Source organism: Brachionichthys hirsutus, chromosome 9 (genome assembly GCF_040956055.1).
Source record: "Brachionichthys hirsutus isolate HB-005 chromosome 9, CSIRO-AGI_Bhir_v1, whole genome shotgun sequence".
Lineage (NCBI taxonomy): Eukaryota > Metazoa > Chordata > Actinopteri > Lophiiformes > Brachionichthyidae > Brachionichthys > Brachionichthys hirsutus.
Window position 1 is genome coordinate 6,567,590 of NC_090905.1, and position 71,024 is coordinate 6,638,613.

A 71,024-nucleotide genomic window follows, 5' to 3' on the forward strand; every position below is an offset into this window, starting at 1 on the left:
CAATCGGGTCGCCAGGCTTCTGCTTGTCTGCAGAGCTTTGCCTCTCAGTAATATTCTTCTGCACTATCTAAGTTGCCTGATTGGAAGTCCTGCTTGATTTCATTGTTCGACCACTGCTCACTACCTCATGGCTCCCTACAACTTTAAACAAAAAGTCAACCTACAACCACCTCAAACAATCTAACATAATGATATGGTTATTTTATTCAAGGAGATCTTAAAAGACAGCTGCTCCACAATGGTTACTGTAGAGTTTTCATTCACCATGACACCACTGTGCCATGCTTTCGCATGCCATCACAGAAAATGACATTTTCAGGTGCCACTTTGAGAATAGGAACACAAATGTTTTGTGCGCCTCTGAATATTACCCAATCACCTCAAAGTTACAACCTCAGACTTAGTTCAGACGGGGAAACACATATCAATCATACATTGTTAATCTAATGATATTAAAGAGTTATTAAGGTCTAAACAACACTTTGTCATGTCCTGTCACGGCATATACTGTTTTAAATGCAAATATCCAATTAAAGGAAAAAAGGTTCTATGAATGTGCACACATCAGCATTATTTTCTATACAACAATGGAAATGGTGTCATGTTGTTGTTTCTGCCGTTTCTCCTTTACTGTCATCCCCACCTTTACTTTAAAGCTATTGCTGAGCATCAGCTTGTCTGATATTTGAATATTCAGCAAACAGATGTGCACACATCCGTGTACAAAAACACACTCCACCATTTTCTTTCACCTTCTTTCAACATTGACACTCACACAACTTGCCTTGTTTCTCTCTTCCAATCTGTCCATACTTTACTCACACACACACACACACACACACACGCACACACGCCTTCATTCTCTGGTGGAGAAACACCAGGTGCACTCTCAGCAGTGACTCTGGCCCATGACAGATTTCAGCCCTGCTGTGCCATGGGGTATACGATGGCAAAGCCTCTCCATACATTTATTTTCTCATCTGTCCTCTACCCTACAACCGATACCACTTTTGTCAACTTACACAGATTGAAATAAAAATGAATGGGGATATCCTGTTTTAGTACTCAAGTTTCAAAGTCTTCGGTCTACAAAGGTTTGTGTAGGTGTCCCTGTTTTCTTAGAAACTTTTAAAAGAAATGTGGAACACTGAATTTTAAAAGATGATACCGGTACATGAATTCCCAAGCATCAAAGGTCAACTTGAAATCAATGCGACCGTGTGAAAAGGGTCACGATGAACCTGTTTGGAATTTACCCGGATCCGTTGCTGACTTTGGCTTTGACAAGATTTTTGGCAGTTCCTGCTGATTTATTTTATTTTTTTGCCATTTTGGAAAAAAAATTATTACTTTGTTTCACTCACTGTTCTAATCGCATAGATTTCAGCCTCAGTTGGCAGCTATTTTCAGAGAAAAAAGCTCTAAAAACCCAAAGTACACTGCATGATAAGCATCAATACAGTTAGGGATTTGCTTGTGGACTAATTAACAGCTAAGGAGCCGGATTGCTTTCCTCTTGTGTGGAGCCCAAAAAGACAAGTCAAATGAAAACAACACTAAAAAGAATAATTATATTTCTAAGCAACTGTTGATGTGAAAATAAGCAACTGTTTCCTACCAGGTTCACCATGAACCTAAGAAGTGATAATATATCAGTGTTGAGTTCAAACTTTTTTCAATCACCCAAAGAAGCCAAAATGATTCCTATCATAACAACAATAATAATAATTAACAATGTACAAAGACAGCAGTCAGATTAATATTTAATTTTCAGAAAATGTATTCTACATACTTATTATGAATAAATGTTCTTATGATCTGCTGAACCACAGTAAAGTAGTAGTCTAAAAAAACACACACACAATGCGCCTTTATTTTTATTTCACCTCAAACATCAAGAGCTAATAAAAAAAGGAAAAGTCCTCAGTGTAATGTACTTGTAGCAAGATGGTGCATCTATAAACACAACGATAAACCAGAAGATCTTTTTCTAGTCAACAGGTGTCTTTTACTACTGATTTGCAAAATGAATAATTCATAGCGCTCTTCCACCTTTAAAATATGTCCCATCTCATTCATTATTAAGGTGTCTTTTCACTGTGGTAGGAGGAACCTTCAATTATTCAAAACAATATAGAGCTGAGCAAAGGGGGTTAATAGGGCTTTTGCTGGCACTGAGCAGTAGGAGGCACGGTGGGTGGGAAAGATTTATGATACATGTTTAATGGAGGGATGAGAGACTATGGCACAGGGGGGAAAGAGGTGTGAAACTGTGAGAGAGCGAGAGAATGAGATGGAACGCAGTTTGCGAAGATGGCAAAGCATCAGGACAAGCATACAGCAAACAGAAGACCTCGGTGCAATGTTTTCATTGCAAGAAAAATGTCCATCTCAAAATGCACGGACAAATCCTACTCAACATTTTAAACTCAAAAGCCTACCACAACAAAAAATACTTTATATTCAAAGTCACAAAAACAGATATTCTCACAGTTCTGACTTTATTCTTAGTGTCACAGGCCGCTGAAGGAGAGAACCCAAATGCACGACAGGAAACGATCTGCAGGTGAGCATAGGAGCACAGGTGACAGGAATGAACTGATTGCAGGAGGAGGATCTGGGAAGACAGGAGAGGTTATTGCATGGAAAAATGCTAGTTGTCCTTATGCTGTCTCTGAGGTGAGCGATTCTTTCAACATTGTGTTTGTAATTCTCTACAGTACAAGGAGATTTATGGCAATAAAAACACAAACAGGAGGACAAAAAAAAGATATAAATAAATAAACGTTATCAAACAACAAACAAACAACCTGTCTGGTGCACACTCACCATGTAACATGCTATCATTTAAAAAAATAATCAGATATACATTTTTGCAAAGCGCAGAGAAAGTGATGTACTGTTCAAGGACGCATTAACGGGTCACACCGCTGATTACAGGCACAAGTTTCCTGTTTCCTTTCTCAGACTCGTGACTTTTCTAATATGGGGCACAGCATCAAATTAATTGCTCAGCTACCTACAGTATCTGCAATATTCAAGTGGTTAGAAACAGCCATCACATCCAGCTCCTCCAGCCATTCATTCATTACACAAATCCACACGGCTCTCCCTGTAATTGATCAAAAGCGATAATTTTCCAATGTTATCCTTATCATTACTAATTGATTTAATGATCCATGCAACCCATAAATAATGTAATAGATGGGAGATTAAGAATTTAACTGTCCACTGCTATTAATGTGATCAAGATGTAACAAATGAATGAGCTACATTTCACTTCATTTAATCAAACTCAATTTTATGTCGTCCAGTTTCTGCCCATATTTCCAGCCAGCACACAGATATAAAAATCAGTGTCAGTAATTTCGTTTAGCCTTTTGACTTAAAAGTAATTTATAAAAAAAAAAGCACACTTTCAATTCTAAATATAAAGAAACCTTATTGGGGTCCACCCAATCTCATTTCCCCCTTTTTCTCCTTCTCTATTTAAAATGCCTTTAGAAATGCTGCAGCTCACTTTATGGACGTGGCTAAGCAGCATTTTGGAGGACAAAGTTTTGCAGTTTGATCAAACACTGCTCTGTAATATACTGTAATATAAAGGTTACCGGTACTAGAACCAGGAAACAAGTCCTGACCAACATTTAACACACACCAAGTCATAAATTGTATCCATGATCTGTGCACTGCAGTGTGCCTCAGCAGTAGTTAACAGAGCACTGCCGGACATGTGATTAAGACAATCATGAGCATAATTATGCATGCACAATCTCAAATGTCATCGATAACTGCCTCATTCTGCAGTGCAGCTGAACTTATTCCGTTTTCTCTTAAAGGGAAAATGACATCAATTAACTATGATCAAAAAGGAACGGAAATCATTCAGTTTCGAGTGTAATTACTGACAAAAGTACCCTTTCAGTTGGATCTCAAGAGTACAGCTATTGAGCCCTGTTTTGTCCAATGATGGCTTTGGTACACAGGCAAGATATTCTGCCTGTGTCGCACCCTGTGAAAATCGAGAAGTTGATGCCTCTTCATGTTAAAAAGCTGAATAAAAGAAAACACTCTGGGTGGCTGTCTGCCTTTAAGGCCTTTCCTCCTGATTTGGAACGCGTAGATGAGTAACATCACCCCAAGTTACAGGAAGCTCCAATTGACCCAATTAGTTTTCTAGAATAAGAGTACATGTCGCCACATATTTTGATTTCATTTTTGACCCACCTGTATAAAACAACACACAAGGCAGAATCGGGGATTTCAGTGCTTGACATGTTTAAAAGAGTGTCCTGATTTGGTCCATTAGTTCTTAATTTGCCCAACTATAAACTGCCCCCTCCCCCCCCACAATATAAATCTGAATGGGCTCCATCGTAAAAACCCAGATTAGGATGAGCATCTGAAAACGAGGGTGATTTCTGATCGTCTAGTCTTCAAGAGGATGGATGGATGGTTGGTTTTCAGGCTCTTGGCTTGGTAGCAAAAGTCTTCTCTACCCAGTGTGTCTGTTCCCATGCCAACAAACAAAGAGAAATGCACGTTGTAAACAAGTTCAAAAACAGAGTCGTTAATTCTGACTGCCGGGATATGTGATTGGCCGCTGCAGTGTCAGCCATCGGGTTGCATTTCTCTGCAGATCCACTGCATTTGTATTTTCTTTTGAAGCTTCCACAGGCCACACCGCCTCATCCTGATACACTGTAAATGGATGGGAATGGTGTTTTCAATGTAATGCCTGATTTGGTCTGACTGAGGCGTGTGATATAAAATGAGATTTTTGTGTCTTGCCAGACAAAATATACCACAGCCAGAACAAGCGCAAACACAAAAAGAATGTTTATCACCAGCCAGTCCATGCGTCTGATTTTTGGACAAGACTAAGATATTTTTCATTAAAATAAAGCAGTAATCTGGATTGGATGGACAAAAGCCTGCAGTGTGTGAACACAGCCTAAAACAATCAACGCTCTGAATTAATTCCCTCCTCTCTCCTCTCCCTCATTCCTGCTTCTCCTTGTCGCTGAAAAAGGAGATTGAAAGCTGCAATACCACCACAGTCTCAATGTATATCTGTGAGCAAGAGAAAGAGAGGGGGGGGGGGGTGAAAATATGTCTGAATTCTGAAAAAGGAGAGGGTGGGCAGTTGGTTTGTTCAAGGTAACTAAATTTTGCCCCAGGTGACAGTTTGCACAAACTCCCATGAAGCTCTCTGCAAAGAGGAGAGAGCTGCATGCTGGGTCGCACAGAAACAATGGACTAATTAAGGCGAGGCTCTCGACGCAGGGTTCATTGCAAGCTTTTGGATCTCGGCTGGACGATGGAATGAGCGGGGAGGGATTTTTCTCCTGATTAAATTTAGATCAAGGGAGCTGACACAATCTGGCTTTGGTTCTGCTTAATGAATGGTTCCAATTATTTTAGCCGCTGGTTCTATCTGCCTTGACTGCAGGACACACACTTACACACATGCTGTGGTACCTCAGTGACTCACTAGATATTGTATGGTACTATCAAACCCAAACTTCTACGTATAAGGCTTCACCGATACATTATCAAACATCTTTTTCCACAATAAAGTTCTACAGTGCTATACTGAAGGAAAGTGGCGATGTGTCTTCAAAATGCTGCATGCAGATGTGCTAAATTGAGCAAATAAAGCCATAGACTTATTCTACCTCAACCGTATCAAGACGAAAGATGGATTTGGAATGTAAACAGAGGCATATGGTAAGACTTTGCCGAGATTAAGCTTTCTTATGTGGTGTCGGTGGAAGGAAGGAGACAGCCAGAGTTTGAAAATCTAATTAACAATTATTATTTATTTTATGTTGGTGCAAATGTGCATGTGAGAATGTGAATGTGTCCATCGGCAATGAAAGAGATACACCAGAAATAAAGATGCTGAATTATGATCATAGCTCAGAACTGGCAATCACAGGAGAGAGAAATCTCTGACCTTTCTATACCCAAAATATTTGTGCTTTATATTTGTCTCCTCCAATCTGACTTGCCAACATTAATAACAGGCAGCCCAAGCGTCTATCAGTCGGCAGAAGCTTGGGCGGAATATTGCTTCATCATTTTGCTTTCTTGTTTTCCCTCTCTCCAAGACAAAACAAGGAAGGGGCTGTTTTAATCCCCACATATTCTTTGCATTATGGGTAAGACGATACACGCTGCAAACGGTTCAGAGCCAGTTTGGTGCTATCATCTGAAACTAAATGAAACGTTTAGCCGTGGGACATGGACCCCTAAGGATGTGAAAGCAGACAGCGTATGAAGCGCTGCTTAATGAGGGAGCATTTGAACATTTTTAATAGAAAGTAGTGCCATCTTCTGTGGCCAAAAAACTCAATCAGCAATATGCTGGGACATTTAGAAAATGGGATACTTCACTTCCTCTGTGACGGAGCAACATCAACCAATCCTCAGCACTTATTTACTCGTGGCACTCCATTTTGTCGTATATGTCTACATCTGCCCTCGCTCCTTTTTTTTTTTTACCACAGGTTAGAGTCATTTGAAGTCTATGATGGAAGAAACATTAAATAAGACACTTTTGGCTCAGCTGCAACCTGTGCTATTGAGGAGCCGTTGGACTGCAAATGGGGTGCAGTGCAGTATGGGAGCTGCTGCCATACATATAGATTACGCTTGTCACTGCTGATCTGCGTGGAATGGCTGGCCATTACTGGAATGATCTCAGGCCGCATACGAATTGCACATTGCATAAGCGGAGTGCAGGTGGACAATGGGCACGAAATAGATATTTGATGGAGACAAGTAGCATGTACTGTAGGCTTAATGGCGAAAGACAGATGGCAACATTAACTGTGGCAAAGTGTTTGCCAACACACATGCACACATACCCACAAACTGCAAGACACGTGCAATATGCACACACGTGTGTTCAAACCCACGCGCAGTACACACATGGAGTTTCCAAAGCAGATAAAGCCATCAGTAGAATTAATACCTCTATGCCTTAATGCTCCGGGCCAAAGCCCTAACAGTAAACACATCACTCACAGTGTAAGCGTACCGGCCAAGAGAGCAGCCCAACGATAGGGAAGGACGGGAAATGATTTAAGTGTACGTCGCAGCTGAGTAGAACAAAAGCAATGAGAAGTAAGTTAGCTTAGGTGGCTAGGCAGGGTGGATATTTTCCTATGTGTTTTTGACAGGTTTAAATATATATATATATATATACCGTAATTGCTGAACTATTATGCGCACCTGTGAAAAAGCCGCACCCACTGAATTAAAAAAAATATATATTTTGTACTAAAATAAGCCGCACATATTCGTAAGCCGCAAGTGCATTGAGACAAATGATATTTAACGGAACACGGCTCGTAACGATATCCGCAGCAGGTCTCCAAGGTGAACAGCCTCTGGCATGTTAGAATAAGGGAAGTCGGCAAATCGGATCCGTAACTTCGGGATAAGGATAGCTCTAAGGGCTGGGTCGGTCGGGCTGGGGTGCGAAGCGGGGCTGGGCTCGAGCCGCGGCTGGGGGAGCAGTCGCCCCGTCGCCCTCCCCTCTCCGCCCGTCGGAGGCTGCGCGGCGCGCGCGCCCGCCTGGCGGGGTGTCCCCGTCCCCCTTGCCCCCGTGCCCCTCATCCTCCGTCCGCGGGAGCGTGGTGCGGCAGGGGTGGGGACGCCCGGGAGGTCGAGGGGGTGGGTTCCTTCCCCGCTACGCGGCGCGTCCGACGCCGCGTAGCGGATGGCGGACAGGCGGCGGGGACCGGGTACGGCGGTCCGGCGGCGGCGACTCTGGACGAGTGCCGGGCCCTTCTCGCGGATCTCCCCAGCTACGCGCAAGCGGGGCTTTCCCTCCGGGCGGGCGGGCGTTAATTTTGTAACGAAAATAAATAGGCTTTAACGAAACACGGCTCGTAACGAAAGTGGGAAAATATAAGTAAATTTGCCGCGTCGTTGCATAAACCGCAAGGTTCAAAATATTGGAAAAAAGTAGCGGCTTGTACACCGGGAATTACGGTACATTTAATTATACAATGAGATCTGACTTGAGATAATTTTATCCCTCTTTAGACAATTTAGCTTCTTTTTCGAGATTAAGCTGCCTTTCTTGATAGGAAGTATCTGTATCCAGAAAGAGAAGGCGCCGTGTTGATAAGAACTGATGAACAAGTTGAAAGAGATCAAATGAGTCTCTTCTTCCCTTACGATTAAAGAACCAGATATTTTTTTTGGGGGGGGGGGGGGGGGGGGGTGGTCCAAAAAGATTTTAATTAGAACTACTGCTGATTAATCTTATCGAGCTTCAACAGATGATAGTAAAGTGTTTGGGAATGGACAGAGGCCTGGAATGATGGGAAAGTTGGAACAGTGGAAGGAAAATAAAGGAATGGAGATGCACAGGATGCTGCCAGTACCTTAGGGAGGGGGGAATTGTATGGGAGGTTAGGGCAGGTCTGTGTCAATCACACAGACCTGAGCCGTGGTTGAGTGGGAGGCGGTGATGGACCAGAGAAGGTTCCCAGGGGCACATATGGGACACGTTTACATGGGTGGGCAAATGAGTGAACCAAGGCTGCACTGAAATACATAAATACATTGGGTGAGATTTTAGGGGGAAAGAGAGAGCAGCAGAAAGGGAGAGTGGCTTCACTGTTCAGGGCCTAACATCAAACAGGACCCGAGGCTGTGGAGAACTAGTGTGTGCAAGAGAAAGAAAGGAGGACATTGAAAGAGAGGATTAAAATGTGTGAGTTACTGCGGGCTTTGTTCAGAGGACATCACAACCGATTTAGAGAATACACCCAGACAAGACCGGTGAGAGATAAATGAATCAAGAAAAGGCACCTTTTGTTTCATTTTTCCTGTCGGCTTTGTAAACTTGATTTCTCAATCCGTGCGACCTAAAGGAAAGAGCTAAGTGGACGGAGGACATGTGTCTTAAAGCAGGACAAAAGTGTTAGGATCAACGCACAACATTACTGAGACAGAAGAAATATTTTACAGCTAATACACGGCTTGAATCTAGAATCAATCTGGTGATTTTTTTATTAGAAACAAGGAAAGAGAACCAGGAAATGCAATTCATCCTTATTGAACATTTAGGATCTTAAGATTAACTTTGAATTTGGGATGAGGTAACCCACCTGCATGATCCTCTAGCAGCCAGGAGAGAAAGATGGGGGGGGGGGGATTTAGGCCGCTGGAAAACAATACACAAATAAATCAATATTGATTAGGGACTGTGACACGAGGAAAAAGCAATGAAAAAGCTGGACTTGGAGTTGAGCTGGTTTTATGTGCTCTTGTTTGGTTGAACTCTTGTGAGTAACACTAGCTGCTGGTTTCAGTTGGACGAGTAGGCAAGCAACCATCCATCCAACGTTACATGCATTATTATGCAATGCTCTTGCCAGATACATCTAATAATCCTCCGTTGCAGACATTCTGGAGCGTCCAAAAAAAAAAATCAGAAATAAAACTAAAGCATCTGTAGAAGAACAAACATATGGTGAAGTTCTAACATCTGAACAGAATCAACATGGTCATCCGTAGAACTTGAAAGACACAGCATTTTTGGAATAACTGCTGGGAGAGAGAAGCACAATTAATAAATTATAGGCAGCAGCTTGTGGAAAAAGCAAAGAACTTTGATAGGGAATTGCCTCTGAATGTGCTGCTAGTGAAACAGAGACATGCAGCATTTTCTTGTCAAACATTTAAAGGCCTTAAACCTGATAAAGGTTTCTGCGTGGTGCTGGCCACCCACAGACTCGCTTCCTGAGAAGTGTGTGAACTCGCACTGAATCACGGAGGGGGGAAAAAAATCATGTTAAAGTCTAAATCACAACCCCTGCATGAACAAAACATGTCAGCACAGCCAAAACAGTGTTGTGAGGCACATACAGGTGTCAGGAGAAATTAAAAGTCATGCATTTGAATGTTTTTCACATCTAATCCGGGAAATGTTCTCCAGAGACAGGCTATCACTTTAATGTTTCTGGCAACATTTGGGAAAAATCTGACCATAGCGGGTCTGCACAGTGTTCCAATGGCTGCCTTCTGACACTCCTCTCTAAACACACACACACAACTGTAAGTTGCTTCACACAGACCCACTCACACCAGAAGAATTCCCATATGTGTGTGCCTTTAAGCAACAAAAGCCTTTCCATTGAAATATAGAGGTCTACCGACTTGTAAATTGCACTTTGCTCCCTCTCTATCTCTCCCTCGTCTCTATTCTCCTCTCTTTCTCATACTTCACCCGGGACATCCGGATGAGGCTCTTGAACTCCCTCCACTTCTCTTCTCTGTTTGCCTGCTGCAGTAGGGTGGGAGCTGACAGCCAATAAAAGAGCAGCCTGTTTCTACTTTCACAAAGAATTGTAAAAAAAAAGAAATCATGGGGGGGGCGCAGATCCTTTCTGCATTGAGTGGTTTGTTTTTCATCCTCTCAGTGTACTTTGCTCCAGATTTTGGCCTCTTTTAACGTAGTCTTAATAAGAGGGAGGGAGTGATTCATGACTACGAGTTGCCAGTTGGGGCTCGGCCTTCTAGCCAAATTGTTTGTGTGTGTGTGTGTGTGTGTGTGTGTGTGTGTGTGTGTGTGTGTGTGTATAGCAGTATATATGTAGACGTTTAATGAGACCGCCATCAAGTCAACATGTTAAAGGATTAATTATCTTCAGCAGATGACAGCCTTGATTTGTAGTGTTGATTTGAAAGGCGCACAGATGAGAGACAGCACCATTCAAAGCTGGGAGGAATAGAGCAAACCGTCTGTTGCTGAATAAACCAGATACTCCCTAGAGATTTGTATCTGAAAAAAAAATTGTTTGCCTTTTATTTAAAAAAAAAACACTTGAATACATCAACAGCCATCTTTTCGCAAAATAAAAAACAGGGTATATAAAGTATTTTAATAGGGAAACCAGGTCATCTGTGCATCTGTCGTTTGAATCAAAACAGTGTACTAGACACTATGGGATGGCTTTAATGCCAAATCTGCATATCCTCCAACCAATGAACTCCTAAAAGTTCTGTGGATGTTTGATAGGTATAGGAGACTTCTTAAAGAACAGTCTGTCATTTCATTTTTAAATCTCGCAATACAGCCTATATAAATAGCATTTTGCATTATAACGAGCTCATGAATAATTCAGGTTGAATACAGAAAGCCTCGTGGGCTGTGCTTGTTGTTATTGTTACTTTTTTTCTTTGCTTCCATGGCACTCTCCTTGGCCCCAAGCTATACCCTCCGTCCCTTCAGAGGTCCACTCCTTAACTCGTTTGTTCTGTTCAGAGGAAATCACTGTAGGTGGCGTGTGTGTGTGTGTGTGTGTGTGTAGAGCATCAGCGACTGTGGTTACATGAGAGCAGCAGCCATTATTGCATAGCTGGTTGCAAACATCTACCCATGGAGGTTTTCTTGAGGTGCATGATGGTCAGTTTTGTGCCGATGGTCTTTTTTTATTGTGTCGAGGCGCTTCAGTTTGAACTGCGCTTCACCACAGAGCCAACCATAAACACGTTGGGACATCAGGCAAAGACCCCATCGCTAAAAGAGGAGTGTTTTGGGGATGTTTGTCGGTACTCGGTGGAATATCTTCATGGGTGGTTTATAAGGGGGTCGACAGTAGTCCTTCTCAAATGTGCTAATTTGAGTGGCTATTTTGGGGTCCACTTTGTCAAATTCACCAGCAGAGCACAAACATTTGCCTGGTATTCTTCCCCTAACACTGCCCCTGTTTGATAATACTATGGTGTTTTATCCTAATATCAGCATATTAACATGTTCACAATGGCAATGTTCATCTAACAGTTGCTAATAAATATTAAATGCAAAGTACAGCTGAGGCTAATGAGAATGTCGCTAATACTATCAATTCATTGATTTAACATGGACCACATGTCTCAGTTAAAATTTTTGCAACTCAACTCAATTATCGTGGCACCATGGGGATAAGTGCTAAATTCCATGGAACTTCATCTAACAGTTGTTGAGCTATTTGGGACAAAAGGGGTGGACCGACATATCTAGGATTTTAACCTACAAGGCAACTACTCCCGTAAACTTTACTGTTGTGGAATATGTTTCAAGTTTGAAGAGCATTTAATGAAACCAAAAGGAAAAATAAAGGAAATACCCCAGTGCTTCAACAACTGCTTAATCTGAAGCATGAAAATTCAGTCTTTTTAATTTCATTACACTGCTGATACTCGGCTTCTCTTTGAGTCCCCCTGCCTGCTGCCTTCGGCCTCTCAACTTAAATGCAGGTAGAGGAAGGGCAGCAGGGCTGCTGGCTCAGCAATAAATAGCCCTTGGAAAACAATCTGTGGAACAGGAGAGGGGAGGATATTTTGAGAATTCAAGACTGAGAGGGAAGAAGAAGAAGAAGAAGGCCGAAGAGAACGGAAGCACAGTTGGGGAGTCAGAGAAGGGGAAAAACAGATGAGGATGCATAGGGAGGAATACTGGCAGAAATGTAGCATGTCTTTGTTTCTTCATTAAACTCTTCCTGAATTGTGTTTGGATTTGCAAGGCCAGTGGTCTTCACAAGGAATCTGGACATTTACAATAATTAACCTCCATAAGAGGAACGATAACGCTTCAATGCAGAATTAGAAGAGTGTGACATTTGAGAAGAAAATAAGAAGTTAAAATATAAAATGAGACTTTGTTTTAGCGAGTTGAAAAGTGCTTGGCCACTACATAACAGTTCTGTATATTGGAAAGTAACACAAGTGGGGCAAATGTAATACAAAGGCATATAGCTGTGATTGACAATTGGAGTTCTGTGGCCACATCAGCTCCACCAAATATTGACTGAAAACTTCCGCATCTAATGTTACTTGCCAGTGGAAAAGTTCCAGTCTGTCCTGAGAGTGATTGTTGGTTCGGTGGCCAAACTCTGGTCATCTGCCAAACAGTAATTCATACTTCACCCATTTTATAGAATCAGATTAGCCTCCAGTACCATTCTCTCTACTCTGTGGTCCCACCATCCATCCACACAGCTCCCAGGCTGACTAAATATAATCATTATTTTATTTGAAAGCAACCACAAAAATGTCTGCTTAGAAAGACAGAGCCATATCCCAGGCATGCTGTGTGCTGCAGAGCAAGAAGAAGAAGACAGATGTATTTAAAAGTAAAACCACAATATACAAATCTATATGAAATAAAAAATATTTAGATAATAATAATAAATAATAGATAATTAAATAGGTGGACATTTTTTAATTGTTAAAAATATATTAAATTAAGAAAGCATTGGGGAAATGCTGACCTCCTCAACTCTGTTCTTTTTCTGAAAATTACTTTTTGCTCTGGGTATTAGTAAATTACCAAAACCTGACTGAAAGACAGGAAATCTGTCTTGAAGAACTGATTGGTTTCAGTGTCTCATAAATCTAAGCAGGCATGTAAAGTGCCATGTAGGATTGTCTCTCCAAGACAAATGATGGCATCAGTCATTTCAGCAAAGACCTCGATTTGACATTGTGTTAAAATTAAAGTGTCAAAGTAAGGTTAGGTGCTGTTTTACAATGGTGTCCCTGCACATACAGAGCAGGTCTGAGGAGACTACACTGATGGGAATGTTTTTTAACACACACAGAGGAATTTTGACCCACTCATGGAACAGTGTAGGGTCCAGTTACTTAATAGAAGTGACCTTCTTATATGGAAGTAAGACAAATTTGAGCAAACAAAAAATACAGAGCTGCTACTTGTGTTCCATTGTGCTGTGACACAAACTTGGGTAAAAATACAATTTGATGATATTCACATTTTTTGACAGCTTTACCATCATCTGGTGTCAACTGTAAAAGTGTGGCAGGATGAGGAACGACTCAGAGACGTAGGTGGATTAGCTCTTTACTGTTCAGATGCCAACGACAGACTGAATGCAAACTGAGCGCCAAAACATTATGGGCGCAACACCACGCCCATTACCCATGAACCTCTTGGGTGAGAGACCTATTCTAAGTGGTTGCCACAATAGTAAAGATCCTCGTAATTTAAATATGCAAGCTCCTGCACTGACGCACCTGCTTGATATATAAATGCTACACTGTTAGCAAGTGAATACAACTTATTTCCATTGCTGATTTCTTACTGGTTCTTGTTTTATTTTACCATTTAAAACAAAATTTGACAAGTGATGTTTTTTAAAACTGATATAGATGTTTCAATGAAATATGCCTCGCAATCTAAATGAGTGGAAAACAAATTTTGTAGCTACACTGAAACATCTTTCATCCTAATGTGTCTGTAAATCTATACCAAACAAATAATCCTCAATCAATAGGCAATGGATTTGAATGTAGGCATTTATTTGCAATAAGTTTTTCTGAAAGATGAACCTTCCTAGACTCTCTGTAAAATAATTTTGGCCTGTCAAACGCCCACAGAGTGGTGAAATAATCAGTCATATAAACAAAGCTCCCACTGTTATGGCTTTTAGTTGCTAGAAAGAAGAGTTAGTGACCCAAAATTCCTGTGAGGTCTGTGAAGTCAAACCACCTGCAGTCGGCCCACACTGCATAAAGACTACTTTAATCTTTAACTACTACCGACACATAAAGATAAAGAATCTATCTGCAGTCGAAAATGGAGCAGTCAGGATGGAAGATTTAAGGTACCCTTCCTGCTGAGTCTCAGAGTCAACTGTTTGCTTTCTCAGTCTAGTGGTTTATAGGCATTTCTTACTGCTGTTACAAATTGTTTCCCTATAGGGTATCTAGTCTAATACGAACATGCATAAAACCACCCTCACTTCATCTTTATTCATCGTCTGTTTCATTGTTTGTTTTGGTTGCCTTGTGAAGACAGAAAATGCCTTTTGACAGAATTTTCTTAAAGATGATTTCCCTAGTCAATTGATTTTGAAGCAGTGGCAATTTAGGCTTCAAATATTTAAGTTTTTTAAATCATTTTATTTTTTTAATAAATCAGAAGGTATTCGAAAGGAAATTTGTGAGAGGACCAGAAGAATGACAAAGGCAGCCTTTCTCTCCACAAAACATTACACAAAGGGGTTTTCATTTGCAGAAATTGGCTGTTATTTTAAGTGACTTTTATAAATGTCTTCTGTGGATGAATAAAATTATTTAAAAAATGAACCAATTAATTTCTATTTTTGCCATACACTTGGCTTGGCTTTTCTGCTTTAAAGGTGTCAATCAAATAAATAAAATGTATATAAAGTAACAGTTATATATAAATCCATCTAAATCCTAAATCCCAGCCTGCACCAGTGTTACCATCCAAACAGCAAGTCACATTGAGCAACTTGAACATTGACCAAACCAGTTCAAATAAAACCTGGTAAATAAAAACGTTGACGACTTCCAGGGAGGAAAGCGTCTTTTATTGTGATTCCTTAGCTCACCAGATACACACATAGAACTCATTCACTCATTCAGCTGTCAAACTACTATCTCCTGGCTGTATTTATGCTTGTGTAATTACTACGGCCAGATGACAGGTTGTTGACAGATGGCAGATAGATGAGCTTTGCCCTTGAGTTTGGACTGTGTCGACATGGTCTGTTCATCAAAAGCATAATAATACCGCAAGCGGATTGCACGGAGTCACGTATACAAATTCAGAACCCCAAGGACACAGGAGCGCTCTCCTCAGAAAACGGATGACTATTATACACTTTGCACTGAAGAAAAATGCAAGTTTGAATGTTCAGACTATTTCCTTCCCCAGGAGAAATCTACCACCATAAATATATTGGCACATAAGTATCTTTGACAGAGAGTTCCCTCTCCTGGGAGCAGTTCACTGAGTGCTTGTTGGGTGAGAAAACTGAGATTTTAAAAGATGTTGGTGCTATCAATCATCACATAGTTTTCATCTGAGAGCAGAGATGGGGGCAGCCATAAAATAACGTAATCCATCAATAAAGCGCTATCGTGCTCACACAGCAACCCTTCACTGCCATCCTGCTTTGATCAGGCTGTTTTGAGAGAACCAACCTGCGGCACACGCACACATACAGTATAACTGTTGCTTGATTTATGAATACAAGTGACAATTAATGTAGCTATGACTCACCATCGCCTTTTGAAAGCCACCTCATTTCACTGCACGAATTAGTCCGTAAGCCTTTAATAAGGTTACTGTATTATTACAGCTGCTGTGCCATTCACAAGCAGAGCCGAGCAGACAGTTGACATCGGCGTTTGAAAACAACAAACTTGTGCTTTGAAATCTGTAAATCGCTGTGCCAAAAAGCTTCACTATCGTCGCCATCTGTTTTGCCTCTGCATAACTTTCAGTCTGAAGCCCGGAGACTGGAGGCTAGGACTTGCTTGGTTGCCTGTAGCTGCTGCCGCCGCTTTGTGATGTGTGCTTTTTGACAAGCAAGAACAAAGTATCCGCTGAGGTTTTTCTGAAACTGTACTGCAGCTGCCGACACTCTGTGAGCACACAGTGTAAGACCGAACAAATAAAGAGTTTAAAGTATTCCCCTACACAAATTACCTGATGATACTGCTGTCACAGTGGACATTAGCTTTCAGCACAAAAATAATGATATTGTTTAAGCTATTGTCAACCCCCCATTACCCAAGTAACAGCAGAGATAATCAATATTTGCAAAGCAAAATACTAAATATATTATTTTATTTGTTATATTACACAGATACAAGATTAGCCATCTGGTTATATTTTTCCTGCCAAGGCAATGAAATGTTTATGACCACACATTATTTTGTCCTTCATTATTTGCAGGCAAATACAGCAAAGCATTTACTTTAATTTCCATTACGCTTCCAGAATCAGTTGCCTTAAAGTTTCTAATTTGTTGCTCACTGTTAATTAGAGTTTGAAGCTGCTAAAATATGTATGTTCTATAGTATGAGCTATGCCCTTTTGAGTGACAGGTAATTCATTTAGTGGGAAAATGTTGTGTCTTCTTGCAAATCTGCCATGCGATCTCAGCAAAGAACACTGGGTTTCATCATGTAGAGATAGTTAGGAAGGGATATGCCGTCATTCATTCTATGTGTGGGCATGTGTGTGTGTGTGTGTGTGTGTGTTCCACACAGGCCTCTGTACCCGTCATCCTGTCTCTAGAAGGATTTAATCTAGTCCCTGAGGCCTTGTGCTCAAAGGCAGTGACAGACAACTGGCAGGGGGTGTGAGAGATATGCATGATACGGTGTACTGTAAGTGTATGCGTGTGTATGCGCCTGTGTGCATTTTTGTTACCTATTGGGAACAATTTCTTGTATAAACCTTGACCTTGTGAGCACCAATAGTCCTCATGGGGACTCAAGACCGGTCCTGATGCAGCTGTTGTTTCTGTCATCCTGGTAACAGTTAGGGGCAAGGTGTTAAATGAAGTTAGCTTTAACTGTGATTTGGTCAAAGGGTTAGAGTTTGGTTCTGGTTGTCCTCACTGATTAGGAGACAAAGCAATATTCAATAACGACAGCTGCACAAACCTGTGTGCGTCTCTGTATGTGTGTGTGTGTGTGTGTGAGCATGACTGTATCTGCATGGTACACAATGCAACAAAGACAAGACTGCACGTGTGTGTGCGTGTCATCCTAAAGCAATGCATTCTATCTAGCCTTATTGTGTGTGCCAGCATACCTACACTATTACTCTTGGGTGTAATTCCTCCCTTGCATGTGCTGTGTGTGTTTTACTACTTTGAATGGTGTTCGTGTGTAGAAAGACATGCCTCACGTGGGAGTACAGTTTTCACAGAGTGAAATGTAAATTTTTATTTGGAATCAACTATTTGTACTGCATTGTGCAATGTGAATTATTTTCCATCCATCTATCCATTTTTTTTGTAGACTAAAGCCGCTCTATCCACGTTGCGGGTCACGGGGGTTGCTGGAGCCTATCCCAGCTGACTATGGGTGAGAAGCGGGGTACACCCCGGATGCATTGCCAGCGCGTCACGGAGCTGTATTATTCATATTATGAATTTAAAGAGGATGCATGATTCATCTCAGAGTTCACTTTTGAGCTTGTGGTTTGTTTGAAAAACAAGAAGAAGCATTACTAATAATGAAGAATGCAATGCATTTGAAAGTACTTTCAAAAATGCCGAAAGCATATAATGGGTTAAGATTATCTTGTCAGATTGATGATGTTATTTCAGACTGTCAGTATCTAATTTTCCTTTGTTTTGTAGTCGATTATTTGCCACCTTTGATCAACCCTCCATTTTTGTAATTCTAATGCACAGCCAAATATGGCAAGTCTGACATTTAAGTACTGCATTGCCGCTGAACACTATACTCAAAAGATTCTTTATCCAAAATGATTCCCTTCACCCTCCAAGCCACATCATAGTTTACAGTAGACAGATTTGCTTGTCACTTAAAGCCTGTATAAAGATTGATATTTCATGTACAGGACTCACTGTTAATTATAGAGCTGCACAGCTGCAGGTGAGTGTTAATAGTGAGTTATCATAAAGCTCTCAGGCTGTGAATGGTTTCACTGGATAAGCAGCAGTCCTGTATGTCAATCTACAGGGGGCTACTGTTGCACCCCAAAGCCATTTCACTGTTACAGTTGCTGCTGCTGGATTGGAGACGCACTTACACCACAAGGAGCTGCCTTGCGTGTGTGCGTGCCTGTCCGTGTGTGAATGGCTTGTCTCCTTGTGTGTTGCAAGTTGAAATACGTACAACTGGTCTATATACCTCGTACCCTGTCATTCTATCAGTGTCCTTCATCTGTGTGGTTTTTATTGTTCAAGTGTGTCACTGTGTTTTGGCAGAATGTCAGATCCAACCCGTACGACAGAACAACAGAACCCCAGTTTCCATGCCAAGACACACAGTGGCATCTAATTCCCCATAATCCACCCTGTCTCCAGGCAGGTGATCCTTGTGTGTGTGTGTGTGTGTGTGTGCACGCGTATTCTGGTGTCATCAATAAGATATGGTTACTGTCACAATGCTTTAGAAACTCATTTTCCCATCAGCCTGTCAGTCCCTGCAGTAGTCGGCAGACTAAGCCTGTCACTGCCCTGGTTAAGCCTTAAAATTTGCCAGAGGGGGTAGTGGGGCTATTAAATATCAAAATAAGGTCACTTTGGTAGTTCCATCAGTCATTGTGTCGTCGACTTGTCTAATACTAGTGTAAGCAGTAATATGTGGAAGATAAATCTTCCGCCATCTGCCTTGTTACCATTTTCTAAAACTGTAGTGTGTTTGAGCTTTTTTCTCAAGATATATATATATATGTATGAATTGATTATATGAAAAAATGGACAGTTCTGTCTGTTTTAGAAACAAGCTCGCATACAAAACGTCTCACCAAGCCTAATGAAAGAATCAAGGGAGATTGAAGGAAAGGTTAAAGCATTTTTCTTACCATTGTTACATCTTACACCTTGCTATTAATATATGTAACACAGAACAGTCGGCATCAGTTACCTTTAAAAGTGCAACGGCCAATGTGGAAACATCGACACCCGGCCGGCTGGACCAGTCGTGTAACTTGGATCACTCATCTGCGCAGTCTCTCAGGAAGACATGCCCAATTGCATCCATAAGGCTGACCTGGGGTACAGCCAAAAAAAAATCATAAAGTTGAAACTTTCTCAATCTTTTCCACTTTGCAATGAAATGTGACTCTCCATTCCTACATTATCATATTATAGGCCTCTGTGATAAGCCAAGTAACCATTTCCTACCCTTAGCGTCACCAAAATCAAAAGACTACCGTAATTCCCGGTGTACAAGCCACTACTTTTTTCCAATATTTTGAACCTTGCGGTTTATGCAACGACGCGGCAAATTTACGTATATTTTCCCACTTTCTTTACGAGCCGTGTTTCGTTAAAGCCTATTTATTTTCGTTACAAAATTAACGTCCGCCCGCCCGGAGGGAAAGCCCCGCTTGCGCGGAGCTGGGGAGATCCGCGAGAAGGGCCCGGCGCTCGTCCAGAGTCGCCGCCGCCGGACCGCCGTACCCGGTCCCCGCCGCCTGTCCGCCATCCGCTACGCGGCGTCGGAACCCACCCCCTCGACCTCCCGGGCATCCCCACCCCTGCCGCACCACGCTCCCGCGGACGGAGGATGAGGGGCACGGGGGCAAGGGGGACGGGGACACCCCGCCAGGCGCGCGCGCGCGCCGCGCAGCCTCCGACGGGCGGAGAGGGGAGGGCGACGGGGCGACTGCTCCCCCAGCCGCGGCTCGAGCCCGGCCCCGCTTCGCACCCCAGCCCGACCGACCCAGCCCTTAGAGCCAATCCTTATCCTGAAGTTACGGATCTGATTTGCCGACTTCCCTTATTCTAACATGCCAGAGGCTGTTCACCTTGGAGACCTGCTGCGGATATCGTTACGAGCCGTGTTCCGTTAAATATCATTTGTCTCAATGCACTTGCGGCTTACGAATATGTGCGGCTTATTTTAGTACAAAATATATATTTTTTTTAATTCAGTGGGTGCGGCTTTTTCACAGGTGCGCATAATAGTTCAGCAATTACGGTAATATTGATCATTACTTAAAGCTCTTCAGAGAAAAGAAACTTTCCCAAAAGTTTCCCAAATTATTGCACTGTTCCTCTGCTAAAGTCGCAGAAGTCGATGCTCCATTCTGTGACGGTCAGGATTCAGTGTTGGTGTTTCATCAAGCAGAGCTCCAGTGGCTGCCAGAGTGTCTGTCACATTACCTGAATGTTCCTTCTCGTAAAAAATAATTCCAGATGTGTATTGGCAAAGTTCAAGTCTGTGAAGGCACACATTCATGAATGCGCCGAGACAAATACATGAACTCAAACATAAGTTCATACCCCAGAAAGCGCCACATAGACATCTGTTACAAAACACGCTGCTTCTTCCAGGCAGGGAATCATCACCACAACTGTCATTCCACATATGTTAACGTCCTCACTGCATTTGTCAATCATCTAATCAGTTATTCCAGCTGTCAATCATTTTCTTCGCGACCAGTCATCACAGCAGGAAGTCAAAGTTAACACCAGACCCCTGCTGCTCCCCAGTGCAAACTCTTGACCCCAACCAAAATGCACTTGGTCTCCCTCCAACCGACATTCTGACTCCCAGCTTTTACCTTTCTCTCTCTCTCGCTCTCTTTCTCTCTCTCTCTCTCTACCCACTACTCAACACCCACATTTCTGGACTCAAGCAGCTCCATCCAGTACTCCGTGCACCCTCTCCCCTTCATCTACATCCCCCCCACCCATCTGTGCTTAGGCTGTTTTCCAACTATTCCTGGTATTTTGCCTGAGTGACAGTTTTTATTAATGTGATCAAAAATTAAAGGGCATTATTAAAAAAGGGTGAAGGGCGAGCAAATTTGGGAAAAGGCCAACATTTCGGGTGGCAAGGTGAGAAGATCAGGGATGCTCATTTGTGAGCAAGAAGAAACACTGAAAGGTGCAAATAGCTTGTCCAATTATGAAATAACAATTATCTCAACAAATGCCCGCCAGCGTCCTCCGCCTGACAAGTTCGACACCAATAACGCAAAGAGTAATGAGCACACTCTGATTGTGATTTGGTGTGCAATTCTATGTGAAGTTAGTGTTAACTGATCATCACATAATGCATTACCGGCATGTCTAGGAATGTGCGCTACGTGGTTGATCCTGGCCAATGATAAGGCGCCATCTGTTACCCATGAGTGGAACCGCCGGGTTGTCCATGTGCACAGATGCACACACACACCAGTCCCGTCACTTGTTCCAAGGGCCTCCCTCCGTAGATTATGGAAGGGTTTTGGTGTTATAAGCTGCTTGGTTTTCTTTCTGTTATTGTAACGTCTTTCTGTGACAGACACTGTCCTTTCTTCCTCTCTTTGGTTTCTCCTAGGGATTATGAGAAGTAAAGGGGGTGAATGGGTGTTATAAACTCCTGTCTCCGGTCTCTCTTTTCTATGGGGAGGGCAGGACACAGGGCCTCGTGGCTGCAGTTCCCTTCCATACATCTAGCTTTAATTTGACTTGATATGCCAGCAGGAGGACGAGGAAAAGTCAAGGAAGCAGTTGAAAAAAGAAAGATTGTGGTTATTATTGTGATTCGTTTTCCCCTTCTTTATTCTGTTTCCAGTCTCTGGTTGTTGTGTTTGGAAGAGGTTTGGAATATGAGAAGGATGCCATGGGGCACTGAGCAAGAACAAGGTTACTCTGGTTTAGTAAAAATGTTCACAGGATGTATTCCACAAAAAGCTTTTCAAAAGTAGGCATATCAAGCTTTCTGGGCTCACTGCGGCTTAATTAAGAGCAACAGACATCAATGGCAGTCAGGAAAAATGGTAATAGTATAAAAATATTTTGAAAAGCCATTTTTAACCACTCCTTTGCCTTTTTTTATCATGTGAAAATTCAGGAAATTGTCCCTTCCAATAAAATGTCTTTATTTGTATTACCGTCTTATCTGATGGAGAGTTGGAGTAAAACGCTGTCTGCAAATAACTGGGCACTGGTAAATGGCAAATGGCTGTTGAAAGTAACCGTACTCTTCATATCAGTACTCGCTGGTGCAATTTTAAATTCTATGCTTGCCAAATATGAAATTTAAGTTGGGAGGACAGATTACATTACCTTTCTTAAAGTGATTTTATCTGGAAAATCTAGTCTGAATAAATGGTGCTGTTAATTCAACTCAGTAATGCAGTGAAGATAACTCCTGAAGGAAGAGCAACAAAAAAAGCATTCATCTCAGCGCCAGCTCATCTGAAAAGGCTCCCAATAATTGCAATCTCACATTCTCCACCAAGGTGGTGAATGTCCAATGGTGTGCATGCTGGAGGAGCAGCAGAAAGTCATCTGAAAAACCTTTCAGGTGGTCGGTTAAGGAACCAGGAAGAGAGGCAGGAGTTAGGAACAAGCAGGAAAGCAGTGGGTAGACGGAGAGATGGCTGAGATGAGGTAGACATAGGGGATTTGGAATTAATTATCAGTTCTACTCACCAAGCCAACTTTAAAGATCTATAGAATGAATGAATAAGTAACCCTTTTTAATGCATTGTAAAAATGCTTCACAGTAACTTTTACCTGCAGTGTACTTTATTTTATTTAATGCAATGCTGGTAACATTTTTGTCAGTAATCTACTTCATATTTATAGTGTTTTAACTGTATTGCAATCAACCAAATGTATACTGTATCACTGTAGTGATTCCTACATTTTTAAAATCTGTATACGTCTTTGACACATTTTTTTTCTTTCACATGAAAATGAGATTTATATTTTTCTTATAGTAAGAGGAAAATAATAGGATTATAAAATATTGCATGACATTTGTGATTTGTAAAGTGTGAAATAACATGGCAACATCGAATTACATTTTTCATCCAAGTTGGCCGCAAACTGCTGCTGGCTGCTTTTAAATCTACTGGTTGTGGGTCACACACATAATACATCATCAAAACATCACATCCCTTCCTATTCTATGACCTCACTGACTTCTTTGAGGCCGATTCAGCACTTTCACTCTGTGATGTGCAATAAAGGGACAACACTCTTGTCTTGAACATGCTGGTTAACAGATAACACAACGTTATTCTGCTTCCAGCCCTCCCCGTGCAATCAAGCCCCAAGGCCTTGTCATAAACAAACACATTCTTACTGATGTTGTCAGGTAAAGTAAGGGTTTAAGCAAAAGCCGCAGAGTGTTTGCCGTTCGAGAACTGTCATTCTCTTGACTTCAGTCAGTGGCAGCGTCCCAAATGTTTGCAGCAAGCAAAAAATGTGTACAGTGTTGTGTATGCTTTCAATCCGCTCGCCTAATGACCACAAATCATCTTAACCCACTGGCAACCTGCAGAAGGAGAAACATGACACTGTTTTCATTTTTCCTTTAGTTTCCTTTGTTAAAATCAGCATTTAAACAAAAGACTAGCATCCACCCACTGCCCCCATTATAGGCTATACCCACCAGCCAACTCATGTCACTGTGATAAAAGTCAAAACACACCAAGGTGCATTGCCAAGACAAATTCAGTCTTGCAGACAATCACATGTTTTCCTTCATTAAGCAAAAACCAGCAGAAAATATGTTTTTCATGACTGACTGTTTTAATTTAAGAGTTAAAGTTTGCATATGCATTTTCTGCTTATATTTCTGACCGGCTGTACATGTCACTGTCTGTATCTGGGGGCCACAAAACCATAACCATGTACATGCTGCTTTAGCCTCAGCCATCTCTCTACTGTCCTGCTCCCTCACTGTCAAAGTGCTAACAAACCATGAAAGCTGTCAATATGGATGTCCTCTGATCAGACTTTGGCTCTCACATGCAAGCTGTCATACATGGGTATGTTCTGGCTTGGAGCACTGTGCATAATGGCAGACCTATGTTTCTGCAAAACTGAGGGTGGGCCAACCGGCTCGACACACTCGGTTTCTCCGAGACTCACTCCCTGTACAGATGTGAGCAATGCTTTGGCTCCAACCAGCGTACAGCGCTTATCCAAACCTGTGAATCTGATACCAATTAGTGGCAACCTAATCATGTGCCTCCCAGTTCTGGCTTTCGTTAGGAGATGAAGTAAAGACATGGAGAAAAGAAAGGAAAAGAGCCAAAAGAAGGTGGTGGAGGGAGGGGGGTCAAGAAAAGAGGGGCCAAGGGATTGCTTCGAGAAGTGATCTGGCAGCAGAAATCTCAATTCAGTCTCCATGGAAAATGTTTGCTGGATCTCTTAAGGAAAGCGTAAGAATAAGACACAGTGGACAAAGATTTTCTACACAACGAACCGCATGATTGAATAATTAACCACACCCAAGGACTGAAGGAATACTCACTTGCAGAAGAACACAAACGCAAACATTGACAAAGTCTCTCTCTCTCTCGGATGCATTATTTTCACAGTTCTCCTGTGCAGGTAGAGGTTGGCATTTTACCAGTCAGCAGTGCCATACTGAGCTGCCAGTAGATTTGCAGTTCACAAGAGGGTCATATCCTTTTGCTCAATTCAGTCATTGTACTCAGCAGCGTCTACCAATAAAAGGTAGTACACTGTCCCCTAGTGGAATATATTTGTCATTTAACAAAGAGGCCCGGGCAGCCAGCAGATCTAACCCTAATGTGAACAAATCGCCCCTGTGTGAGCTCTGTGCCATTATACGTTTATGGCGAATAAGACAATAGCTCATCCTCCTTTACACTAAATAAAGCCTAGACACGTCTGATACACAAAATGGGCTGAGAGCCTTTGTGTATGAGGTTCAAGTATCCTCCCCATCAGAACAGCTTTGTCTGATAAAATGTATGTGAATACATGTACCACACGAGAACAATCAGATGATGTGTAATTTATAGGGAGTTGCCTCCAACAGCATGTTTCAGTTTTAGTTATTATTAGTATTGTTTGACAGTTTAAATGAAAAGGGATTATTACTGTTGGTCAGTTCGATCTTGAGGATGTTATTTTATTTTTCACAATTACTTGTGGCGCTTCTAGTTATTTAATTCTCTTAACTGAAAAATTGTGGAATGCATTAATGCAAATGTATGTCTTGGTATTTAGTAGTATAAATTGGATTACCGGTAGTATATGCATAGATTTAGTGCAAAAATAATTATTGTCTTTTACAGTTTATGTCGACTTTTTTTTGCTCTCATTTTTGACAGTCAACATTCGTGATAAGAAGTTTTTGTTATGCAAGTTGTAAATTATATTTATTTTATAATCAAATGTACTTTGGCTTAAAGATTTAAGAAGCAAGCTGTGTTCAGAAGGATTAATATTTTTGTATTCATTATTATATCATGATGTAGTTTGTAATAAAAATGGCCACATATGAGGACCTTCATTTTGAATTTTGATAGAACAAGTTTAGTAATGATGTGCAAAACTTAATGCCAAAATATTATATATATATTATTATTAAATTACTTTAAAAAAAAACATTTAAGTAATTTGGTGGTGGTGTTCATTTTTGGTATGTTAATGTTGTATCACTAATTGCAGATAGTATTTATTGTAAAGCATTATAATTACATTTAGAGTTTGAATATTTTCTTAAATATAGTCTGTTTCCATTTTGTCTGGCACTTGAATAATAGTTCACTACACTTCTATTTAAGGTTATTTTCAGAAGAAAAAGTACAATTTACTATTTTAAATTAATTTACACAAACAACTTTTTTCATTGCACTTTTTAAATTAAATAGTACACTTTCGGTCAAAATCCTCACTTTTAGCTGCTCGAGTTAATAATTAGGAAATTATATTATATTGTATTCAAATGGGAGTAGATTATTTGATTGTTATGGAATCATAATTGCCAATCGAAATCGATATAACATGACAAATGCTCATGGATGTAATATTTCAAACTTTGATGCGCATTATGTTCAATCACGTTCACTGACTTCCTTCTCATCCTTTGACTTCCTACAACATTTATGGTGAAAAGTGACCAAATGAAACACATTAACTTTAATTAAATTGCAGACTTCGAATTTTCCTTGAAACAACTGAAAACACACAACTCAACAAAATAAACACAAAGGGTTGAGTAGGTTTATTTTTGTTAGACATCTAAATTTTATTTTGAATTTAGGGAATGAGATGATGAAATTAGATTTAGATTTATTTGAGAGTATTTATGAGTATGCTTACTGGCAAAGACATATGATGCTTTGGACACAGGTGCACAGCTATTCAGAGAAAGAAAATGGGCCATTGCCTCTTGGTGGCCTCTCAGACAACATTTTCAGAGCAACGTTTGTGGACACTGTTATCTTAATGAGGCCCAATCCTTTGTTTAGCCCACAGTGGATCCACAGATAAGATTGTTCTACACATACACACACACTCTCATGCACCGTACTTCAATTGGCTCGTTGCCTGTGCTGCTAGCCTAGGCAAACAATCCACCATTTCTTAACTACTGAGACATGATAAAAATCAGTGTCAAAGTTGTTATCTATTCTTGGATTACAATCCTGTTGGAAAGGACCTCTAATTTTCTTGAGGGAGAGATTTGGCATAGCTGCCTCCCTCAGCCATCATGATACAAATGTCGGCCTAAAAATAAATAAAAGCAAGACACTATGCTGAATATGTTGTGAAACCTCAATCCAAATGTTTAGGTCGCTTGTGATGTTACATATGAAGAGGAGCTCATGTGTCATATTGTCTGTTTATTATGGGAGTTGAAAAAAAGTCTATCACAGCATGGCAGAGGATCAAGGGCTCAGATACAGCAGTTCTACTATTGTGATCCAGAAGGCATGGAAGACACAGATCCAGTGCAACTACAGCATGGAGTCATCCTTCAGACATTACGTTCGGTTCCTTTTGCATACACTGTAAGATGCTACTTTCACACTGCTGACCGTCGACCCGAGACGTCCACAGAACGCCTTTGTCTCGACTCTGCTAGCTGGCGGCCATTTGCAGTAGACCGCTTACCACTGTGAAGGGTGAGGAGTTCATTCAATGTGTGACACTTGAGGTCATGTATTCTCGCGTTCAGACTAATACATCGGGAAGGGAGGCAGCATTGGTTCCATAAACCCACTCTTCCTTCCTGTAGCGAGTGAAATATTCACTCCAAGGCAAATCAGCTTATCATTCTAAACAATACAGAAATAATTACAGAGGTTTGTTTTTTTTTGGCAAATATATATTAAAAAAACATGGATTTTTAAAAAATGATCCATAAAGACAGTATTAAAATAATTAAATCAGTCAGTTGCAGTTTATTCAGAACGCCGTGAAAGAAGAGCACATTACACACTACACTGGCTCATTTGCATATTTTAGATTCCAACTTCTGGTATGAGAAGCATTAAATGATCTTGTAAAATATTAATCTCTGATATTCTCATACATTACAAAGCATCCATACGAGTTTACTTAGAACGAAGTGAGCCGAAGCAGCTTTTGGCTTCTATGCTCCTAAACTGCAGAACAATTGACCAGAGCCACTGAGGTCTCCTCAAACTGTCAGTTCATTTAAATCAGATCTTGAAACATTACTGTTCACTGCAGCCTTCCCATAACAATATAAATCAAAAACGTGCCTTGCTTTGTTAAATTTGAATGCAATTCTAATCTATTTATTTATTTATGGATGGACTTCACTCTCCTCTATTCTAATATGTGGAACTATAATTTTGCTCTCTATTCGTTAAAAATAACAAAATTAATTCCCATGAAGTTAGAATTGTTATTTAAAAAAACACCCTGTATCTTATTGTTGTGGACTATGACCCCTACGTAAAGTTTCATGTGAATCTGTCAATTCTTTCTTTTTTTGGAGGGCTGAGTAATAAGGTTAAGGAAGTTAGAAAGAGAATCTTCCTTTTTAAAAAGAACTGTCCTTAAATTTTATGAGCTTCTGTTTGGCGTACTTTTTTCCCTCCGTGTTTCATGGAAGTCAGTTCATTGGTTTTTGTGTAATCTTAGAGACAAACAGACAAACAAGAAGACAAACCAGCAAATCACACATGGGTGGCATCATAAATTCCTTGGTGGAGGTAATTAAAATTGTTGTAGACAGGTGCTTAAATGAGAGAAGAAGAAAAATCCCATTAAGTCAGCTGGTACCTGAGCCCAAGGTAGTTAAACGTTTCATAAAATAAAAGCATTAAAAATATTGAGTTTGCCATTACATCTTTTACTGTCAGTTAAAATCCATCAAGAGACATTAGAACAGTTTTATGCTATGATTTCTATAAGAGAGAAGAGAACCAAGAAATGTTCCTGCCAGCAGTAATTCAGTCTGGCCTGAGGGGCAGATAACAACTTCAAAACACCCCAGAAGCCATAAAAAGTCATTTCCACCAATCACGTTAGAGACATGAAAGGCCATGTAATCTGTATACATAGCCAGAAGGAACCTATGAATGTTGAATATACATGGGAGCGCACGGCAAAACTGAGACAGAATGTTTCACAATCTGTGATAAACATATTCTGCAGTTAGTGAGTTTTGAAGCAATAATGAGATGAATGAAAGGAATGGAAAAGTTGTCAGACTCTAGAGGCCGATCCTTTTGTGCCAGGAAAATAGATGAAACATTTAATAGGAGCAAAACATTTAAATGGAGAGTTGAGAAACCAGTTGATGGCCTCTAAATCCAGGAAGGCTAAGGTCAATTTTACTGCAAATCTTTGTGTGAAAATCAATAGAGGTTATTGACAGGCCAAAGCAGGGCCTGGTTACGCTATGTGTTTGGGTGGCATTTGTGTGGCATTTGTCTTGGCGCCGCTCTGGTGTGACTTCAGTGTCCCTGCACGGTATGAACGCTCAGGACCTAGTTCTCTATAATTTGATGAGACGTTAATTGGCTCGCCAGTGTATTTTGGAGCAAGGCCAGTCAGCTTGATTGCACCGCTCTGAAATGTTAGATGTGTCCACGAGCTGTCCGGCACCCCTGTAGCTGTATAAAGACAGAGAGGCCACAGGTGAAAGCTTGAGAGGTTACCAAAGGAGAAAAAAAGGGGCGGGCAGGGTGAAAAGGACTAAAGAGGTGGGGGGGGTCCCATGGCTAGGTCAGGAGCTCAGAGCTGGAGTTTTGTCACCTGCTCAGTTTGGCACGCAGAGAGCAGCTAAAGCCCCACTGCCCCCGACTCACCCTCCATTCTGTCTTCCTCTGCCTCCCACTAATTGGATTTAATGAGCGATTTAACAACCTAGCACTGCCCGATCAAATCAAAATGCTACTGTCCGCCATGCTTAGTCCTGAGTGACTGCTTTGTGATGCTTGTGCATCTCAGAACTATCTTTCCTGCAAGACTAATCCAGCCACCCTCGTGCTGTAATCCTAACCCCGCCAATATTTTCAGTTGGCATGGATGTCCTTTGCCGGGTGTTCATGAGGGAGTCAAAAGGAATCCGAGTCGAAGTTGCTCATCAGAAAAAAGGTTCAGAACAAAGACAATTTAGATGGAAAAATACTCGAGATACTAAAATATTTTTAAAAATAAACCCAAGCTCTGGAAATAACTAAGGCTTGCATCTTCAGCATATTTATTTCATTTATTTTTATTCTATAATAATACATTGATTAACATTAAATTATATTATGCATTATTCATTTTTCATTTCATTTTGAGGATATTTCAAGGCTCTGACTTGAACCGTCATTGAAAACTGATGTCAAAGTTCTAGATCTGAAAGCACAAGAAGCATTTATCCATTTAATGATCAGAGTAAATCATGATTTCTATCAAATAAAATTGGCATTTCATATTCAGGCAAACAATTGTGCAGAATCTGCTATAGACTTTCAGATGTTGCGAAAACCACATTACTATTAACAGGTAACGCATTCCAGACCTTTCAAATAAGTCTGTGCTTAATCTGCATTACATACGGGAACTTTGTTTGGATCAGTGCCAACTTGATTCTGACTGTGAAGGATTACACAACTGATGCAAGTTTCAAAAGGCTGCAACTGATTATTATGCCATACAGAATAAATGGAAACAAATGTTTTCCTTGAAGCTCAAATATGCACATGCAAAATCAGAAACGTTACAGTTTTCAAAAAGGCTGGTTATTATGAAAAGGATATTTGATCTCAAGTAAATTGAGTCAAATTTGCTGAATCAGTGTAACGTCCTGCTTGTTGTTAAAATATACAGTATTTTCTCAACCTCTATTTTTGACGCCTCAGGGTTCCTGGTATGGCACAGCCATCATTTTACACATGTGGTGAAACCTGCAGTTTGTCATTTCAATGCAAATTAATTAGGACACTGATGGCAAAAAATAAAAATGTTTGCCTAAAAGACATTGTGATGGTTATGACCTTCTAAATGGGATGATTAAAGACTTGAATAGCCTTGAATGCACAGATCAAACCAAAATTCTATTTCTTTTAACTTTTTTTCGATAATCACTGCAACTTTACTAAATTATGTACATTTTAAAATTGAAACACCCAAATGATAAATGGGTAGATTATTCACTAATCGAGTTCATGGAGGGGCTGGAAGATACATCCCATTAGGAACAATACGTCTCTACGTCATTCAATGAAGGAACGCCTCAAGACGGGATATGTTGTACTTGAACATGCATAGATGTGTTCAGCTCATTTAGAACCATTTATTTATACTAGTCCACATATAAAAAAAAAAAATTGCATTTGCTTGTTCAGCTGAACCCAAGATGAAGATTGCATACATGTCACTTGTGACTTTTGTCCACTTACGCAATTAAATCATTTTAACCATGTGTAAAAACAAATTAGACTCACGTACTCATTCAACAGTTAGTTCAGTGTAAATGCTGTACGCTGACTCAGTGCTATTTTCAGCATATTTACATTACAGTGGAAAAAAAATACATGAAATGCATGAGAAATGAAATCCTGCTGGGCAACATTCCCGATGAATAACGGGATCCAATGCGTAAATACGTCAAAGCCAGAATATCAAAGCTGGCATTGCTGTTGACGTACGGACTAATGCGACCTTTAAAACGGAGCCCTCGGCGGTGATGCATATCAAGGTATATGGGAAAACAGTAACGACGGGCTCATCTGTGAGCAATCGCACAAGGGCCATCAAACTGAGAAGCATATAATAAACCATTCTCCACGGTACGGCAATGATTTAGAAACGGTGGTTTACAACAAGCTCAGGCTATTATAACCAGCACGAATGTTATCTGACAAGGAACTTCAACGCATTTAATTATTTAACACTGCAGGTACAAATAAACCAGAATAACTGACAGGAAAGCATAATCCTGTTTTATTAGAGTAAAGTGTTGCACCTGAACAAGTAAAAGTCTGTTGCGCCTTGGGACACGAATATAACCTTAATTTATGGCGTAAACAGCGGGTGCTTTTCCGTATGGCCTAATCTTAAAACTATGCTCCAGTTCCATATGCGGCAACAATCTCTGCTCGTCTTTTCTGTGCAATGATAATCTCACAACCATATTCATATCTGAATCCATCGTGAAGCACTGATAACACCATTATTTGTTTCCCTGCAGAAGTCTCCATCGGAACAGATGCCCTGTTTTCACTGAACTCAAACAAATGCTTACACATATATTTGTCCCTCTTCCATTTCTTCAGCCTTCGGTTCTGCTTTAAACCAATCTTTCTGCCCCGCCTGTGTTCCCGTTACTCGTTTTCTTGAGCTCCCGCTCTCATCCATCAAGCCCAAGTTTGCCCAATTCCACCTCGGTTCAGCAGCGGGTCACTGGGTCACTTCGCTGGTTTGGTTTTCACACTGTTCCCTCTACTGAGCACCACATCAAGTTAATTGGGGTTAACAATTGTGGTAGTGTCTTGCTGAGCAGGGCTCCCAACGGCTTAAACCAGCCCAAATCAGTTCACGCAGATGGGCTCTAATCTGTGAGCATAGGGGGTGGAGGAGGGCAGCGGCATAGCGTTGTAGCTAGTTTGTGGAGGGTGATGGGGAGAACACAACTTAATGAGTGACACAGGACTCAGGTTTGTGGTGGAGTTGTGGAACTATTCTCCAGAAACAGAGCAGCTCGGAGAGTTAAAATTCACAAACCGGAAAGAAAACAAAAGACATCACCAAGTTTACTTGCAAATCTACGGGGAATCAACTATAATCCTATGTGAGGAATTAACAATCAATTGTGTATTCAGAAAAATAGAGGCAAGCAGAAATTGTTCTTTTCAAGGACTTTTTAAAACCAGCCATATAAAAGATTTTTTTTATGCCATAGCTAAGACACTTCTCCCTTTCTCCTTATAACTTGTTCTACTTCCCAGGTGCAGCACCTCTTCGATGTGCCATATGTATTATTTAGACAGGATTTGAGTGCTATCCATTCAGGGACACTCAGGGACTGTCACAGGTTTCTGTCGGTGCCACCATCTTGATTGGACTCTGGGTTGGACCGGTTATTGCAAAAGCATTAACAATCTCTGACACCAGCACACAAACCAAATGTTTTCTCACACTTGTGCTATTCAAAAGCACCCAAGTTCAAAGCTGAGAGCACTTTAACCATCTCAACAAGCTCCATGAAAATCTTATCCTGACCAAGTTGAAGGTCTTGTTTTTGAACTCCGTTTGTCCCATCAACAGTGAAAGGCTCTTTAAAGCTGAAACACTCAAAAAAGGAGATACACGAGGAAAGTGGTTGCTGATGCTGCAATGTGGTTTTGCCCATCCTCCCATGTGCATGTAAGATGCATTTTCACCACAATCCCCAGCGCTGCAGTGGATCGTCCAAATTCAGTCCCACGATATTCCCTGCAAGGAAGGTTCCAAATTTGTGAGGGGAAATCTGTGATCAAGCTTGATCATCGAGGTTGAGAACAAAACAAAAAAAAACAATAAAGTCCTACTGAACTCTGCATGCCCTTACAGTTCAATAAAAGTTCATCTGGGCATTAACATGACTGAATTTGCCCGACATGCCTCAGAACCTATCCCCGTGATTGGCAGGGATGGGGGAGGAACGAGCTTACGGAACCTACCCCAACAAGCAGTGTTGATATGACACACGGCTGTGATTCTGACCCTGATATGCAGGGTCTTGTTCGGTCAGACCGATGCTGCAGGCTCTGCCTTAGTGTGTGGGAAAGGTGGGGGGGAAAGCGCCAAGTTCTGGGCAAAAAAAATAAAAAATAAACCCTAAAATATCTCTGTCACTGGCCAGGCCTTGTAACAGTTCTGAGCGTGCCCCGCCCAACCCGAAGATGGGTTCATCTGGAGTTCACGTCTGAAGCCACACCCCCTCGCCACCACATCAGACAGACGACAGGCCGTTGTGGGCGAGAACGAAGTGGCGTCCTAGGTTTGCTGGCAAGGTTGCAGCGACCCCCAATGGGGCCTTGTCCCCATGAACCACTCAGGATCAGGTAAAAACTACACTCGTTTCTGTCCCGCGATCTGTGAATTTGCGGAACACATTTTTAATAGAACTATGTATATAGACTATGGCACTACAAATTACATTAATTTGTCACTGAAGAATTACCGACCAAAGTTAGTTTTTGCATAGAAAAAAAAATCTGAATTTCAAAATAGTTCCCTGCGTGAAAAAAAAGCACATTTGATTTTACAACTGTATAAAGAAAAAATTACACATCTTAGGTTTAAATATCGAATAATGCGCAACAATTTATTACTTTATGAATAAAAACAGAAGATTTTGGCATTAGAAATTGATGATTCTGAAACATTAATTTGATGTCAATTGCATTTCCATTTCAAGGTGTAAATAAAATTGATAAAATACATCCAATTTATTTGTAGTTAAAATATTTAAATGCATCTCAACCAGAAAAATAAATCTTATTGTTCATTAAGTTCTCTTAATTAAAATAATTTTGCTTCTTTCCATTTCATGCTGAATTTAATATAAAAGAAACAAATTAATATTTTTCACACATATTTGTAAACAGTCTCACTCTGTAGTATTAAAATACAAAACATTTTTTTTAATAAAACAAATGGACTGATATTTTTTTAGACTAAAGTTTAATAAATTCCTGTTATTTGAAAAAGGCTTCAGCTTCACAATCTTTACAATTTTAAAATAACCACTTAAAATCCGATGTACATCCAAAATCCAGTTCACTGCTCCCAACTATATATATCAAGCATAAAAACTGATATTCACGTCAAATACCCACAAAAGAATCCATAAATAAATGCATAAGACAAAATATATTTGCAAAGTGAACAACCCATTTTGTTGAGGTATAAAACATCCAATGGCTTGGGAAGAAACTATTCCTTCACCAACTATTGTGCATTTTATTTTTATATCTATTACCACCTAAATCCCCACGTAGACCGCTGTGTATTCGGACTGACTGATATCCCACAAAACCTTTGGTTCAGCAGTAATTTGGAAGAAAGAGTGCCCTCTAGTGCATTACATAAGATTTAAACCACACATAATACACCCAAGTTGCAGCGACACCAGGTTTTATAGCCAAACTCAGCAAGTGGTTTGACAGTCAGTGTTATTTAATTTTTTGCTATTATAAGCATGATTGTAAGCCTAAATGCTATCCTATGTGACAAGTCTCTTTCAGTAGCTGTATTTGTTCCCTGAGAATTGTAATAGCGATGTACTAAATGCCCTTAAGAGTATTTTCACCACCACAAGATAATCTACTCAGATGTTAAAGTCAACACTAAACCTTCATGAAAAAATCATTTTCTGTTAGTTTGGCTTACTCTGAAAGTATTAAAATAAAAGCACAACAATCCGATATTTTGAGTACCTCCATCAAAGCTAAACTCTGAAAAAGCATTTGACTCGTCTACCAAACAAACAACTAGTCCTGGATGCATACATCATCTGTAGCTGGTGGTCAGGGCAGGACACAAGGATAGAATGGATTTTCAGCCAAAGCGTGACTATACAGTGTTGTCGGGGTTCTATATTTCCATAGGAAATATACATATACCCCACAGCAGTACTTTCATCAGCCTCTGCAAAGAAATCGGATAGGTTCCTGCACCTAAACACGGGTGAGCTGCGTGTTCGTTACCACTCTGTGTGCCGACAGCTAATCCAATGCAGAGATACACTGTAGAAGGACGCAAGACCTTCACTGTGCACTGGAATAAAGGAAGGAAAACAGGGTGAGAAAATAGTCTCTCATTAATTCAGTACAGGATTCATTTCAGTTCAGTCATTAATTTATCTACATAAAATTATGAGATCGAAACAACTGCTAAATATTAGAAAAAACATTTAATTATCATCTCCTTTTACCAAAAATACAGCTGTGGATAAACTACCTACCACTTGTACATGACATCTGCCCAACTAGCCACTGCCGTCCGATTCGTCCAATTGCTCCACGATGGTAGGGGCGACCAGTCGGTTATAGGAGAGCGCCACCATAAGCTGTATCAGAGAATATTAGATTAGAAATAATACCGAAAACATGATCTGGACACTCTTCTCCCAAAATCCCAGCTATGGTTTTTAGCTCAAACACTGAACACTAAAATTTCTCCTTGATAGCTATGAGGGATAGACAGGACAGAGAGTCGGGGTCATTGTGGACCCAATTTGGATTCAAGTATACTCATACCTACAAATATAAATTGGTGGCCTACTAATGAGTACTTTTTCTCCAGATAAGGAAATACTTGCATAATAACACAATGGCCTCATCCCATTTATTCTTCATTTGTGAAACATCTTATAACAGAATTTACTGTACGGAGCAACTCCGTACATAAATGTATATAATGCAATAATGCAATTTTAATGCGTTGTTTTATTTATGCATTTATTTTTACAAGGTTAGTATGACAAGTTTCGCAACCCCCCCCCCCCCCCCATGGGAACATAAATTCATATTTTTCTTTTTATGAAAAATATTTTAAATGGGGTTTGCTTAATTGTATCAATCTTTTCATTACATTTAATGAATAAATAACAAATCCTGCCTCAGAAATTCAACCTTTTATGATTTGTACCAAATCATCTTTGTGTTTATCCTCTAATCCTCAGAAATTCCGACCCACACAGACCCATCTCCCATTTCTGGTAGCCTACCGTTAGCAGTGCGAGCAGGCCCAGCATCAATCCAATCATGATATACATATTGTCAATCAGACCGCCAGCCCACAGAGGGCCCAGGATCGTAGCCAGACCTCCTATTGATCGACGCACTCCTTGGCTGAAGCCTGCAATAGAAGGAAGACAATCCGATAGTAATTCTCCCATTAAACATGCAATTGTTTCTCTTTTCCACTAGATGGTGCAGTTTCTCACCTTGTGTCCTCTGGGCAGTGACTTTGGAGAAGAGGGAAACCTGAGCCACAGCTACAAACGGCAAACCCAAAACCTGGAGGAACACCCCAATGATGAACTCAGTCAGCTGCAAGGAAAAACCACCTGAAGAAAACACAAAATACTGAATGAATAACCATCATATTTTGGCTACAAAGGAGATTTAGCTTGCTCATTATCTGGGTACGCTGTGCGACAGTCTAAATGATAAATAATACACCTCTATGTCAATGTAGACTGACCTAGCGGTTTCACCACGAAGACAAGGCACCAGACACAAGAGATGTTGCATATGGCCAGACCGATGGCGAGGACCACACGTTCAGAGACACGCTGACTCAGCCAGCGCACAAACAGGAAGCTGCTGATCACCACCACAGCACAGAGGAAGTACATGATGCTGTTTTCCAACTCCCCATAGTTGAAATACTTCTGGGTCATCGGGGTCACCATGGTCTGCGGAGAAAATGACATTGGCACAATTTATTATCGGCAATCTCGGCAAGTGATTACATCTCAAAATCCTAAATACATGCACTTTGCCTTTCAGTAGTATTTGACAATCCTGGTTTTCTAACTAAAGAAAAGTTGTAACTTTTTAATTCAATCTTATCTCAGTCTGTGTCATTAATGCACCTCTAGTGCTGTCTGATTGAAGAGGATGATGAACTGAGAGACAAACAGCACAATCACGCTTTCCTTCAGGAATTCTGTGGAGACAGACAGGCAGGGACATCAGGATACATGTATGTGTATTTGTACCAGAGTCATCGCTATCACCATTTCGCAATTTGACCACTGGTAGAGACCAGTGGTCAGATTTGCAATGTCATTTTGCAAAGATAGCTAGCTTAATCTGGGACATTAGTGGCCATGTGTGTTTGTGAAGCTTAATTTATAGCATTAAATATTGACCAGAATAGGGTGTTTTTTGTAGAATACTTTGACATCACGTTTAAGTTTGCCTTTGAACTTTTGGATATAATGCGTCACCTTATCCTATTGCTTTTTTTATAGAATCAGCAGATTCTATAAAAGTTTGAGATTTGGAGGGTCAAAGGTCACTAGCCAAAGTGGACGATTATGCCAAATTTGCAAAAGGCTTTGCTGAAACATTACTTTTACATGAATGAGAGAAATGTGTGGGGCCACAATATATAGCTATGAAGACTTTTCCATATATATATATATACATACACACATACAATCTCTAGAAAATACTTGAATTACCTTGGCATATGCCAACATTCTCGACGGCGTCGGATGACTCCCAATTGCCGGATTGCTCAGGAGAGGGAAGTGGAGAGATGTGATCCTCAGCGGTATCTGAGGCATGATATGTAGCCCGTTTGGAAGTCGACGCCGAGCCGGCCGAAGCAGCTAGCTCCTGGGAACGCAATAATGGTTCTCTTTCTTCACTGTCCTCTCCTGCAGGTTCTCGCTCATCACTCTCTACCACCATTTTTTTGCATGTCTCCATGTCTGTAGGAGGTACGTCTGAGAACATGAAGACTACCAACACTTGGAAGACAGCCCACAGCAGGCACATGAACAACTGCAGGAGTGGAGGAAGAGCATTAATGCTGGATAATGTGTTCCAAACTTGAAACGAATTAATGTGCACCATATTTTGTTCCTTACCCCTGGGCTAGTATATTTATTGACCACAAAAGGACCCAAGTGGAAATCACATAGTCTCAAGAAGAGATTAAAGGCTGGACCTGTGTTGAACAGAGTTGAAACATGATTTATAACCCTGTGCCCCCTGCATCCAGCACGCACATGTACACACACCGGTAATGCCTTTTTTAGATTTCTCCCTTTGTATTAGGCAACACCACTCCAAGCCATCCATCTAGCTATCCATCAAATAAGAATAAATATCAGCATATCAGATATTTTAACATCTGCATTAAAAATATCAAAACGGTAAAACGTAGAATTACTCAATTTATCAGCAGGCAGCCTTTAAGTTTTTATCATCAGAAAGTAGAGGGACACTGACCAATCAGCAAGCCGACTTGTCGACTTGCCATGATGGCAGCAAAAACGGTGGCGCGGTCCTCTGGGGCAGTGATCCTGGTCAGGAAGCCAAAGATGGAGGAGCCAGCACCTGTGCCAATGCCTGAGGAAGAGACATTTCAGGTTAATACATGGAGCTTTGGAGAAGTTAACGGGTTGTAGGAGTATGACATTTGACCCAATACTGTCCTTAAATGCAATCCAATTCCAAAAAAGTAGGGAAACTAAAACAGTAAATAGAAATAATGTGATGATTTGTAAAGGTAAAAAAAAGAAAACCTGATGTTTAATCGACAGTAGCATCGATAATAGCACAGGATGGACATGAGAATTGTGATCTTTTGATAATGATATGTCCATATTGAATCTGATGATAGCAACACTGAGCTACATTTTGTAGCTTTGTAGCCATCTGCAAATTTAAAGTTCAGTGCCCCCTATCAAGCAAGGTTGTATTACACAATGTGCCCATTTGTGCAGATTCACCTGCCACCAGTCTGCTTGATAGTAGGAGCCATTTGGAGAAGCCCATGAAGTACATGAAATTACCTGTAGTGTAAAAAAAAAAAGAAGAAGCAGGTAGATGGATGAATTGACCCATATACAGAACATGGAGTTTCATTTTGAATCACATTTAAAACACGAGTGGACTTACCAATTATTTCAAAAAGGTTGGAAAACAAGATGATCTTCTTGGTGGCCCCTGTTCTGTCAGACCAAAAGCCAAACAGCGGCCCCGAGAGTAGGCCACTCAAGCTAAATGCTGACAAAGCCAAACCCAGGAAGTAAGGTGCTGCATCCAACGTCTGCAAGTACATCCATATTGTCGGTAATATCACAGCTGGGGAGACAGATGCAGGTCAATTTCTTAATACTGTCTTATGGGTAATGTCACGAACGGCATCGGATTAGAAACCGCTCCTTTTCCCACACACTGGCAAACCACCTTCTTCCAGTCGAGTTATTAATTATTATTAGTCAAATGAAGGTTATGCAACCACAGAACATTAGCTCAGGCTGCAGCTCGTCCACCTCTCCATCACTCCCTCCAGCAATGTCATCACAAACACCAGGGACAGTGCTGACCAGTGTGGACATAACTCAATCACAGGGTCATCAGACTATAACGTGATGAGAAATAATGCAAAGCAGAAACGAGAGTCCGGCAAGTGTCACTTCTTTAGGAATTATGAGCGTGTGGGATTATTAATTATTTGTATTTTTTTTTCTTGCAGTCCTTCAGGTTATTGGCGTGTATTCTCTGCCATACAAGTAAATGACACGTGTGGCGTTGGGGATATGTGGCCAAACGGTCCGACCTTTGCCGACAACGCCACTTCAGGACTTTCGCCTAAAGATCTAATTTTTTGTTCCTTTGGTCCCCAGCTCGTTTTAGCGGGTTTCCCCAACCACAGGTCCGCTCACAGTGACGACCAGCATGGCATTCAACAATTCAAAATATTTATTTAACACCCTAAAAAACTTCCTTAAAGACACCCTACAAACAAAACTAACAAAAGAAAAGTAGAGACCAGACAGTGACAATCCACGGCCAACCTGCCCTCGACAGGGAAAACACAAAGACAGGAAAGAGGGAACGAGGGAGGGGAAGCACCTACATACGCCCCCCCCAATCAGTGGCAAATGGGCCACAGGTGCTCCCTCCCACACCTGCCTGCCTAATTACATCCCATCCGGTTACACATGGCTAAAAAAACAAATAAACACCTTTCACTAAAAAGGCTTAACTTGTCACAGGAAATTCTGTCTGTGTATAATGCCCCATTGTTTTATCAAACAAATTAGTTCGAAAACAAAAACCCAGCAAGTCACTTGAATGAATGAATTAACTTAATCAATCACCCAATCAAGTCCAGGTGGCAGAGTGTCAGCAGAGAAGCCCAAACGCCCCTCTTAGAGAGATTATTTACCATATTCCACGCCGCTGAGAAGGAAAAGTAGCCCGATGGAAATGAATGTCAGCTTCCTCCGCCTATCCATCGTGATCGGCTCTTATCGTCTTCCTTCTCCAGCGCGGCTGACGGTCAGGTTTGTTTTCCGACGCACATATGCCCCGTCAAGCCTCAACACGCCGCGCCGACACTAAACATAATCACCGAGGCGGTGCGTCCAATGGAAGACGAACGCAGGAGCCAAAGAGCAACCCGAAAAACGCCTGAATGAATAGAAGCCGGGTCGGAATGAACGTGCGCGTCCAGCTGGACTCACTGGGAGCGCAAACGTCACCGGGAATGCGCTTGCGTAAAATAAGGACGTCACTTCCTGTTCATCTGGCGCAGAACCTTTAGCCCCACCCCTTTACCTGTCGGTGTTATTGGCCTTCAAATGCAAATTAGTAGATAGAGAGAGAGATATCTTGTTTATCATAAATAAACATATAAAGCACAACTACATATCATATCAAAGTTCCCTCTAAACTGCGCGCGCGCGCGCAATTGCGCACTGCTGATGCGCTCTTGGCGCAGCGAAAATCTCCGCTGCGCACAAAAACAAAACCCAACCTGACCGAGGGTCTGCTCAGGGAGTTTGTGTGTTTGCTCAGACACATGAAAGATTAGAGGGAACATTGCTCACAATATTTAGCTACATTTCCTACATTACATGCAAATGCACTCACAGCTTCCCAACGACATATCAGGAGTCAGAGTCATTTCCTCACAACCCTGTGACATCTATTACCGCGGACACTGAGAAATCTGTGCTGCACACACAAAAGCAGCCTGTCCCTCCTTAATCCAATATCCAGTCTCCCGAGTGTCCGTATTTCAGCTTACTTCCATCCAAACAAATATAGAACTGTTATCATCCTCAAGATGGATAATAAAGTGTCATTCAGCAAGCTGGAAGAAATATCTTACATTTCTGAAAGCATGTGCATCCAGACGTCATCTCTAAATCAAATGCCTTCAAGGTGTCGTATCTAAAGTGTGTTCTTGTGTTTAAATGAAACCTAAAAATTAGCTCGGAAGCACAATCAGAGGAGCAAACACACATTTTCAGTTTTACCCATACAACGATAATCATATTGATTTGAATGGATTTTATTGATTTTCTAACTTTTAGTGAGAACTAGAGGACTCGTGACAGCTCAGCATGTTGCATAATGAGCTCTCTTTACTCTGACGTGTGTCATTGTTTACCTCTGCCAAGGAGGTTGTTTTAAATGGTGTTTGTCCGTCTGTTTGTTTATTTGTTAGCAGGATTACAGAAAACCGGTAGATGGATCTTGATGGGGAAAACATCTGAAGATGGGTCTTGGTCTAATTTAGATTCCATCACATTTTGAGAGCTGATACCTGTCTGGATACAAAATAATCCAGATTTTCCCATTTACTTATAATAGAGACTTTAAAAAGTAATAATATCTTGTAACATATGCATTAATTTCACTCACCAGGAATCCCAGTCATAAAGGGGTCTGATATGCACCATCACGCATAATGTCTTCTGGATCTGATCCAGAATGAGGTTAAGAAAAAATATTACTTTTTAACATTAAAATAAATGTACAGATTCAAAAATCAGTAAAAATAAAACTCAGATCCATTTTTACTTTTCATGGTTGGTGTATAAAGATACCAAGAACAATTTAGAACCTTTTGATGATGATCCAGGAATTTTAAAATATATTACCTTTTTTAAAGTAAAATACCTTTTAGTAATGATACAAGTAAAAGACATTTTAGAGACTCGTGTTGTATAAAAGAAATCTTTATTTACATCTAGTCACCAGGCTGATGTTGCAGTTCCAGTCTTTAGTCCATAGCTCACAGAGGAACCATTTCGTAACTGTTAGCATTAAAAAAATAAAATAAAATAAGAAAAACTGATTCACTTAACGTCCATGTGTTCAGTCTGAGGAAGAATATGGTAATGTGAGGGTTGAGTTTTAGAAGGCCAGCTTCTTCATGAGGAGGTAGACTCTGGAATCGACCTCAAAGCCATGAAGGTTATTGGCATCTCCTTGTAGCCTCATGAGAAGGCCGCCGTAGGACACGTAGGCCGAGCTTAAAGAAGGAACACACCAAAACAACTCGGTTCAAGTTTTTACACACACACACCTTTTTGCTTACCAACCTAAAGACTTCCCCTCGCAATCATAAACGACTGTTGGGTGAGACATCAATGCCCCGCCGATAACCAACAACAAACGACATGCAGTGTACGTCACTCACAGGCGTGTGGCTGCTTCTGTTGAAGTCTCATCTCCCTCGATCTTGTAAACCTTTCCGTACATCACGTAATCAAACTGATCCGCTCTAGAAACACAAATAACTTTAAACAACAGCATAAATCTAAGACAGTAAATATTTCAGGGAATAATTACACCAGCAATGTCTGCACAAACTGGATTCTTCTGTTTACTTTTCACTAAATGTCATTTGTGAGTCCATAAATGACATTCCTGTAAATATGGTGATGTTGCCTTCTTCATTTTATGAATCGCAAATGTTTTACCTCGATGGTCGGTCATCCTGGGGATTGTACTCTCCATCATCCGGCGTTCCATCTTCATATAACGTGCTGGCAATAACCAGTCTGAACTTGTCACCTTCATGAAATGGACAAATACAAACAAGGGACTTTGTGTTGCAGATTTAATTAATCCCCAGTTTGGATTTTTTTTTATTAATCGCACACACACACACACAGTATGGTTTAGTATATGAACTGAATTTTGATTGGCTCTTAAACATTATATGGACTCCTATTTTTAATATATAAACAAACAATGACAAAAAAGATTGCTCCTTACCAAGATCAACGGGATAGATCTGAATGTTCACATCCAAGATAAGGTCCATCTTGAAAGATTCACTTTCACAATGTAGACGGGACACTTTAGCAAATAAACAGCCATAGAAGAGTCTGGGTTAGTTCATTCAGTTTCAAATTCCACGGTACACACACAAATCCAGTGCACATGCATTTAGCTGTTGGCTTATGATAACATTGTTAAAATTATGTTCTAACGAAATTGCACACCTCTGTCAAACTTCTTGCCATCCGGATCGATGTCCTTGACATCAAAGATATCTTCAAACAGAATTCCAGCCATCTATCAATGTCTTGTGCTTTGAAACTGAAACAACCGTGAAACAACACGAATAATTTTATGTGCACCCCAAATCACTAACTATTATCCTCTAATTCAAGGATCCAAGTGTAACATGATGCACATCGACTCCATAACGTTATAAACCAAACACTGCCGCTGCTACTTTGCGTTATTAAATCAGCATTGCTCCCTGGAATAGATTAATTCGCTTTAGCAAAAGATACACGTCCTTGTCATAATGTGGACTACAACTTTAACTATTAGGCTAGCTGCTAGCTGTAGCGTGTTAAGGGTGTGGATAGTTCCCCAGTTTACCTCAAAAGTTGAACTTCTGTTCTTATATTGTGAGAAGATCAACGCCGCATTCGCCGTTGCGCTTTATGACAATGATGCGTGCGTTTATGTTCGATATCCTGTCGTGCAAAACTTCATTCGTGTGACACAAAACGACGCGGGGAAACAACGTGAACGTGGGCGACCCTTGACATGTGAAGTACTTCCGGTGTTGTGATGCGGGTGGGATCGCATTATTTGCCTAATTGTATCTTTCTTTTTTGCTAGTTTGTCAACGAAACAATTAACCAAGTTAAATTGGATTATTTAGTATAGATGTTTAGAAAATAAATTACATTTATATCCATAATGTGGAGAGATTTGTTCTTATTTACGACAATTTCCTCTGCTTTCCAGCCTGCCGTACAAAGCCATTTGGTTGCTAGGTGTCTCGACGTCCTCGTTGTTTACAGTTGCTAGCCAATAGCTAGGTTAGCTGACGGATTTTAGCTTTTGTGTAGTGAAGTCCATGTAATTTGACTTAATGGATTTTGTAACATCGTACTCCAGCTGAACACGCTGAAAGTCGATAACAGTCTTTAGTCGCCAAGAAAATGATTTGCGAATAGGGTGAGAATTATTTTCCTTTTATTTAGCTTGACAGCTAGTCGCTTATTAGTTTACAAATAAAATGACGAATTTATTATTGTAGATTATTTAAGACACAAATTTGTCTACACTGCTATTTAATGTTTGTGTGTGCTCAGCGGACTGTTTGCTGGAAGTACAAACGTCTGAATGTCTGAACGGTTTTGGGAATTCACATGAGTTCGAAGAAGACTGCTAAGATGGGTGATGTTTTGGCAACTGAGGCCGATCTTCTTGGGATGATTAAGGAGGTAAAACAAAAAACAAAAAAAAAAAATCGCTTTTTTATTCATCTTCTGAACTGCTTTGTCTGTTACCGGGTCGTGCTGGAGTCAATCCCAGCAGTCAACGGGCGAGAGGCGAGGTACACCCCGGGCGAGCCGCCAGTTCACCGCAAAGCCACACATTGACAGACAATCATTCACACACACTCACACGGTGCAACCAGTTCACCTCATTTGCATGTTTTTGCTGGTGGGAGGAAGCCGGAGAACCCAGAGAGAACCCATGCAGACAAGGGTAGAACCTTTATCAGAAAGAATGCATAATACAATATGAGCGTCTGAATGATTTTGGGTTCTTAAGCACACTTGCATTCTACTCAATACAAGATGGGATTATTGACACTTTGCTTGTTTTTGCATCGTTTACAGTATCTTAAGTTCGAGGACTTTGAAGAGACTGTTCACAGTTTTGAGAGAGAGTGTAAAAGCAAGGGCAAGCTTGTCTCAAAGCCTCACGGAAGTTCTCTCAGAGATTCAAGAAGTCGAACCATTCAGGTAAATGTTATACTACTTCCAGCCTGATCTTTCTGAAAAATGTGTTTATGTCTGTTGTCTTTGTTTTATTTTGAATTAAATATAGGGTTTCAGGGTTTTTTTTATCTCATTTTTTTGTAAATACAGTTTAGAGTGTCATCAACTGCTTTGTAAAGGGGGTTGTGTAGAATGTTGGTATTTGATGTGTCATATAGGCACAGCCAAAACTGATATACAGTATATATATTTTTTCATCCTGTCACTAAAATTTGTCAGATCAGTATACAAGTCTGGCCAAAAGTATGATACGGAATCAACCCTTTTATAAGAATTAATGGTGCTCTTGCTTTTTGCAGACATTTTTCCTCCAAAATTCTTGGAATTGTCCTTAACCCATTCTTCTTTACCTTCTCTAGAAAGACCTCCTCAGCTCTTTTGATGATGGAGACCACAAAGTGTTCTTTGAACTGTGGACAAATAATATTCCCATTGAGTTAAAAGACACAGATGTTGAGGCCCAGAGCCTGGAGTTCTATCTTCACATCCACTTCACCATCTACCCACTGAGGAGGCACGCTGGCAGATTCGTATGTGCATCCATCCATTTAAATGTCATGCTTTTTACATTCAGATGTAAATCCAACTATGCCTTGCAGACCTAATCATTCGTAGCTGTTTATCATTTGTTGGTATGTTTCAAAATGTCCACTAGGCTGTGCTGCAGGCTTTTTTTCCTCAATGAACTAATCATGACGTTATCATCGCACTTTACAAGCAAACATTCTTACACCGATAATGCATACATTATTCACCATGTAGGTCATTGTGATTTTATGGGATATGAAGTTATTCACCTTTGTGTTGCGGTAGCAGGCAAGAAACGGGACTGTGTGATTTAATGAAATGATGACTGCAACTGGCTTAGCTGACATTTTTTATGGACTTTGAAACAATCTGAATCTCTGCAGGACCAAGCTGAGTTTGAGGAGAGGATTTCCCACTTTAAGCAGTACCTGGAGACTCGGGGAGCCGCAATGAGCCAGACCACAAAGTTTTTGCCTTACTATGCCTTGCCTTTTGTTCCCAACCCCACAGTCCACCCCTCCTTCAGAGGTCTTTTCCAGGTGCTCTAGAATTTTGGAACTTCACCATGTTGTTCTTTTCCCAAGTAGCTATTATATATGAAATATTATTATTATTATTATACCACCTTCAGATTGAACATAATAACAAAGTTATGAAATGAACTTAAGTGTGTTTGTTTTTTAAACTTAGCCTTCCCAACACCTTGTCTACTCTAAGTGAAATTGAGTGCAGATTGAAATTATGGTAATCTTTTATTCAACCTTTGTTATCTATATTTAGGATTCCTGGATACCACAGTTGAAAGATAAACTGGTGCACTTTCTGACAATGATGCTGAAGCCAGTCAACACTCCAAGGCTCCTGAATTTATATGTATCCTTTATCATGGCTTGCATCCATCTTATTGCTGAGAAAACCTTCAGCCAAATCTGACAGGAATTTAAGATAATTTCACTCTCATATCTTTTCAGACATGACACTCCACTTGGACTCTTGTTTAATTTGTTCAGCTTCTTATAGTAGTATTTAATTAGATACTTGACAGTGTGGCGTACAAATCCACATATACTAATTAAAAGTCAAGTAAACGTATGAAATGATACAAATGTCTCTAAGATTTTGGTTTAAAACAATAAATTATCTGAGGAAAAACAGATTAATCTAGAGGGGGGGGGGATCAGGGCTTTTACACAGGCCAAATCTAGAGTGATTTTCATTGTCTTCTGGCTGAACTGCACATTTAAAATAAATGAGCCTTAACAGAGGTGACCAAATCATTCATTGACAGAGACACTTGGTTGTTTGAAATTTTAAAAAAGAAAAACATTCTAATTTGTATTTATAAATGTCTGTCTTTGAATATGGCAGGACTTAATCACCATTAAATCACTTCCAGAATAGAATGACAAAGAAGTGAGAGCATGTTTTTCCTTTTACTAGAAAGCCCAGGTTTAAGGTTTCGTTGTGCAGAAGGCTTACAGCTGCTGACACAACGTGTGAAAATGTCCTGTTATCATTAGTGGGTTGGTTATTAAAGTGCATTTAAGCACCATGAATGTGACAATGTGTTTGTCCACGTAAATGGTTTTTGAATTAAATCTACTGCATCTTTTAAAACAACTTTTACTTTACTATATCAACAATTAAATCTATTCTTGATACAATCAAATGGTTCTGTTATCTTATTAAGGAAATAATTTCTCAAACATATTTGCCCTCTTCAAACAGGATATGTTGTGTGTGTGCGTGTGTTTTGTCCTGCCACACTAAGAAAGCAGTGTAGTTACAAATAAACTGAATGACTAAATAAAGAGAAATGTGTTAAGCTGAATGCTAAATTGTTTTCTTAAACATAATGCAGAAGGAGGGAGGAAGGAGAACAAAAGGTACTGTCCTTCTAAAAAAGAATGTTGCTAACCCAACGAATTGCAGAATTACTAAAAAATGAAAGACATTCATCATTTATAAATGTTACATTTAATATAGCATTCGTGTACATGATTCCCATGATCCAAGTTTTGCTTATTTGTTAATGTGTGTTTTTCTAACTGCGCAGATGATATCCAGCAGTTGCAGCTCCAGCTGGTTGAATCAGACCGCCGTTTTGCCAGCCAAATGCGAAAGTTTGATAAGATGCAGGCCGACTACCACAACCTGATTGGGATCATTGCTGAGCTGATCGATTTGTTTGAGGCCACAGTCAGTGGAAAAAATGTAGGTTGTTCTTGAGGCAAGGAAATACACAGACTACAAGCACAAACCTAATTGACGCGCTAATAAAATAGAAGTGAGTAGCTGGTTTAATTACGGTAAGACTTTAGTGACGTAGCGCTGTTAAGTTCACACTTGTATATGCAAACACAAAAATGCATACAGTTGTGCTGTCGTATTATATACTTTTTATCAAGCACACCTGACACAAGTTCACAGCCATCCCTCTCTCTGCTCATTGGGCTTGTTGTGTTCTTGCAGATCTCCCTTGAGTATCTACAGAGCGTGTACGCTCGCCTGTTCAGCAACCAAATGAGGCAGAGCATGGCGCAGAGCACTTACTTCATAAGACCTGGCACTGTGAGTGAGATCAGACAGACTTCCCTGTCTTTACATTTTCACTTCAATGGGCCGGGTCACTCTTGGGAAAGAGGTTTTAAATCTCAATGAGTTTTTACCTGGTTAAATAAAGGATATTGATTGATCGAAGTGGAATAACAATGCAAGACGTCGATGCCGGGTCATTTTGGTCAATATAACAAGTTGGGTAACTGTTGACTGAAGCCACTAAAATGCTAGCAGAGAGAACTCTTCTCAAGGCTTCACGTCTCAATTTTAAATCAAGTAAACACTGTGCCTGATAAGGTTTTTAAAAGCTGTTTGTAGAGGGGGAATTATCAATGGAAACTTAAAGCCACATAGTACGCATGTAGTCTAGATCCTGGAAAAATACTGACCAGATCCTGATGTTGCAATAAATTGGAAAGCTTTATGTAAAGCTAACTAAACAGTGCAACTCTGAATCCAGGAAACAAATCCTGTTTACCATTTTATGAAAAGACTAATCTAAACTAAAGCATTGACTCTCACTGCCAGTTTGGCAGAAACCTCCAAATCCAGATTGTGAAATCTTGTTTCTCTCTCCTTTGAACTGATCGACTTCTTTTTGTGTTGGCTTTTGTCCATGAAGGGCTATTATTCTATGAGTCCCTATGATGATGGCTATGTAAGTTTCATATGTTGTCATCTTCTTCTTCTTCCTCTTCCTCCTCTCCTTATCCCTTTGTCTGCCTCCCATTCCTTGAATGCAGTTGTACCTTTATTTAACAGCCATTGTACTTGTTCATTAGTAATGCTAAATTCATTTCAAGGCATGAAGGTCCACGTTATCTGTTGTTTAAAGGAAAAAATGGAAACAGCCACCACCAAAATCTACCATAATTTGACTGGAGCTTATTTCCCCAATTAAGATTGGTTTAGAAGAGATCATATTTTTATGCACATAAATCGTTTCTATTGTTTGTCCATTGTGACATGCCTTCCTGCAGTGTGAAACTTGGATATCAGGGACAGAGCTATCTGTCTTTATCAATTACATCAACAATAGTTTGTCTCCAGTTGTTGTCGTTGTAGTTATAAAAGTAAATTATGAGCGGACATGAAGATGATGTGAAGAGAGTAAAAGCAGCTCTTATGTGAACTGCTTTGTTAGAGAATTGAGGTCAAGTCATATCTTTGTATCGCTGAAATTGGAGAATAATTGTGCTCTAAAAAAATGAATTGAATGTGTAGAAAGGACAAAATATAGTGTTTCCGCCTTGATTGTTAAAAATCAATAATTTTGTTGGATTACACGACGCATCCAGCATATGTGATCTCAGTCAGAGAAATATGTTCCCTGGGTTTGATGCATTTCCAAAGTAAGAATGATTTGGGAAGGAATACAAATAGAAATGTTATCTTCTACTTCTTGATTACCTTTTGCACACTAAACCATTTGATATGCCAGACTGTAGAGACCTCTCACCTGACCTTACAGTCCTATAGTCATAAACAACAGATTAGATTTCAAGCCTTAAAATCCCTTTTCAGTAGGAAGAGACTAATCATTAGTTATTTTATCCTTCCCCCACGCCCCCACAACAATACTATATTAATCCTTTCACAAGTGCCTCTTTCCCTACGTGTACAACATTGTGCAGTTTGATGGTATAATTACTTGAGGTGTATCAGCGGGAGGAGTGGCTGCATCACACTAACCTACCTTCTCAGGAACATTTCAAAGGTTGCTACATCTTAGACTGCATGGGTGACATGTCCTAACATTGTGTACTAGGATCCGGCATGTACCACAAACTCAAAGCATGAGGTATGCATGTCTGGGTTAAAAAAAAGCATCTAATCAGGTTGTGTTCCACACTTGAACATAAGGATACGATAAATGTAGCTGAAATAACACGAATTCTAAAATATACCATTCCACATAATCTTTTCTCTGCTGCAGGTCTCCTCGATGCTACGAGCATCAATTGCGCCACAGTAAGCCTTCAATTATGAGTGGTTTTCTGCTTATCAATACATTTTGAAAAGTGTTGAAACCTGATGTGTCTCTTTGATGGATCTCCAGGAGATCCAAGGAGGTGCCAATGTTGCCCTCGCTGGACTATGCGAAGCTGAAGAAAGACTTGATGGAAGGCCCAGACAGACTCAAGTCTCTACTGCTTCAGGCTCTGCGCTGGGTGAGAAGGAATATTAGAATCTCCAAAAGATCCTGCTCCTCTCATGCTATATGACATCTCTATTATAATATTTTACGATCATCAGGATTGCACTTACTCACTGTCTCCAACACATAGTGATGTCTTCTACGTCATGAGCCTGTAAACTACATTTTTTACATACCTAAATTCTTTTTTTTAGAGACTGACACGCTCACTCCATGGAGAACAAAGAGACACGGTGCTTCAGGCCTATGTCAGCAACGATCTGCTGGAGCGCTCCAGCACTGAACAGGCGAGACCAGCTTTTAATGTTATTGCACTGTGGCTTGTGAAGATTCCTTGAACATAATATACAGGGAGGATTTCTAATAATGAGAGCTGAAATAACAGCGTTTGTTTGCATAATTAATCCCTCGACAGCTGAGTGGGTGGGAACTTTATTGAGCGCTCAGTGGTTTGTTTCTCACTAATTTTTTTAATGGTGAAAATCCCTCAGGCAGCACTGCATTATAAAGAAAATAGATTTCATAAAGGATATAATCATATAATATATAGACACCAGCCTCTTGATCAACTGAGTTCATGTGAAGCAAAAAAAAAGTCTTGCTTCCAAAAGTTAAACAGTTGGTGTCTTTTGTTTCAAAAGGTGCATTTAGTGTGACGATGTTTATAACCTCATAGTTGCATTTCATATTATAACTGTCTATTATTTTATGTTTTGACAGAAGGCCGTGCTTCATTTAATAAGATCGAAGAGCGAGATTGTTCGTGAATACGTGGCTCGTCTCATCAATGCTTTTGCTTCCCTTGCAGAGGGTAAGTGCTCACTTGTCATTACAGTGGCGCAAACGTCATTATTTCTTTAAATCATTATCTGTAGATGTGAATGCCCTGTTGTGCTAACTTGTACAGGTCGGGTTTACCTCTCCCAAATCCCCATTCTTCTGAAGCTTCTGACAGAAACACTCAGAGCGGAGGAAAAAGAGTCCCCGACAAGAGAGAATGTGCTTGTTGCCCTGCAGAAACTCAGCCTCGGGTTAATATGAAAATGTTCTTCACCTTCTTTCTCCAGTTTCAGGGTGATATATCTCAAGCAGCTTTCATACTCTTTGAGATGAATTACATAGATTTGCAAACCAGAGATCAGATCTTCTCAATTTCATATTTTTTTATTTTGGTATAACAACAACATTTGTTATTGTAAATAACATTGCCCTCAAAGTTATCATTATTTCCAATTGAAGATTGACTAAACGAATGTCTAATGACAAAAGTTTGAAAGTTTCTTTTTTTTCATGCATACCAATCAGAATTCTTGTGGTTATGAGGAGCACAAATATTTCTGTTGCTTTTCATTAGTCATTAATTAAAATGCCTTGCTAGGAGGAGCCAGCAGACAGCAATGATAACCAATGATCTGATTGGCTGGCTGGTGGATGAGCTGCAGGATTCAGACTGTCTAAGTGACAACACCCTGAAATACTCTTCAGCTCTTCTCATGAATCTCTGTCTGCGAACAAAAGGTAAAGGCGAGGTAGATATTGATGAAAACAGAAAGCGGAATAACGGTTGTTTTACTCACCTCAGGATGTTGTCCTGAAAAGATACCGGTACTCTACTTTGCTTTAAGTACTTTATGTCTAAAATGCTGTTTAGTTCAGTACAGTACTGTAGAGATTTACACTATTAATTACTGCAGATTAATAAGCTTCGAAAAATACTCGAAATTGGTATTCATCAAAATTTTCCAACTAGAGTCCTTTTACTTTATGTTTCATTCGTCTGTTCATCCACTGGTGCAGTTCAGCTCCCAGCAATAGTCAAGCAATGCAGATTAGTTCTAACTGTTTTGCATCCTTGATACTTTCCCAGTCTTTCAAATATTCAATCTATTTCAAGCACTTATCTACTCATATATCACATTTTCAATAAGAAACTCAGTTCACACTGTGTAATGTCCTGAATGTCTTTGTGAATAAAGCCTGTGAACAAAAGGGATTAGTCTAGTGTAACCTGTTTGATAATCAGGTTCATATGGTATGTTAATTACCATGTACAATAGTATCTTTTTCATGTCACATATCGAACATCGTTAGCAAAGTACTTACTTCCGTTGCCTGGGGATTTCCTTTTATCATAAAGTGCAGTAATGATTTTGATTTATTGGTGGATTTATTATCTTTAACGTGGCACAAGATCAAAATAAATATAAAAATGCTGATTAGTCAAAAGTCACTGTTGGAAACATTAAAAGTTGAAGTGTGTGTGTGTGCGTGTGCGTGTGCATGTGCGTGATGAATATTTGGTTATCTTTTACAGGAAGAAGAAAGTGTGCAGAGAATGGTAAACATGTGCTCAAGGTTCTAACTGACCTCCTTGGACATGAGAACCATGAGGTGATAGATATCTGTTAACACGTATACACAAATGTTAAATGCAGAACGTAGAGTTACGCTCATGTAATAATAATTATAGCAACAAATACACAAATAATGCGTCACTGCATGATCTTATTTTGTTATATGACTAATATGTATCTGAACTGTGTTTCATATTTTGATGCAATGTATGAGCATTAATTCTTCTTCGCATCAATGTTTCCTTGTTATATTTTCACAACAGATGTGTGCGCGTGTGTGTTTTCCTCAGATCTGGCCTTATGTGAATGGGGCCCTGTACAGCATCCTGTGTATTCCCAGTATGAGACAGGAAGCTAAAGAGATGGTGAGCTCACGGAAATGTCTTCACCTGCATGGAGGAAACAGATGCAGTTTGTGAATTTTGCTCCACGTTTGTCTCTTTACGCCAAAACACAGCCATGGTCACTGTGCTCAGAGTGAGGCAGTGGCTTTGTCAGCAATGTAACTGAGTCCATCCTGTCCAAAAAAAAAGAATCACTTTTAAGCTACATAATTACAACAATCTTTGAATTAATTTAGTTATATGAACCTGTACTCTCTGTACACCTCGGACTTCTGCTACAACTCTGAGCTGTGCCAGATCCAGAAGTTTGCGAATGACACAACCATCATCGGATGTATCAGGGACGACAGAGAGGAGGAGTACAGATGCCTAGTGAGGGACTTCGCTGTCCGGTGCCAGGGGAAGCACCTCCAAGACAAAGGAGCTGGTTATCGACTTTGTGAAGTCCAGACCCAAATCACGACCAGTTCTGATTGAGGGACTTGACGAGGAGTACCTAGGGCTGTGGCTAAACAGTGGACTGGACTGGACAAGCCACACCACCCACCTGCACAGAACAGAGCAGAGCAGACTGTACTTCCTAAGGATGTTATGTTCATTTGACATCTGCAGGAGCCTCCGAGCCCAGTCTATGATCCTCTCTTACACCGTGGTCTGCTAGGGGGGGGGGGGGGGGGGGGCATATCAAAAAAGAACATATCCAGCCTGGAAAAGCTGATAAAGCGGGCTGTCTCTGTGGTTGATATGACGCTAGACTATCTGGTAAAGTTGGCTGAGAAGAGAATTCTGAGAGGAAAAAAAACTGTTGGATATTATAGGCCATGCCAGTCACCCTCTGCACATCGTCATCGGCAACCAGAGGAGCCTTTTCCGTCAAAGACTGCTCCTTCCCAAGTGCAGGACTAATAGACTGAAAACCTCCTTTGTCCCTCAGGCCATCATTCTGTACAACTAATCGCTCGGGGGGGGAGGAGTAGTAATAGGAGTAGTAACAGGAAGATGGAGACTGGGAAGGAGAAATAGCTAATAACCAGTAGTGTATATAGTCACATACAACACAAGTCACAATCACATTCTTTTATTGCTAGGATTCCATGTGTATGCTTATTTGTATTTAAAAATATTCTTATTTTACTGACTATTTTATATTCACTGATGCTGCTGGAGCCCTAGTTTTCCTGAGGGAACCTTCCCAATGGATTAATAAAGTTCTCTTTGTATCCATATGCATCAAGCCTTTGAACGGCGAGCTACTGATGTTGATGCTGAAGCTATTGTTCAGCTGTTAACTACATGAATGTGTTTCTCGTGTGTGTAGAGCGTCGAAGAGATTCTCCGCTGCTACAGCAAAGAGAAGAACCCAGACCTCAACAGACAGATTGAGTCCATCATTAAGCAGCTAAACTCGGGTTTGTCGAGTCCAAGTCTGCCCTTATTGGTCATGAGTATGTTAGATGTGTTGTGCTATACGAGTATATAACCTCATGACAGGTTGTTATTTTGTAACGTGCACTGACTTATTACTCCTTTTGCTGTGCCAAGCAGCAGCTAATGAAAAAGGGCCGGAGTCGGAAGACGAAGATGAAGAAGACGACGATGTAAGTACTCTCTTCAACCTGTTAGATTTAATACATTACTGTCTTCAGCCATCCTATTTTGCAGTTCGCTATTGAGAAATGTATCTGTCACAGGAGGATCTGATGGATGCAGACCTTGACACAGAGGAATTTCTCCAGGCAGAACCCAGGGAGTTGTCGGGAGAGAGTCTCCTTACAACAGAGTACCTAGGAGTAAGAGCAAATACTTAAATGTGGTATTTTTGTTCAGCAGATATCAACTGCTCATAGACTGAACTCTATACAGTTCCAGCTACAAAACAAAAAAGGAAATAGTGCAAAGACTGAGAGAGTGATAATGTTTGTTGTGCCATGGGCACACAATGCTTGTAATGCAATTCAGTATCCCCACTGTGTTGCCGTTGACGCTGCCACACCCCCTACACAGAAATGAATAAAATGTGTATACATTTTCTGACTTCTGTAGATCATGACCAACATGACAAAACCGAAGGGGAAATCAACCCCTCTGACGCAACCAAGTGTGGATGAACCACTACAACGACCGGTCACCCCAAGTTCTCATCGCAATGTCAGGACGGTGTAAGTTAAAGCCGCACACAATGTGCAACTCCCCATTAGAGTTCTCTTGTGAACTGGCATCAGTGAGCGACAGAGGGACCGGCAGTTTCCAGATGAGGTTTGGCTTCTTTCTATCGGGTACTGGGCTCGTGCATTGTACGTGTATCACAGTTATTCTGAATGATGTGTCAGGTGGCAGGGAATACTACAGGTAATACTGCCAATACCATCTAGTGGAAATGTGATTTAATACACATCCGATTCCTAATACCATTTTGCTCATGATACTGCCCCTTTGTTTGACAAAATCGGTACAGCCATTCAGAATTGTGCAGTAGGTCAAAGAATGGGTGTAGATGCATTTTGCCAATAATCATCACAAAGCATGCCTAAGTTGTTCTTGTAAACGAGTCAGAAGGATGAGGTTGGAACTGGAAACGTTTAGTGCTGAAGGGCAGATCATTGTCAGTATAAGGTGTAAGTTAAGCCGCAGGGATAAAGGTGCAGTATTGTTTTATGGTAATGGATATGACTGCTATGTGGGACTGCAGTGACCAGGTGTTTACTGGTCATTTATTCACTGATTTTATAACTTATTGTTAGGTAGAAGCCATCACAGTGACCATTAACTGAAAGGATTTATGTTGTGTAGGGATTATAGATCTGGCAGTCTGGAGGGTGGAGACTGCAGAGATGGAGAATACCCTTTGAGTCGCCAGAAGAATGAGGAAGGAAGTCTTCCTCTTTACCGACACAACTCCCGACCTCCTACACGCTCTGGTAGTCGTCCAAGCACTGCTGACTCCCTTCGTCACGGTATCGGTGGGTAGATCTTATTGTCCTTATCAATGACATTGATATTTATATACGAAATTCACATAGAAAAGCACTCAGAGAGCGCCGACCTCCGTCAAGCAGCTCATTCCACTCCTGATTGGATTTACACCATCCACACGGTGATCTGGATCATCATCAAAAGGTTATAAATGGCTTTTGGTATCTTTATACACCAACCACGAGAAGTAAAAGTGAATCAGAGTTGATAAAGGGAGTTTTCAATGTTAAAATTGAATATAAGACATTTTACATGATAGTATAACTGTGATTTTTGGTGAATGAATTGAATTTATATGTTGCAGGGTTTTTTTTAATTGGGAGATATTTTCAAAGATAGTTTGGCATCATTTAAACATGATGTAATGAAGCTCTATACATTTCTTCATCCCTCACTCAGACTCAGAGTGTGGCCGCTTGTCCCTGGAGTCAGAGTTGGAAGGACCATATGAAGAGCAAGACAAAAAACTACCCTCCCAAAACAGGCACAATGAATACTCTGCCAGGTACCTGATCCACAAACATTAACTCCCCACACAGACAAAACAAGGCTGTGTGTATTTTTTAAGAATGATGAATACTGCTGCATCTCAAATGCTGATTCAGTAAGTTATGTGTGGCAATATGGGAAGTAGCTCAGAAAAAAAAAAAACTCCATGGTATAAGCACAACTGTCCGTCCAACATTAGCTCATTTCTGACGACCTGTGATATCCTCTTAGAGGAATACATTTTCCCACCAGTCTGATACAAACATATAAGTTATTGGTCTGTTTATACTCTGTGTACAATGGAGCATTATAAAGAGTTTGATAAAAGCAAAAGCCTAACTTTATAAGTGCATTTAGCCACTGTTTGAGAAGCACCCAGAGTGAAACTGTTTTAGGTCGGCTGAGGTAGAACTCTAAGATGTGTGTCGTTGTTGTCTGTGGACTGTTTTGGCAAGAGTTTTGATCTACAAAAATTGTGGTGACTCAGCACTGACAGACTGTCACAGACATTTAAGCGAGCAGTGTCCACAAAGAGTCCCATTCAATCAAGCCTCCCCTATGACCCCTCCCCCTTTAAATCCTGGAGCAACTTGACTCCTGAGTCCCCACCAAGAGCAATGAGTCCCAGGAAACCATTTCAGTTCCCTGCTCCCTTCTGCAGGAACGTAAACGCCCTTCACAACATGCACAATAAGCTGAAAGGAGATTTCCAACACAGTCGCTAACTAAGAAAAGAATCTTGGCAACGGAGCAATTTGGCAAATATCAAGATTTATATTATTCTCTTTTTCGTTGATACCAGGGAGACCAGACAGGCTGTGTTCAATTCATACATGAAAGATAAATGGTCTGCCTTGTTCCTTGTAAATGTGATGAATTCTCATAATATCGTTTGATGAGTGACGGCCAATTTGTGCAGCTTTTATGCAAATTGTTTGTTTGCCATTTTTTTTTAAATCAAACCAGAGGCCTAGACTTGTTTTCTAAGAATGGCAAGCACTTCTGTATCAGACGTTCTACCAGAATATTTTAGCAATGCTGGGGGGGGCCAATGTGGCTGCTGTGAGTCGAGACAAACATTAGCTGACTGAAATCCATCCATCTATTATGGTCTAGGATTTCTCCACAGGATGTAGATCATTCGGCTCCTGTATGAAGGACATCATCAGCATTTGAGCTGCCACTGTGTGACTCAGCAGAAAAAATATCTCAGCCGCACAGGGACCAGACACAAACTTTTCCCTTTGTGTTTTCCGAGACACAAAAATGTCATATTCCAATTCAAATTATTTTATAAGCTGATGGTAATTAGCAGAAATGCTATTTTTAATGAAACAGTGGTAGCAATTATTGTTCCTGCTGCAAAGCGAACATCATTATTATTGATTCCTTCCTCTTCCTCTTCTTTTACTTCCCATCAGTGGCAATTCCACTCATCCATTGGCAAGCAGGCCCAAGATTCCCCGTACACCTGACACAGCAGCCAATCGGAACGGTGACTCTGGCTCCCCAGTGTTCTCAGCTGGAGCCACAACGGAGCGGTCGGCTAGCTCCATAGGGGGAGGGGGACGACAAAGTGGAAGTAAGCACACCCAAAAAAAAAAGTTCGACCAGCATTTTGGAAAATTATTGGACCACAAGTGTGGATTTTATGGATAAGATTCCGCAAAAATATATATTTTTTAAAACTGAAGACAGAAAGCGTAGCTAAATACGAAGATGTGGCAATTTTATGAGTTCAGGTTTCCACCTCAGTAGAGATGGTCTATCTATCTATCTATCTAAATCTCTACCAGTTGACAAACCGGTATCTTCAGAACTCCTTTTCAATCAGCCGAAAATAGTAGAAGACTAATAAAGATGTAAGGATTTGACTGACCTCTACGTTCTCTAATATCGCCTCAATCACCCAAACTCCTTCCCTCTTTCCATCTGTCATCACACTTCCTTCAGGCAGCCAGTCAGAGAGGAGGTGAAGAGGGAGCTGTCACCATGGAGTAGCACTATCTCCCTGGTAGCCTCGGGTTTCCTGTAACATCATCCCTGCGGCTTGTGATTAGGGTCAGAGCAACAAAGATGGTGGAGGATCAGCAGCAGGAGGAATAGCTTTAACAATGTGAAGGATTGTTGCTCTGCACTTTGCTTTTGCATTTCATTACATACTGTATGAATAGATTTTAGGCTGGATGGAAAAGGTCTGGCCATTGTTTCAAATAAATAACTATATGGTACTTATCTCTGTAATAAAAAAAAATAGAATCCCTAAAATGTTTACAACGGATATCTTTCCAGAAATAGTCAGGCAAACAAATGTTGAGAAAACAGAGCTGCTTGTTGTTAACAGGATACACTACCGTCCATACAGCTTCTATTTATGTGAATGTCTTGAATCTAGCATTGATTAGATTGTATATTGCTCAATATTGATGTGTTGTAATGAACGACATGTTGATGTGAACTGACAGTGGTTGATTTTTATATTTATGGATGCTTTAGACAATTCTACACTTGTTTTCTTCTTTTCGGAAATTGTTTGTTTTACCATATGTCAAGTAGTAGGGTAATAAATGTATTATCATATCACTCCTCTGCCCTTCATTCATTTGTTTTCAGCCAGATGAGCTGAACAGTCACACTGTGACAGAAACAAGACACTGCTGTCACCAGGTTTACAAAAATATATGAAACGTTCATTTCCTTTTTTGCCACATAACTGGTTTCTGTCTTTGTTTGTCCACTTTTAAACGAGATTTAACACAATGGCAAAAAATTGCTTGCAGCCAATACTTGCTGGTCTTCAATAGTTAGGGACCCCTGGAATATAATTTGCTTCAGCATAAGATAACGGGGCCCAACAGGATGCAGCATAATTAATAAAACATTCAGATCGGTCGTATTAGTGTGTGAGACATCGTCGGTTGCAGTGAGCTTCATCTTCATTAAAGTAGGGAATGGCATGTGAATGAACACACCCAGAAGTCATTCATACACACTGGGAGCCCAACATATTGTTCAGACTCTGTACTTGACTGTAGACTTGTGGGAACCGTAGAAATGCAGCAGCATCAGCTAGTTTGTTTTGCTTTTGGGCAAAAATGTTGGAGAATGGAATGTTTGGAATTGCTTTTCTGCGTGGGTTGAATCAACCCAACTCTGCAAAATCTTTGTAGTTACTCTGCAACATAACAGTTAAATATGAGACGTTTTCATAACCGCACTTTAAGATATGGTTTATATATTTTGCATCTCTAAAACCCCCAATTCCCCCGAATGATAAACCTAGGTTTAACTTGGCAAGTCTCATAAACTCTACTGTGGTTCCCCATATTCAGCAGCACAATGTGAGGAAACAGGCAGCGCGTGAGAGACTGACGTAGTTGTAGCCAGGTGGTCATGTAAACCCGAGGCTGCTGGTGCTGTCCAGCTGCAGCGGCAAAACAGAGAGGAAGCTGGAGCGTTCTATCAAAACAAGTGGGGTGGAAGGCCAAGGCATGGGCCGCACAGATATGGAAGGATATCTAAAAAGCTATTAAATCTTTGCTCACAATTTTTTTTTTTAAGCCGTCAGGACTATGAGAGCAAAAATAAATAAATCACCTGCATACTTTTTTCTGCATGATTTAGGACTGGTATAAATCTTTACATGGGAATTCCTTTTGCAAGGTGTATCTCATTTGCCATTTTGTTTCCATATTATTATTATGGTGTGTATAAAACCAGATTATCAATTAGAAAATAAAGGCACTGTTATTTTTTTGTACTCAAACCTCAATTCCTATTTCACAGTTTAGAAGAAGACTTATGCAGCGTCATCAAATGATTTCCCATGTGAAAACTTTCCAAAATTACAAAACTAATTACTGTTTGAGAATGATTGAGAATCCAAATTGTCATCTGGATCACTGGCACCCCTGTGAGAGATGCATGCATCAGCATTTTAAAGCCATCAGACAGCCCTGTGTCCCACTGATAAAGGTTGACGCCAGCTGAGAAGAGGCGGCTTTTAGGTGCTTCGGTCTCCTGAACCTCCTGTTTCCTCTTCAGTCCTTTCCGATAGACAGATGAACGTGACAACAACATTCAGTGTTAAAATGATCTGTTCTCACGGATGGGCTTTTCTGAACATGGTCAGAGAAAGCTTAAAGACTGCTTGCCTGAATAAGAGTGACGGCGATGCCACAGTGACTGTCTGAATACCTCAAATATTTTCAACTTACTAGAGCTTGAAGCGGCCCACACCTGCAGCCCGAGCAGAGTATTTATAAAAAAGTATTTATTACTGAGCCACTATTGTTTTCTCATTCAGCTGGTATAAAGCAATGAATGGGAGCCTTTGATTTCTCAATTACGTTGCCATGGTGGTGTGATTTGGTGGTGAATTGTTTTATTTACCATTGTTAAAGACTTTTCAATGGTTTTACTGGTTTTACAGCCATTGTTTAAGTTTCGTTAAACAAGGTTAGAGTTGGGCTAAGTCTGATTGCGAGTAAACCTGTTGCTAATGAACGAGATCTAAATAAATCTCTGTTTTCAGTTTACTTGCATCCCTTCTCGTCAAGAAGTATTTGCTTTGTGACCTAAATAAGCAACCCTTTTGTTTGATGCTGAGCTGCTCCTCCATTCACTCTGGTCTGATGTGGTCGATGAGTTTCTGCTCCTTATGCAAGCAGTTGCTCTGAAAAGAAAGCTCGTTATTGGTTTGACATTTGCATGGTCATTTCAGTGGTTTCAAAGGTCAGGGTCAGCACCTCTCTATATGCATTCTTTAAGCCGCCTCAGGTGAACGTGATGCAGAAAGGTGAGAGGGTGCATTTGACATGAATGTGACCGAGGCCATGGGGAAGAGAAGGGACTGTGGCGTCCATCATCGCCTCTATCCAATAGCTGCGCTGGACTCGAGAGGAACAAAATCAAAACGGGAAAAAACATTGCGGCAAGTAACAGGATACATATGGGCCTGAAAAGGATGACTGGTCGGATCCAGGAAATGGGGAGGAAGGAGAGATTTTGGATCACGGCTGTGTTTTGGATTGAGACGTTCCCATTTTGAGGCACAGAAAAATATCTTGTTGTTTCCTCCTTCCTGCCAAATGTCGCACCAGAGCAGTTTAACACACCAAGCCTCACCCTGTGAAATCATACATCCCGTATGTATTGTTTAGCTATATCACTCATTACATTCCACATACAAGATTACAATTTGCGGAATTCATATCCGCATAATGAATTCCAAATAAATCCCCTAATGGCTTAAGGAGTTATCTCAAGGTGTGTCGTCACAGCACGCCCTCTCCTCGTGTGAAACGTCACTCGTCCGGAGCCGAACCTCTTTAACTGGGCCTGGGGGAGGGAGCGGACCGGACACAGTCTGCAGCCGCAGCGCAGAGCATTCAGCGCAGAGCATTCAGCGCGCCCGTTCAGCGCGCCTCTGCGCCAGCATCACTTCACAGAGCTCTGCGCGCGTCTCTTTCAACAGGGAAACAGATCGTCCGCGGAAATGATTGATCCGAAGCTTGTCCAAAAGCCGACGATTAAATAACTCAGGACGTTTTCTGGGCTCCGTAATCGACATCTGTGTTTGGTTTATTGTCTCCAAACAACGATCATCTTTAAGGACAACGTAAGTGTGTCTTCCGTTTTGTATTTCATCATCGCCGCACTTTGCGCGACCAGAAGGGCTCGAATGATAAATAGAACCAGATTCGGATTTGAATTAGCAGGACGAGTTTCTATATTAACTAAAGATGAGCCCATGAAGACCGACTCGGAAGCAAAGTGTATCAAATTTGATTTCAGGATTTAGAGGATTATACAAATTAAAGTACATACATGCAGATTGATGTTATTTTTGACAGATTTGCCAGAAGTTTCACCTTGTTTTCAAAAAAAACGGAGATTTTTCTGGCCATTATTTCCTGGTATGAAAGACTGAATTTGGTTGAAATTAAAATAGAATAATTATTGTCGGGAAGTATAGCGCTGTTGCCTCATTCTGCGTGGGTTCTATCCGGCTGCTTCACACCTTCAAAAACACGCAACGTAGGACACGGTAAACTGTCCGTATTTTTTATTTTCTTTGTGTGTGTGTGTGAGCGTGAATGTTTTTCTTGTCTGTATTCAGCTGGGATGGACTCCAGCATAACCCGCGTCCTGTAATTCGGATAAGAGGCTGAAGACTAACATGTTTGTTCAGCCTGCTTCCAGATTTGCCCGTGCCCTCCTCTGGGGTGTAATATGGGCAATGATCTCTGGGGGGGTCTTGGGTGTAACGAGCCCTGCATGGCATGACAGGTCCGGAGAGGATCACTTTCCAACTAAATTTCACTTACACTTAATATTGCCAAACGTGTCATATTTGATATACATGGCCTTTCAGGATTTTGAGACTACTTAAGAAGTTTGATTATTATTATTATTAGTAGTAGTAGTAGTAGTAGTAGTAGTAGTAGTATTAGTATTATGCTATTACAGTTTCCTTTTGTTCCATTTGTACTAAAAATTCAATTACAGTATATGGTTCATTCTTCTTACTCCGAGGCCAATCTGAGTTAAATCTGAGTTGAAATGGGGAAAATAATATTTTCTATGAGAAGAACAAAACTATTTCACTAACACTGCAAAAGATAGACATAGTATTATCTTATCTCTGACTGTTAACTATTGTTTTTGTTCTATGCAAGGATGAACAACAGAGATCGCTGGAACATTTGCAAGACAGTTGGGGTCATGCTGGTCCTGACTGTGTTGGCCATGACTGTTGTGCAGAGAGGCAGCATTCAGACCACCATGGAACTTGAAAGGCAGGCTCGTATGGATGCCTCTGAGGGTGTGGGGCCTCGAGCAAGAGCTGCTGTGGAAGACAAGGTTGAGACATACCAGGCCATAAAAAGCTTTTGGAAGATTCAGAAAACAGAGGTGCCTAAAAATCAGGTCACAAAAGGGGAGTCCGAAATCACAGAGGACACCAACCCCAGAACTTGGGATGTAGTCCGCACCAACTGTTCTGCCAACCTCAATCTCACATCCCATGACTGGTACCTGAGTCTGAATGAAAGTTTCCAGCAGTTTTTGCTCTATCGGCACTGCCGTTACTTTCCCATTCTCACCAACCACCCAGACAAATGCTCAGGTGACATATATATGCTCATGGTTATAAAGTCTCTGGCCACGCAGCATGACCGCAGGGAAGCCATCCGGAAAACCTGGGGAAATGAGCAGGTGATTGATGGCAAGGTGATTAAGCTCCTTTTCCTTCTTGCCAAACCCCCCAATGAGGAAGAGAGAGTCAACCACCAGAAGCTCGTGGAATATGAGGACCGCATCTATGGGGATATCCTCCAGTGGGATTTCCTAGACAGCTTCTTCAACCTCACACTTAAGGAGATTCACTTTCTCAGGTGGTTCCACACTTACTGCCCCACTGTGCGCTACGTCTTCAAGGGAGACGATGATGTCTTTGTCAGCATCAACAACATTCTTGAGTACCTCGATATAAATAAGGATGAGAAGGACCTGTTTGTGGGAGATGTGATTTTCAAAGCTAGGCCCATTCGAAAACCGGAAAACAAATACTTCATCCCTGAAGCAATGTATAATAAGACATACTACCCTCCATATGCAGGTGGAGGGGGCTTTCTGATGGATGGGCCACTGGTGAAAAAGCTTCACTGGGTGGCTGACACCCTGGAGCTGTACCCCATCGATGACGTGTTCCTGGGCATGTGTCTGGAGGTGCTGGATGTTAGCCCTATAAAACACGATGCCTTTAAGACATTTGGCTTGGTGAAAAAGAAAAGCAGTTCATTGAACAAAGAACCCTGTTTCTTTAGGAGCATGATGGTGGTACACAAGCTGCTCCCACCAGAACTCCTACACATGTGGGACCTGGTCAAATCTGACCTTATCTGTTCACAGAAAGTGGAGATCCTATAGCTTGCTGGGTAATGACGGCACCAAGAAGCAGAGTTTCACCCTGGAAGGTACTTATATGAGACTCGAGGATCTCACTACAGTCTCCTTTATGTGGAGAGGGACATTGGACATCATTTCCAGCAATGCAACTTTTGACTTTCCTTCTTTATAATGCTACTCTGAAGGATTTTCTAACAAGAAGGACTATAATATATATCGTAAGCATTGTGGCCAACACCTTTACTTGTCTTTCCTGATGTTTTAAGTATTTAAATGCCTGGGAGCAAAGGAACAGCTGGCACAAAACCACCAATCATTAAAAACCCTGTTAATATCAATACAATTCAGAAATGTAAGACTTTATTGCTATGGCAAGTGGCGACACAGGTCAGAGATAAATAATATTTTTGCATATGTGTTCCATTGGCCTGGCTTTGAACGCCGCTGCACATGCGGTGTAACCTGTAATTACGTTAGCATTTGGGTTTGTACATGTCAGACATTGCCTTCGCCCTGACCAGTAGTGTTGCATTCTGCAGCGTTCGTGTAACGCAGAAGGAAACATCTCTCCTTACCTCAGTAATTTGGTCAAACAGTTCAATCATTTGTCTTTTTTTTTTGTGTGTGCATACGTGTTATCAGGATCTTCCCATGCAGTGCAAGTAAATAATACAATATTTTAATCACTTTTTATTTTGTCACAGTTGTCTTTGCACTTATTATTTTGGAATGTGACTGACTTGATCGCAGTGTCTACTACTACTCATATGTTATCGTAAATTTGAGGATTAACTGTAAAAAAACAACTGTTTCTCGTGTGCTGCCTGTGGATTTGAATGTGCTGATATACTTGACATTAATTTGGTAGAGGGTGTACAGTGACACTGTGAACTAAAGGTGTTGCTGGTACAAGTACCTGACAATGTGGGTTTCTTCTTTTTATTTTTCAGCAGGATTGGATATTAACAGATTGTTCCATTATATTATAGATACAGATGATGTGGGCAAAGTGGGCGATGATGATGATGGCAATGAGAAGAAAATATACTGTATATTAAAATAAAAGCATACATTGAGTTTCATTTGTTAATAAACGTACTGATAATAGCTTTCTCTGTTAGTTTGTCCCAGATTGTTTTTGTGTTTGGCCTTGTGAGCAACAAACAATTACGCAAAAAAATGATGGTCTATTATTGTGGATAATCTAAAATGATGTATTAGTAATTTTAAAACAAAATATATGTAAAATAGCAAAGCATATATTGAAATATAAAGATAAGCCATAATTTACCATTTGCAAAACATTCATTTTTGGTAGAAAGAAAAAATTCAAAACTAATATGACACAGCTTTCCTCAGTAATCTTTTATTTGGTATAGTTTCTATGCCGACAGTCTACTGCTTCATGTTTGGAACACCATTTTACACTATTTATCTAAACTTTTCAATTGTTCTTTACACTATCCTCTTTGACCAAAACATCCATCCATCCATCTTCTTCCACTTATCCGGGGTGGGGTCACCAAGGCAACAGGCTGACCAAAACAAAAAAAAAAACTCTACAGAAACTAGATATTTATCTCATTCACCAGTCAGCTTTTTGAAAACAATGTACCATTGATGTAAGCTAAATTGGTCCATTTTTAATTTAACTATTCAATTTAGGTCCAATTTCAATATATTATCAACAAGTAATTCATAATGCAGTGTTTAAATGAAACATGGAAAAGAAGCAACATTTAAATTGATCTATCTGCATCTCTAATTTGGGCACATATCCAGCAGGGCATTTTGATGGCAATCATATTTTACAGCTTTGACAGCTTGTTATTAAGAAGCTTTTGCTGACACTTGTTCTCGGCTGATTGTTTAGCTCCAGAATTGACTGAAAAGCACCGGTTTTGTGAGAGGAAGAGCTGATCTGCAGTAACAGCCGCCCTCCGAAAAGATGAAAGGTGCAAGGCAGCCAACTTGCAAACCGCCCTACCGACATGGAGCTGTAAATGTGTTGGCACTCATTGGAGGATGCTTTTGATGTCAGAATGGTTAAGGGGCTGGTTAGGGGGGGGCTGCATGCTTTCACACTAGTACCCTACTTTTTTCAAAGGCATCTGGATCAACATCACTGCAATGGCTAAAGATTCAGTTGCTATGGCTTCGATGAAACAGAAGCCCCGACAGCACGGGTTGTTTACATGACAGGGGTTTGACCATAAAACACTAAACTTGCCTCGGTCGCCAAAGTGCTTGCTCATGAGGAACAAGATGGTTCTAGAAGGCCAGGTCGTTCCCTGCTCTATCAGAAAAGTCCCTTGAGGAAACATTTTGTTATGATCTGGCATAATACAAATAAAAATAAATTTTCCTGAATTGAATTAAGAAGACATCCCTGTACAAAACTGTTCAGGACAAGATCTGAGGAATTAGATCTTGTAGAAGCTTTCCTAATGAATATGTATGTTAGTACAAGAGGCAAAGTGGCATCTAGTTCCATTATAAGAAAAGAGAAGCATGTCTACAGAAGGCATCTCCTAACCTTGGCATTTCACAGCAAAGCACTCTAAATAGGTCAGTTTGTAAGAGGACAGAATGTTTGAGGCATGCAAAAACAAATATGGATATCACTGAAATATCAGACTCCATATTACTCCACCATATATTTTGCAAACAATTTCTAAACTGTTTAAGATTTGGAAAGACCATAAATCTTACTTCAATAATAAAAAAAATACTTCCATTTATTATAGGTTAGGTTTACGGATCAAATGTTTGCATGAGATTAGAAGCGGCAGCAAAGATTCGCCAATGCATCATTTTTAGGATCTGAAAATACCAGAAAGTTCAGTCATTTAATTGTAGATGTAGCTGAATAAATTAAACCCCCTCAAGAAGAAAGGCCAAGGCAGTGTGAGTTCATGGTGCTGTGTGCTACTATAGGACACCATGTGGAGTGTCGGCGGTGCGGCAACACAAGGTATAAAGGCAGCTACCGGAAAAAGCAGTTTAATTTCTTGCGTACCACATGCAACGCATAACTGCTGATGCAGCTGGTTCAGACATTCCTCATTCCTTGCCTGAACTAACCTTTGGTTTTAGACTTTAAAAATACAAGTTCCTAGTGAAGGGCTGTATGCATTCAATAAAGTATCACCACCTCTAGCGTTTGCAATTTATACCTTATGCCATAACCAGTGATGACGCACCAGGGATTTAGATGAATGTAAGTGTAATGTATTGTGCGAATGTTATCCTTTATTAATGACTGTCATGCAAACTATCCCACTCCTCCAAAAAAAACCCAGAAAGCCCAGTACTGCTTCACCAAAAGTATGCCAGATGGATACTGCCACCCAGTGGCCGGTCTAGCACAAGCAAATCAACTGCGTATTTTGAAGGACCAAAACCAATACGGCATTTCTAACGTTCTACAATTAACCTAATCCACAGCAGCAGTTTTAAGGGATTTTGTGTCACAGGTAGATTTCACAGGGCGGCTAAATGCATTGCACTAGGCATCAGCGTATCCAGCATACTGTGGGTTAAACGTAAACTCCTAGATTCTATAAAAGAGGGCAATGAGGACAGACATTTAAAAATCACAACCTACAAGATTTTATTTAATCAGGTGAAAATGTTCAATCGTAAAATGAAAAGAAAAAAAAAAGTCTTACATTTTGTTACATACATAACAGGTTATTCCATCCTGTGACCCAGACACTGACTGTGCCCCCAGAAAATGACATGACAGTTTCCACCAATAGAGCACTGGCTCAAATCCATCAAAATATGCTTTGCACATTACAGTAAAACTTGGCACCTAACGCAAAACTAAACAAAAGTAAAACATGGATACAAGTGTATTTTTTTTGTTTTTACAAAAAAAGGTAAAATTAACTTTTACAAACTGTTTAAATTTACACAATGTATCTTGACAAAACTGAGCATAACTTTCACAGCAAACTGGTTTGCCAGACCCATTCAATGTCAATGCAGGTAAGCTATTACGGGTGGGTGGTGCAGGTTTGCTACAGGAACATTCAGTACCAACATGGAGCACTTGAGCTGAGGGTCATCATACCAATCTGGCGCAGCGCAGGGTGGGTAAGAACTTGGGGGTCTAAATAAAGGGCTAAAATGCCCGTTAACAGTTAAATATATATCAGTGATGCTTTCTGGAATGTCCAAAAGCTCTGAAGTGATGAATCCAGAGTCCATTCAAAAAGTAAAACAGACTACAGAACTAATCATCAAATTTAATCTTCTTTCCCTGGGGTTTGGCTCCAAATCCTCCACCTCCTCTTCCACCTGGAAGAGCAGAATATACATTTACCAGAGTATTTCCAGTGTGTGGGTATTCTTACATTGCAGTTCTCAAACATACCAGAACAAACATTCTCATTAGCATTTATCTGCTTCCTTTACCTCCAAAGCCACCACGGCCGCGTCCACCGCCGCGAGGACCCCCCCTTCCTCGGCCACCACCACGACCGCCGAATCCACCGCGACCACCAAATCCACCGCGGCCGCCTCTGCTAAATCCTCCGCCGCCACCGCCGAAGCCACCACCACCGAAGCCTCCGCCGCCACGGCCTCCGCGGAAGCCACCTTCGCCTTTGGGCCTGGCGTAGTCCAAGGTTACTTTGCTGCCATCGATCTCGCCATCATCCATGGCCTCTTTGGCTGCCTTGCAGTCATCCTCATTATCAAAGTCCACAAAGCCAAAGCTATGGGGTCAGAAAGGAAGGATTAGTTACTAAACAATTAAAGTGGAACTAGAATACACTGGAGGGAATAATAATACGGCTCCACAAACGCACCCTTTTGAAGAGCCGGTGTCTCTGTCAGTGACTATCCTGGCTGCCACAGCTGCCTCGAAAGAATCCTTCAGGGTGTGGTCTGTTGTGTCCTCAGAGAGACCCTTGACAAACAGAGTTTTTGTTGGACCTATTTGGGAGAGAAGCAGCCATTAAAACCAAGGCTTTTGTGGGCCGCTTAGATGCACCGAGCTGAAACTGCACGGGCCAGATCAGGACTTGACTATCTTTGAATCGTCACAGAGTTTCAGGAGGTCACGTTTTCATCACATCTGGCCCCACACCCAATGTTAGAAAATAAAACCATATACTCCTTATTGGCCAATCGGGTTTCTCTAAAAACCTACCAGAATTTCCTCTGCCCCCGTCTCTGCCGCCGCTGTTCTGGCTGAACTCCAGCCTGATCGTCCGGCCCTCGATTTCTGTGTTGTTGAAGTTGTCCAGTGCGTCCTTCGCGTCGTCTGCGCTCTCAAACTCTACAAAAGCAAAACTAAGGAAAGACGCATTCAATTAGGGAAGGGTCAACCAATCACAGAAACACGGGACAATTCTTCATCCAGGCCTGTTGCACAGGCGATATGCGCAGCACTCATGTCAGGAGGGTGAGCAAAACTATCGCTGTGCTTTGGCTCTGCTTCTCGTGCGAATCCAAGTAGAATCACGGGTAAGATTAGAAGGAGCTCATGAGAAGGTGCGGCCGATTTAGAGATCCTCCTCCTGAAACGGACCAAAACACGTACCCTTTAGGTCTGCCATCTCTCTGGGGGATTCTTATGGATACGGACTTCTCGAATGTGGACTGGAGAACCTCCTCTGTTGCATTGAAGGATAGATTGTTTACGACCAGGGTTTTACTGGCTGCTCCAGCCGCCGCTGGAAGAGAAAGGAGGAAGGGGAATAAGAGCCGCAGCACACGCAATGTAGTAATGTGCTCCAATCAGTGCATTACATAAAGGATAGATCTGGCACACTGAATGACAAGATGGGTACCTGGCGTCTTGGCCCCTTTCTGGCTCTTGTCTCCCACATAATCAAGCATGATGGACCTTCCCTGCACGTCAGAACCCTGGGCCTCCTCGAGCATCTTCTCCGCTTCAGGCTCAGATTTGAACTCGACGTAGGCAATGCTGCCACAGAAAAGATTTTGCGTCAGAAACAAGCCTGGCCCATCGTCAGCGAAAAGGCTGGGCAACAATATTGGAAAGAGATTCACGAACCGATGAAAACTGCACAACTTATTTCCTTCAACTTCAAGATACTTTGTCATTATGTGAACATAATAAAATCGGGAGAAGGCCCACAGCTTAACATACTCAAATCAATAACTAAATTCTCTATTTAAAGGAACAATATATATATATATATATTGCTCATGGGTTCC

The 71,024-nt window shown here is 40.8% G+C and overlaps 5 protein-coding genes across 6 annotated transcripts in view; 2 read left to right on the plus strand and 3 right to left on the minus strand.

Annotated features, from left to right (window-relative positions):
- Positions 1–35,466: 35,466 nt before the first annotated feature.
- mfsd8l1 (major facilitator superfamily domain containing 8-like 1) lies at positions 35,467–40,698 on the minus strand. Its single transcript, XM_068743861.1, has 12 exons — positions 40,629–40,698; positions 39,353–39,538; positions 39,184–39,246; positions 38,681–38,800; positions 38,317–38,396; positions 37,906–38,230; positions 37,312–37,385; positions 36,918–37,131; positions 36,658–36,780; positions 36,439–36,569; positions 35,674–35,778; positions 35,467–35,486 (listed from the first exon to the last, which is right to left on the minus strand). The coding sequence occupies exons 1-11, from the start codon at positions 40,696–40,698 to the stop codon at positions 35,698–35,700; spliced, it is 1,467 nt and encodes a 488-aa protein (XP_068599962.1). The 3' UTR covers positions 35,467–35,486; positions 35,674–35,697.
- Positions 40,699–42,451: 1,753 nt separating this feature from the next.
- Positions 42,452–44,235, minus strand: polr2h (RNA polymerase II, I and III subunit H). Its single transcript, XM_068743437.1, has 6 exons — positions 44,093–44,235; positions 43,705–43,801; positions 43,475–43,558; positions 43,177–43,270; positions 42,894–42,977; positions 42,452–42,725 (listed from the first exon to the last, which is right to left on the minus strand). The coding sequence occupies exons 2-6, from the start codon at positions 43,775–43,777 to the stop codon at positions 42,608–42,610; spliced, it is 453 nt and encodes a 150-aa protein (XP_068599538.1). The 5' UTR covers positions 43,778–43,801; positions 44,093–44,235; the 3' UTR covers positions 42,452–42,607.
- A 638-nt stretch (positions 44,236–44,873) lies between these two features.
- Positions 44,874–59,476, plus strand: LOC137899222 (lisH domain-containing protein ARMC9). The gene is made up of 25 exons (XM_068743242.1): positions 44,874–44,949; positions 45,352–45,477; positions 45,873–46,043; positions 46,425–46,580; positions 46,822–46,914; positions 47,903–47,927; positions 48,098–48,255; positions 48,514–48,612; positions 49,223–49,258; positions 50,537–50,571; positions 50,660–50,771; positions 50,953–51,045; positions 51,479–51,569; positions 51,666–51,789; positions 52,137–52,276; positions 53,073–53,149; positions 53,403–53,477; positions 54,775–54,865; positions 55,002–55,054; positions 55,148–55,246; positions 55,500–55,615; positions 56,247–56,416; positions 56,829–56,934; positions 58,340–58,500; positions 58,872–59,476. The coding sequence occupies exons 1-25, from the start codon at positions 44,875–44,877 to the stop codon at positions 58,892–58,894; spliced, it is 2,505 nt and encodes an 834-aa protein (XP_068599343.1). The 5' UTR covers position 44,874; the 3' UTR covers positions 58,895–59,476.
- Positions 59,477–63,599: 4,123 nt separating this feature from the next.
- Positions 63,600–64,850, plus strand: b3gnt7 (UDP-GlcNAc:betaGal beta-1,3-N-acetylglucosaminyltransferase 7). Its single transcript, XM_068743798.1, has one exon. It carries the CDS (start codon positions 63,600–63,602, stop codon positions 64,848–64,850), a length of 1,251 nt encoding a protein of 416 aa, XP_068599899.1.
- A 3,567-nt stretch (positions 64,851–68,417) lies between these two features.
- The window catches only part of ncl (nucleolin), a 6,442-nt gene continuing 3,835 nt past the window's right edge, over positions 68,418–71,024 (minus strand). For both annotated transcript variants that reach the window (XM_068743151.1, XM_068743150.1), the window contains 6 exons: positions 70,634–70,770; positions 70,384–70,516; positions 69,991–70,133; positions 69,647–69,773; positions 69,252–69,553; positions 68,418–69,134 (listed from right to left, as the gene is read on the minus strand). In XM_068743151.1, coding sequence (XP_068599252.1) covers positions 69,070–69,134; positions 69,252–69,553; positions 69,647–69,773; positions 69,991–70,133; positions 70,384–70,516; positions 70,634–70,770 — 907 coding nt within the window. In that variant the 3' untranslated portion in view covers positions 68,418–69,069. The remainder of the gene's footprint in view (positions 69,135–69,251; positions 69,554–69,646; positions 69,774–69,990; positions 70,134–70,383; positions 70,517–70,633; positions 70,771–71,024) is intronic.

Bases quoted from the DNA above. Each gene is read 5' to 3' on its own strand.
- b3gnt7 (XM_068743798.1), top strand. From the start codon at position 63,600: ATGAACAACAGAGATCGCTGGAACATTTGCAAGACAGTTGGGGTCATG.
- mfsd8l1 (XM_068743861.1), bottom strand. From the start codon at position 40,698: ATGGATAGGCGGAGGAAGCTGACATTCATTTCCATCGGGCTACTTTTC. The intron at 38,397-38,680 runs GTCAGTGTCCCT...TGTTCAACACAG, and splicing joins ACAAGTCGGCTTGCTGATTG to GTCCAGCCTTTAATCTCTTC. The intron at 36,781-36,917 runs GTCAGTCTACAT...TGTTTTCTTCAG, and splicing joins CTTCGTGGTGAAACCGCTAG to GTGGTTTTTCCTTGCAGCTG.
- LOC137899222 (XM_068743242.1), top strand. From the start codon at position 44,875: ATGAGTTCGAAGAAGACTGCTAAGATGGGTGATGTTTTGGCAACTGAG. The intron at 46,915-47,902 runs GTATCCTTTATC...AACATAATGCAG, and splicing joins CAAGGCTCCTGAATTTATAT to AAGGAGGGAGGAAGGAGAAC. The intron at 51,570-51,665 runs GTAAGTGCTCAC...TAACTTGTACAG, and splicing joins TTTTGCTTCCCTTGCAGAGG to GTCGGGTTTACCTCTCCCAA.
- polr2h (XM_068743437.1), bottom strand. From the start codon at position 43,777: ATGGCTGGAATTCTGTTTGAAGATATCTTTGATGTCAAGGACATCGAT. The intron at 43,271-43,474 runs GTAAGGAGCAAT...CATTTCATGAAG, and splicing joins GATCTATCCCGTTGATCTTG to GTGACAAGTTCAGACTGGTT. The intron at 42,726-42,893 runs GTGAGTGACGTA...TCCTTCTTTAAG, and splicing joins ACAGAAGCAGCCACACGCCT to CTCGGCCTACGTGTCCTACG.